Source organism: Myodes glareolus, chromosome 5 (assembly GCF_982192425.1).
Source record: "Myodes glareolus chromosome 5, mMyoGla1.1, whole genome shotgun sequence".
Classification (NCBI taxonomy): domain Eukaryota; kingdom Metazoa; phylum Chordata; class Mammalia; order Rodentia; family Cricetidae; genus Myodes; species Myodes glareolus.
Genome location: NC_142030.1, coordinates 21,204,727 through 21,276,815, shown reverse-complemented (window position 1 = coordinate 21,276,815; position 72,089 = coordinate 21,204,727). Strand labels below are relative to the sequence as shown.

At 41.3% G+C, this 72,089-nt stretch overlaps 1 protein-coding gene across 2 annotated transcripts; it reads left to right on the top strand.

The window, feature by feature from the left end:
* The first annotated feature begins 24,493 nt into the window (after positions 1–24,493).
* On the top strand, positions 24,494–68,567 carry LOC125409702 (interferon-inducible protein AIM2). Of its 2 annotated transcripts, none has more exons than XM_048448846.3 (6): positions 24,494–24,755; positions 55,834–56,163; positions 60,986–61,137; positions 63,148–63,558; positions 65,529–65,720; positions 66,519–68,567. In XM_048448846.3, exons 2-6 carry the CDS (start codon positions 55,899–55,901, stop codon positions 66,621–66,623), a joined length of 1,125 nt encoding a protein of 374 aa, XP_048304803.2. In that variant the 5' UTR covers positions 24,494–24,755; positions 55,834–55,898; the 3' UTR covers positions 66,624–68,567. The 2 variants fall into 2 exon arrangements, with proteins under 2 accessions (XP_048304803.2, XP_048304801.2); XM_048448844.3 differs by lacking the exon at positions 24,494–24,755 and adding an exon at positions 25,496–25,681.
* Positions 68,568–72,089: the final 3,522 nt, after the last annotated feature.

The window sequence follows — 72,089 nt, the reverse complement described above, 5'->3', positions numbered from 1 at the left end:
GTCCAGTTTGAGTGGAAAGTCCAAATGGTGTGGTGTGATGGAGGTATCTATATCTATATCTATATCTATATCTATATCTATATCTATATCTATATCTATATCTATATCTATATCTATATCTATGTATGGGGGTGGTGTGTGTGTGTGTGTGTGTATGTGTATCCATTAAGAGTGGGAATGTTACTAAATGATGCCACACTAACTCAAGCTAGTTAAATACAATATTTTCTCACATCTCCCCTACTCTCCTAATATAAAATTTACAGGCAATAAAGCCTTCCTATTCTTATGATTAAATTATAGTTTAGTGGTAATATAACCTTCTTACTCAGGTAGCTATAACAAACCCATGGAATGTCCTAATAATTGTAGCATATAAAATAAAAAGGAGATGAACCTGTAACATTGTTTTCATATGTGAAGGCCACAGTTGCAATATTTGTCCGTAATGGAGCAGCATCTCCCTGAACGCATCAGCTACATAGGCAAATCAGTGGTGACGTGCTGATGGCTGGCTTAGATATGGGAAGCATGATCCCCAACACTGGTGATTCCCCAGGGCAAGGAACACCTTTTCTTAGTGCATTTTACCAAATGAAGTGCTATTTTGTTTCAAAGTTAATAGCACAAGGTAATGTCAATTCTTGGAAATTTAAAATGCTTCTAGGCATACTCAGTCTTTTGTCAATGTAACAAGATGTTGTTAACCACAGATTTTTTATCTCTAGGACTATGTGGTTGAATTCCACAAGCAAAATAAAATTATGAAAAAAAATATTAATAACTTAAGTAAGTTTATGTTTTTGCATTGGACTGTATTTGTAGCTATCCTGGATGCAAGAAGTCAATAGGCTGCAGTTTGGACATGCCTGAAACCATAAAGAAAACAAGGTCTTTATGTATAAAAGCAAGTTAGGTTCTTTAGGTTCAGATATCAAGCAAAAAGCTTTTAATAGGTCATTAAAGAGAAGTACCTGACCGGGGAAAGGCTTTGTGTGAGATACTCCTGACCATGGCAAGAGGAAAGTTCTCAGGTATTCATTTTCTCTACGATTAGTTGTGGTTCCCTCTTCCTCATGATAACAGAAAGTACTCTATCAAATTTTCAAATTGCTTTTGAGGGGCCAATTCCAGAGCCTGGGACAAATACTGACAAAGAGCCATGGGCTAGTGATGTGTGGGCCACATTGGTGTGTTTCCACAGAGAAATGGGTCAGCAAGTTAAAAGGTTGATTTTGGCTGTTGATAGAGGATAGACGTGGTTTGAGATGCAGGCAGGCCCACAGGTCTGCTGGGCCCATAGTCTCGCAGAGGGAGCAGAGTAAGGCACTGGGGCATCCAATAATTGTCACTTACAAGAGAAAATATTCACGTTATTGTATTGTATTTAAAACTAATAGCAAAGGGTTGTTTATTACTAAAGCAGTCTTGTGCCTTTGCCTTTGGTAGTCCTGAAATTACAATCAGATAGGATCCCTTTAGCTTCTCTATTCTTTCCTTAGAGTCTGGTTAGGTCTTAAAATGAAACAAAAACTTTTTTCCTGTGATGAAGACACTTTTCTGTGATAAATCCTGAGATCCTAAAATGACAAGACCTGGAGCATTAAGGTGAATTGGAAACCATGAGTGTAGTAGTTGCAGCACTGAACTGGGTCTGGATCTGAAGGTTTGCTACTTCCCTGGGATCACACACTAGAGCTCTCTGAGCCTTGATTCGCTCACTTAATAAATGACCTGTGCAAAAGACAGGAATAAGGTAAAACATGTCTGTTCAGATACTTGGCTTCACTATAAAGGCCCCCATACAATCATTTATCTTTTGCTTATGGGGTGTTCTTTCAACCAATCTTCAGCTTGTGTATATTGGGGGTTTGAGGGATTTAGCCGGGATCAAGAACCTGGCTCTTGAAAATGTTTTTGCTTAGTTCAGTTCAGGTAGACATAAAGAAGTATCCAACACATTTTAAATAGTCATTCTATTCCAAGAACATTTTCTCCCCGAATTTCTCTCCAGCAGTGCAAGCGGAGGTACAGTAGAGCAGTCCTGGGGCTGGCCCTGGAAGCTGGGTCTCCTAGGCTTTGTGGTGAAGGTCATGCAAAGCCTTCTCAGGGTATCAGGCAGGGCTTCAAAGTGAGGTGGAAGGGTAGGTATGTCTGCCGACAGAAGTAAGTAGGTATCTTGAGACATGGAATTAGGCTAAAAGCAAATGCCTGGGGAGGTGGCAGGGGACTAGGAGTTGATGGTTCCATTACTGGTCAGGGACCTTTCTGGAGAATTCCCTGCCATGGATTCAGCTCAGTCAGACGTTCAGTTCCGTATCTGCTGGGAGCCGCTAACAACCCCTAATAATCTTGTCTTCCTTTGGCTGCCTCTACAGACCACTTTTCAGGAAATGTACCACCTAAAATAGCAGACAATTTAGAACCAGTTAAATTTATTTTGAGCAAACATGAAAGGGTTTTTTTTTCTTTTTCCAGCTATATACAAACTTCTAACGGAGCTTTTTAATTTTTTACTTAAATCTGTGTCTAATGGAAGAAGAGAGCGGTTGCTCACTCCCAGGTTTCAGGCAGCAGGTCCTAAAGGGACCTGTGTCGAGCACATTTTTCTGAAGTCTTAGACTTCTGTGATAATTTAGTACAGATCTGAGGTCTCCTTGATTTTATCTGTCCTTTTGAGGTCCAGCAACTAGCATTTGATCTCAAATCTTGGCGTAGGAAAGATACCTGGCATGCCTCCTAACATTTCCTGGAATGCATGACTTATAAAAGCACAGTTATATTAATATTAAAATGAGTTTGGGGGTCCCTGAGCACCTACTTAGAGACGAAAGAGAAAAGAGTCTAGATACAGGCTAGGTGGCAAAAACCCCACACGTTCATATAAACAAACAGCAATTCATTTATTCATAAATTAATATTAATTTGATATGCACTAAATATTAATTTAGTATGCACTATGTGCGAAAACACCAAGCCCAGGTACAATGATAAACCAAATGATATCTTTCCCATGTCTCCATGCAGAATTCAAGCTGTGAACTGTGAATGTAGAAGATCTCTGTGGGGCCAGAGAGGCTGTGTGTGTGTAGAGGGGATGTGAACTCTTTTAGAGGCCATGCAAAAGCTTCCGGGATGCCTTGACTCGAATCTAAGTGGTGAGCAGGCATTGGCGAAGCTAATGATGAAGAAAAAGCTTTCTCGATAGAGCGATAGCACATACTGAGGTCCTATGGTAGGAGCGAAAATGTCCGGTGTAAAGGAATGGAAAATTATTTGACTATGATGCCTAAGGAAGAAGGAGGTTTGGTATAAAGCTGGTGGAGAATCAAGAACAAAACCTTGAAGGGTCCTGTGGTTCCTCGAAGACATTTGACCCTTTAATCTCAATAAAAAAAAAGAACAACTTCAGAGAACAATGCTCAGTGCTAGAGATTAGCAAGATCAGTTTTGCATTTTGCAACTACTTCTCCGATATTGCTGAGATTGCTGAGAGAACAGGACAGACAACCACCAGAAACCATGCTGGGAACACAGTAGATGATTCCACCAGAAGCTGCAAAATCCAGGTTGAGTTGGATTAAATTAACAGCTAATAGTGGCTACAAAGAGACTCAGGTGACCTAGTTGTAGCTTCGAAGCGAGATTGCAATTGTTCATGTTTTGGAAATGGCATAGAGGGGTAGGAGCCGACAAGTAGGCTCCTGCCTTATTACCTGTGTACTGCTTTCTAATCTAACGAAGGAAAGAGATACAAGGGAGGAAAGAGTTTAATTCAGAGCCCTTGTTTCTGAGGCACTTCTGAGATAGCTAAGGGGAAATGTCACACTTCTCTATGGAGGAAGGACTTATGACTGAGGAAGCTGCAGCGTGGAATGACAGGGTAGAGAGGCATTAGAGAAAGACTGGCAAGAAAAAGAAGCCAAGAGGGAAGGGACATTACCATGGCTGGAGCAGTGGAAGGGAAGGCTGAAGATGTGATATTGCTGAGTGTCGCATGTTACTGAGAAGTTGACTCAACGATAATGAAAACATGTCCATCAAAGTGACTTGGAGGTCCTTGATGGCCGATATTCAGATGCAGTGGAGCAGGAGGTAAAAATGAGATTGGAAGGGACAGCAGAGGCAGTAGAGGGGAAGAAATCAAGCCCATGCATTCATGCGTGCATACAGTAAGCTCTTGAAGGTTTGACTGTTAGGTGTTAGAAAGGTTGAGCTAAAAAGGGAGGCGTCTGAGGACGCTTGCTTGTTTGTAACCGTGTATCCTGGGACTTTGCCCTTAATAGATAACATAGCTAGAAAAGCATTGTAAATCTCACAATACCTACCACTGGATTTCAAACTTATCTATTTGTCATCTATGAAGCTAGACAAGCGCTCTCACCCCGAGCCCCATCTCCAGCTCATCACTAATTACGTTTTAACAAGGATGAGCTCATGGCCAAAGTGTTATGTATACGGCTCCACTTCTTTCATTTGTATTTTAGTAGGAGAGAAAAGGAAATTTCTTAAGCATTATAAATAAAATCATGGAGAAGTAGAGTTCAAGAGAGAGAAATTAAACAGCACATGGCTGCCCAGGTTTCCAATTGCGTGGGAGGAGCACCCATTTTATAGGGGATCACTCCACCAGGAGAGCACCTATTTTAAAGAGGATCGCTCATTTACAGAGGAGCACCTATTTCCCGAGGATCAGCCATCAGAGGAGCACCAATAAAGGCATGACTTTGGGTAGCTGAAGGGCCAGCTCCTTGGGCTGCTGTTGGGAGGGAAAAGGGAGCGTGTGGATTTGCATGCGAGATGAGAAGATAACATCTGCCCATGCATGGAGGGTGGCAGCCCCTATGGCTGTTCCTGCCCCCTTTGTTCATAGTAAGAAGGCAGGTCATGAGTGAAGAACCCAGAGGAGAAGGTGTTTAATGTTTGAAAAAGGCACAGAAAATAGACTATTATTTAGTGTGAGAGGATGATACAGCTGAGTACTAGAATATTTACTAGGCAGTGCTCAGAGCCCAGTAGGAGAAGACAGACTGGCTTTTAGAATTACTTTCAGTCTGCACACCTTTACATATATATATATATATATATATATATATATATGTGTGTGTGTGTGTGTGTGTGTGTGTGTGTGTGTGTGTGTGTGTGTGTGTGTGTGTGTGTGTGGTGTGTGTTATACAGGGTGTGGACTTCTCATTTCCGGAGTATGTGTTCAGAATTCATATGTCACTAAAGGGAAGGATTTTATTTTTTAAAAGCTGCTGAGCCCAGAACCAGTTTCTCATTAATTGGTTCAGAGCGCCACCTGCTGGAAGCTTTGCTAGTATTGACTCTGCCAAGCAAAATCTAAAATCCATATATTCTTGGAAAAGTCAATGTTCTTGCCTACAGCATTTTCTTGTATGAATTCTGACTTTCAGTTTTATCAGATATTCGCTTACTGGTTTGTGTTTGTGGATCAAAGCAGTCACATTAAATGTTTTCTTTAGGCAAATACTGTATCTTGTTTAAATGTGTTGGTTGTCTACAAACCTCATCTGTGCTTTGTAAAAGAAAAGAATATAATGCCATCATTTTCTGAAATGGAGAGTACAAAATGGATATTAATGACTAAACATTTATAAGCCACCGATAATGCAAAATCTACCCTTGTATCTATTAAGAGATGTCATTTAGCAATTTCTTGAATTTATATATGTTTTTTACTACCTGTTTTTACTTCAAATTCATCCCCTCTACGCACACTAAATGTACATTTCCTCATCTTTTGTCCAAATTGATCCTTCAATGAACTATTCTGCTATATATGGTTATATTTTATTTTAATGAGACAGACTTTTCTACGTATGTCTTGCTTTGAACTCACGGAAATCCTCCTACCTCAGTCTTCTGATTGCTGGGATTATAGCCATGTGACATTATACCTGGCTTATAATTTTTAAAATATTTAATCTCATGTTTTTTAATTAATCCAGTTTTTAATTTTTGAAATTAAAATATAATTACATCACTTCCCCTTCCCTTTCTTCCCTCTACTTTTTCTCAAGTACTCCCTCACTTTCTCTTTCAAATTTGTGGTTTGTTTTCCTTTAATACATATTATATTAACAGATGTATTTTATCATTTAAAATATATTATAAATATAAAATACATCCTTCTCCAGCCCACATAATGTTAGTGTTACTTATTAGTATATAACTTCAGGACTGACCACTTGGTATTGAATAACCAGAGGTGTTCCCTAAGGAGGACTATTTCTCCCACTCAGAATTCCTGAGTTGTCTGACTTTGTCTAGGATGGAAGCCTCATTGTGGGAGAGGAGGCACAAAGACTGTAAGAAGCACAGGAATGGGGAGTTTGCTGTAAGACTGTGTCTCCTAGAAATGTCAGGGAAGACACACCCCTGGCTTGCCTTGTCAACATGGCTGCCTAAAAAGTCCTGAACAAGGATACCAATAGATATTCTAACACAGAAGGCGGAAATCTCATGAGGCATCCACCCTGTAAGATAGTCTCTCTTAACCTGAGAACACTATTAAAAACCTTTCTCTCATGCCTTCAGGTCATGATATTGAAGTGTTTTCAATTTGTAGGTTTTCATTAAGTGATTCATTCCTTTATTTTTTTCCAGCCTATGAGAGATCAGAGATAACTTACTCTAATTATTTTCTCTCCTGTAGTTCAGTCAATAACTCTTAATTATGATCACTTTAAATATAAAAATTCAGGCAGATACGTGCAGGATTTAGAGAAACGCCAGTATAAAATATCCTGGATCATCCCATAAGGGAAAAGTGTTTGTGAGATGCCTGAGCTGGGTCGGGCAGTCTGCGAGGCACTAGGGAGAGGTCATGACACAAACATAATCTTGGACCACACTAGCAATGTAGTATGGGAGACAGGTATCATTCATTCATCCCAGCTCATGATGATGACGAGAACTTTGCAAAAGAAGTGACAGGAAGGTTAGAACAAAGACATGGGAGACAGGTGAAGCTGAAACCTGATAGCCATATGCGGGGGCAGGGACTGCTACGTTTAGTTTGTTTTAAAACTCAGGGCAAATACCAATAATTGAAAATTGTGTGTGTGTGTGTGTGTGTGTGTGTGTGTGTGTGTGTGCGCGCGCGTGCGTGTCTGTCTGTCTGTCTATTCATCCATCCTTCTCTCTGCCTGTCCTTCTGACTGTCTTGTCTTTCCTTCTGTCTGTCTGTCTATCTCTGTGTCTCTTTGTGTGTACATTCTCATTCATGTGCAGTTGCGGGGGTGACTCAGGTTTATAGGTTAGGAAGATTGATCAGGCTGGACTGTGGAGAATGGCTGAAGGGAAGCCAGACTGAGGATCAATTTCAAGGTATATGTTATCTGGTATGGAGTTGGGCAAGATAGAGAGAGTAAAGTGTGGCTGGGAGGCGTTTCAGATGCTGAAGAGAAGACCTCGTTGAAATAGACTACAGGAGAAGGGATATGTGTGGTGTGATTCCCAGCATTCCGCCTTGAGCAGGCGAGAAGCAAGGGATACTGTGAGGAGTGGGGGCTTAGCAGGGTGTTCAGAAGGCTACTGTGGTCACACTGAATCTGAGGTGTCTAAGAAGTACAAGTAGATATACCAGGAAATCAATCGGGTAAATGATTCTGGAACTCTAAAAAGAAGCCTAGGCCAGAGATACTGGAAGGAACAGTCAATTTGCTGATAGCAGACGGATGTTTTAGGAGTGTTCAAATGAATGTGGAATGAGGAAGGAAGACTGTCTTAGAAGGAGACCTAGGAACTCCTCAGTTTAAAATCTGTTTCACGTAGACGTCAAGATATAAGATTGACTGGAGATACTGGAGGAAAAGGCAGGAGAAGAGCAGGAGCCAGAGCCGGAGAAGCCAAGCTGTTCTGGTCCAGGGAAAGGGCTGCTCCAGAGGAGAAGTAGCTGGAGGCCTGGAAGAGTAGGAGCAACGTGAGAGGGACCAGATCTTCTGTAATTTAGGAAATGGGAAATTGAGAACTGAGAAGGATGATTTTTTTTTTGGTGGGAGGGGTTTCCCTTTCTCTTTTGGGACAGAACCAGGAAGCAGAAGTTGAATCCTTGACTGTAGATTAACTGATACATAAGTGGGCTCCCTATTGAAGGTCTTCTGTTGCCCTTCTGAGCAAGGATAAAGTCACCAGGCAAGAATGAGTGTGCTAGTTACTGGATCACATTTTCTTCAACCCCGAGGCAGTCAACACCTGTATTCCCTGTGAGTTTCTCTTCCAACTCTCCTCCTGTTGAGCATGCAAAGATTTCTACTCAGCTGTGTATTTTCCTGTCTGAAAGTATTCTGTTGTAGAAGTCAAGAGTTTTTCTGCTAAGATTCAATAAGTGTCATGCCCTGCTATCTCTTTGTGTATCTATTTATCTAACTATAAGAGCGGTTGACTCTGTGAGAAAAACTAGTAGATTTGGAGTTTATAGAAAGACTTTTTTTTTTTTTTTTGAGACAGGGTTTCTCTGTGTAGCCTTAGCTGTCCTGGAACTTGCTCTGTAGACCAGACTGGCCTCAAACTCACAGAGATCTGCCTGCTTCTGCTTCCTATAGAAAGACTTTTAGAGGCGTTGGGAAGACCCACATGAGCGAGAGAGGCGGGTTTGGAAAGCAACCTAGAAAGTGGCAGAGTAGGAATCACTGCCGGAAAAGCTTACATTTCGCCGCACCCTTTGATGTATAGTGCTCATTTCTATGTTGCAAAATCATTTCATAAAATTTACGTTTCTCATTGTCTTGGTCCATTCAGGCTCTCATAATGGAATACTGTGAGCTGAGTAGCGGCTTATGGAAAGCAGAAATTTATTTCTCATGGTCCTGGAGGCTGGGAAGTTCCAAGGCAGTGATTCAATGTCTAGTGGAGTCTTGCTCTCCAGCATCTTGCTGGGTCTTCAGATAGTGAAAGGGGGGCAAGTCCCCTGTGACTTCTTAGTATTCTGAGCCCATTTGGGATCCTGGGGGTAGCAAACTCCCTGAGTCATAGGCTACACTGTTCATCTCCACAGAATTATGCCTTGTTCCTTTAAAGCTAGTCCATCCATTTTATATTTTCATTACTGAAAATGCCATAAAGTTTTCCTCCCAAAGGGTTAGGATATTAACATATGAATTTCGGGAAGACACACACATTCCGACTGGAGTTGCTGAGGCCGATGCTGCGGGTATCACTTGACTCCTATTGCAGGGAGAGCAGAGACAACCCAAGGGACCACACATGTATTTATGTTACATTTATTTTTAAATCGTGAAACAAAATAGTCATAGGCAGGCTGGCAAGATTTCTCGGTGAGTCAAAAGCCTTGCACTCAAGTGTGATGATCTGAGCTCACACCCCGAAACCTGTGCTGAGTGGAGCGACCTGACTCCTGAAAGTCATTCTTTAGCCACCACCCATGTACCCTGGCATATGTGCACCCATTCTTGTTCACATCCCACATACACGGCAATAATAGAGCTTAATTAATGTATCCATAGACTCAAGTGTGTGGAGGCATACGAGTGGCTTAAAAGTACAATTACAGTCATGAACGTTCACGATCCTGCCAGTCATCTTAAAGTAAGATTATTTCCAGGTCTTATGAAAGTCTTTTGAGCTAATCACTCTCATTTTGTCCCTGCCTTGGTCCTCAGGGTAACCGGTCATTGTCTTAGCTTTCTTTATACTTTTAACGTGTATCCGGCTATCCCCAAATTACATATTCCTTCATCTTGCTTGTCAATTCTGTGCAAAAAGGAAACTTATTCTGCTGTGAGGTTCTTTGTTCCCTTCACGATTACATTTTTGGAATTTATTTTTGTTTTTATATATCCCAGCTCCAGTTTTCCCTCACTCCTCTCCTCCCAGTCCTTTCCCCACCTCCCCTCTTCCAGACATCATTCACTCCTCCTCTGTTTTTCTTCAGAAAAGGGTGGGCCTCCCATGTATATCAACCAGTTACCACATATCAAGTTGCAGTGAGACTAGGCGCTTCCTCTCCTATTAAGGCTGAATGAGACAACCTGGTAGGAGGAAAGGGTCCCAAAAGCAGGCAACAGAGTCAGAGGCAGTGGCTGCTCCCACTGTTAGGAATCCCACAAGAAGCCCAAACTACATAACTGCGGCGTATATGCAGAGGGCCTAGGTCGGTCCCATGCAGACTCCCTGGTTATCAGTTCGGTCTCTGTGAGCCCCTGTGAGCCCAGGCTAGTTGATTCCGTGGTGTTTCCTGTGGTGTTCACTATCACATTTTTTGAGATTTATTAATGTTCTTGGGCACCCTTCAGTTTCAGTTCCTTGGTGCATAATATTCCGTTACAGATATGCCCCAGTTTATGAAAAAATTCCTTCTAAAGACTTATTTCATTCTTAAATTTTGTGTGTGCGTGTGTGTGTGTGTGTGTGTGTGTAATTCTACAGGCAGTTGTGAGTCACAAATACGGGTACATGGAACTGAATTTAGGTCTTCTGCTTTAGCAGTATGTGCTCTTCACTGTGAAACCATGTCTTCAGCTCCCACATTAATGCAGTCTCCTCTCGATCAATAAATCATTGGTTTCCAGGTGGCGGTTGTTGTTTCATTATAAGTAATTATTCCTGGAACTTAATTTTATCTTCTAAATTAAGTTATTTCAGATTATAAGCAATCCTAATCCTGAGTATAGTATGTTTGACAAATCATGGGTTATGTTCCTGCTCAGCTCCCTCGGGGGACTCCTTATTGCCTTTCAAAGTGAGTCTGCCAACTTTAGGTTCCACCCTCATTACTGACAAAATACTAGAGACTTTGCCATGTTCAGGCAGAATGCTCACCTGGTAACCTCCCAACGAGCTGGCCACAGAGCAGGAAGAGATGGAGACCTGCAGGCTGGCATGATTTGGGCATACATTTTCTACCTGTTTGCTTCCCCTGACACCCCTTTTCAGACTGGAAATCACTGCTAATATTTCTTTCTACTTGAATATGTTCGGAAAGATTCAAGAAAATGATTTTTTTAAAAAAAGAAAATCAGTTTCAAAGGCAGAAGTAGCAAAGTAATGGATGTTTCTAAGCGTTGAGGGGTTCTAGTATTCATGGACCAGTAGAGGTAAGGGAATTAGTTTGCCAAGCTTTTGCTCAGAATTTCTAGCCCCAAGGTTGAAACGCTTGATAACCTGGAATCTTCTAGTTTGGGCAGGACTGATTGAGAGAACCACCTGTCTTCTTTTCTTTCTTTTTTCCTGGAGTCTAAACAGATATGGGCATATGGCAAGGCTTTCCCCCACTCTCTGAAGCAGGAACACCCAGTCCCTCTGTCTTCTGTCTGTCTTCCTTCTGTCTAGAGGTCAGCTAGAGGTGAGACATTCTCGGTAGAAAGAGTCTCTAGTCCTCCCAAGACCCTGGGATGCCATCCCAATGGTAGTAATGAGCAAACTGAGGCTCAGAGAGTCAGTTGCTGCAAATTAGAGAGCTGCTAGGATGCTGATCTATCTGGTGCCATCTGTGTTTGTTCCCTTTATCTCTCCCAGACTGTCTATTCTTGTTTTGTCATTTGTAACCATGGGACCATGAATAAATGTCTCATCCTATCGAAGCTTTACATTAGAAAACAATAGTAAACATTTATTAAGCAATAAAAATAGCTATGCGGACTTCTTTCATTCTGATAGGAAGAATGTTTGGGACTCACAAGGATCTTTTCCCTTGACACTATAATTGTTATTGTTTTCATATTTCTCTCCTAAATCTGCTCTCTCTGGTTGAGTGTTAGTTTCGCTTAGTATATGAGCAGTGTGTGCCTGCAGTTGGGTAGGTATCGGCTATAAAGCTTACTCAGGTGTGTAGTCTTTCATTTTCCTTTCGTCCTGTTTTGCTGGCACACAGCATATTTATACCCATCATGGTCAGGGTTTTCAGCGGAATCTTTCACAGGATCTGCTGTTACCATCTCACAACATACTCAGGCTCTGCAGTCCCTCTGGGAGAAACAGGCAGGCTTGGCTGCACAACCTGCATCCCAATGCCCTGCTCCCCAGGGGTCCGCTGTCACTGCTTCCCAGGCTCCTTACTTCTCTGGTCACACTTCACACAGCTAACAGGGGATTCACAAACAGAACGGAGGCATTGTTCAAATGCAAGAGAATCAGTCGGGCGTGGTACCTTATGTCTGTGATCCCAGCAATCAGCAGACCACAAAAGAAGGATCACCATGATTTCAAGGTGAATCTTGGTTATTATATAGAAAGATCTTGTTTCAAATATATGTATGTGTGTAGGGGGAGGGTGTATGTATGGGTATGTGTGTGTATGTGTGTACCAGTTTCTAATACAATGTGAACTCATGTTACTGCATATTTGAGAGTCAAAGCTTGGGATCTGGCAAGACCAACAAACGAGGCTCAGCCATCTTTCCTAACATTCCAGTTAAAGACACAAGTAATAGTGAAAACTAGAGAAAGGAGATTTATTCATCATGACTATCATAGGGAAGTAAACAGTGGAAGCCCTGTAACTCCCAAGTCTGTCTTTGCAATCCTAACATGAGGTTCAGGTTTAAATAGAGAACAAGAGGTATAGAAAGCTAAGTGGTCCTAATCTGTCCTGCAGGGTAGTTCACATACCTGTCAAGCTGTGTGTGAAAACCTTTCTAGGAGGCAAGTTCTCCCTCTGGCTAGCATCACGGCTTCAGTCTTTCCTTTCCCTCAGCCTGAGATTCCTAGGAAATTTTAATACCTTTGGATCTAGTGTCTTCTTTTGGAATAGTGTCCCTCAGTTCCGAGGTGATGGCAGGTAGGTCTTTGTGATTCAAGGTCAGCCTGGTCTACAGAGTGAGTTCCTAGAGATCCAGGGTTACATACAGAATTCTGTCTTGAAAAACAAAACTACTAATAATAAATAACTATAATAGGATTGATGTAGGATTTCTCTCTGTATACAGCGAATACCATTGGTTAATAAAGATACTGCTTTGAGCCTATAGAAGAGGAGGGCGGGCCAGAGCAGAGCTAGGCTGGGAAGACTGAACTGAGTGTTGGGCAAAAGAAGGGTAGAGTCAGGGGAGAAGTCCTGGAGCTGCCGTAGACAGATGCTGAGAACTTTAGCTAGTAAGCCACAGCCATGTGACGATACACACATTAATAGAAATGGGTTAAATTAATATGTAAGAGCTAGCCGATAAGAAGCTAGAGCTATTGGGCCAAGCAGTAATTTAAGTAATACAGTTTCTGTGTAATTATTTCAGGGCTGAGCAGCTGGGAATCAATGAAAGGCCGTATTACTACATAGAATGGCTTCTCTCCAGGCAGGACAATTGCACCAGGAGGATTTGTTTTCTCCACCTGGGACAACCTCTGCGGCAGACATTTTTCAGATTTCTTTTCCTGCCTGCACTTGCTGCTGTCTCCCACTTACCTTACCTGGGTGTTATGTCTTCCTCTCTCCATGAGCACTGGGAAGAGAGAGGGGCAGGATTTCCAGGAGAAAAATGAAGTGGGAATGTAAAGGTTGTGGTGTCAGGAGTTGCTCTGTGTGACCCCGGATACTCCACATGTACGACATGTACGTGTGTACATGCTTGCACACATGTGCACACACACAGACACAAACAGAGACAGATACATACACAGACACAAGGGGTGTGGAGCAAAGGAGAACATGAGGAAGTTCCCAGATGCTTTGGTCACATCATGTCACATGGGTCAGAAAGCTTAGGGTTCGGTTTCTGTTTGTGACTTGTAACCCTGGAATCCTAGACTGTCTACTTTAGCAGACTTGGGAGAAAGTTTGAAATAATGAAGATTGTGGAAGCCAGCAACAGAGAGACTAAAGGGAGGGTTATGTATACTCTCGGAGACGGTTCTGGCAAATTCTTCCCTTAAAGGCATTCTGCTCTTTTCTGCCTCTGTCTCCTGACATTCTTTGATTTGATTTCTCAGTTCTTTTAAAGATGTAAAAAACATTTTCAGCTTGGGTCCTTAAAGAGCTAGGCCATGGGCTGGATCCTCTAAGAACTAGGCCACAGGCTGGATTTAGCTTATGGTTTTCCAACTCTATTTCCATAATCTCATTCTCACTTTTAGAATAACAAAATTTCATAGAGAAAAACATTAAAGTATTTAATTTGAGAGGAAGTATTATGAAGGCTTCAATAATTTGGGAATTTCTAGAAGGCAACATGAGCTAAGGTAAGGAGAAAAGGTCAGAGATGATTTTAAAAAAGGTTGAAAGGAATGTTTGTACTGAGAGGTAACAATAGAAATGGTTCTGAACAAAGTATAGAACATGGTAAAAAAGAATAATGAAGTCAAGTTGTCCTCTAAGCAGATTTAGTGGCTTTTATACACTGGCCCAGCCTTGCAAGTTTAAGGGAGTTGTTCTCAACCTGTAGCTTACAATGAATCAGCTCATAAGCACGGGACATACATGTTGCAGACTTTGATCTGCATCCACACTGCCTTCAAGTGCAGCAACAGACGCTTGCTCCGTTTTCACAGTTAAAGAAAGGGAGGAAGGGTGAGGGACCAGCATTTCAAATTGGCATAGGTGGGAGGCAAGAGCAAGAGCTGTGGCAAGCATCCTTGATGACTAGAACCACACAATCATACAAGCCATGTAGCTTTAGTCAAAACCGGGAGTTTTTTTCTAAGATGAATGACCGTCAGAAAATACATGACATCCAAAAAGGATAAAACCTGAACATGGACATCGCAAGAAGAAAAATAAGAGAAGAATCTCAAGTCTAAGATCAGGTTGGAGAACAGATGACAGATTATTTTTTCTTGAAGATATTTGAAAACCAGCAGCTTTAAAAAATATCTTTGAAAACGGCAGCTATCAGAAAGAATGGCTAAATTTTTCCATAAGTGTGAGGACACTGAGTTAGCAAGCAGTGTCTTGGCTTCAGCCTTCAGCCTTCTGGCACCAGGAAAATGTCTAGTTTGTTCAAGTCACGGTTTTCTCGTCAGGAAAATAAGGACAACGTGCAATGTGCTTTTTTTTTTCTTGTTTCACGATTGCAGTTTTACTTGTAAGGAGATTTTTAAAGAGCTATAAACGATTAAGTGATGGCAGACTTTGTTTCCTGGGTGGGGTGACTTTGCTGGTGCTCACACGGCCACCTGTGTGCTGGGATTTGATGGGGCTTTCAAAGTGTAAGTTGCCTACCAAAATTGGACTTTAACAATGTGACTAAATCACTTTCACGAGGCTTAAGGTTCTTATAGTCTTCAGGTGAATTAAAGACTTAGCAGGTGCAAACGTTATTGAAAACAAGGCTCGGATTCAGCTGTTGCCTAGATGGCCACCAAAAAACTCCTGAGAGAATGTAGCAAAGCTGCCATTAAATTCAGGGGCCCATGGACCCGGAAGTGACCAGGAAAGCACTAAAATCCTGTCCACAGCTTTTTAATTCTGACTCAGGCTACGATATACTGTATAGATCTAAGGGTTTTGAGAGAAGACAGCCTGTGGGATTTTAATCTTCTACAATTCCTTCCCAGTATCTCCCCTTCCCCCTAAACAAGTGACTTTCAGGATTATGTCCTGACCAAATCTCTTAGAGCGTTTCTTGGATAGACAGCTAATAATGCACTAATAAGTCACACCCCTCTTCCAGGGATTACTTAGTCTAGTCCCCTTGGCAGTAGTTGGCAGTAGCATCCCCCGGATGCTACCAGCACAGGAGAATGATATGTGTGGCTTCTATAAGGTAAGCACATTAAAAAGCAAACATGAGATGTGACTTCTCCCTTGCCTGTTTTCTAGTTAGCTCCCTGGTTATCAGTGACAAAGGCAATTTCCCCAAAGGAGTGTTGAAGACAAAACAGGCACATGAGTGCAGGAAACTGAGTCACAGTTTAGATCTGAGCCAACAGATCCAAAGCACTAACCTCCAATGAGAATGTGCTCCAAAGCGCAATGTGTGGTGTGGGAGGGTGGGGTTGGGTTCTCTGTGCTTTCTGGAATAGTATTACGTGTCTGCAGTTAGCAGAGTTCCTCCTGAGTGACTGTTCCACGTGTCTATCATCTTCTTGTGCTTTCTTTGCGTTCTAGCCCTGATCTTTACCTCCGCTCCCTGCTTTCCTTCTATTCTCCTTCAAGTCACATCTTTAAGTGGATCGTAAAATGAATAGAGAGCAAAGAGAACAGAGGAAAGGGGGTACTTTATTAATTCATCCTTCCTGCCTAATTTGGCTGCAGGCGAGTGGCTCATTTCTGGTAGGAGTCCAACACAGGTGTTTGCAGACACTTGGCTGCAGCTCCTGGGCTGGATGTGGAAAAGGTATAATCGTCGAGGCCCTAAGTTTTAATGACATGGTTTTAAATTGAGAGCCAAGAAGAAGCGAGCTTTCACACTACCTTCCTTCCATGAAATTGGTTTCCTTTCCATTCCTTGCTTTGCCATTGGCAGAGTGCCCTCGGCATGTGGGAGCTGTTAGCGGAACACCCTGCAGTCATTACCTGGTTTGTAAACTTGGCACAGGAGGCTCAGGGAGTCGTTTCAGCCTAAGTCCAAGCTGTGCGCCTGGATTCCAGGTTCAAGTATTCAGCTCGGAGGAAAAACCGAGAGCCTTAGTGTTGTGGGGGTGGGGAATGGGGTGTCTGTAAAGTCATATATAAAAAGTAAGCAAACAAACTAATGAAAATAATTACAAGAAAATTAAGCGATTGCAAAATTGCACCAAACTGTTATGAGGTCTCTCACTTTCCCACTTCTCTAGAATTTTCCTAGATCATTCATCATGGGATCATGTAGAGTTTGCACTTAGATCAGGTGCCACTGCGTGTTATCTGAACATAGTATTGGAAAAGACTATAGTTTCTAAGTAAGAGTGTACTCCACAGTTGTTTAGGGGATACGTGGCTCCTCTGCAATTGGAAGAACCAGGGATTCCCTCTACTGTCAGTCACTGCTCAGAATCTCACACACCTAGAAGAATCCCGTAACTCTCTATGGACAAATCACCTGCCTTTGGAAGGACACCACTTCTACGATGAGCCCAATTCAGGCTGAAAATCTTTGGGCTTGAATCTCTGTGACTTGCTGTCTCTAAGACTTTGAGTACAGGACCCGTCTGCCTCATCGTTGGTGATCATGGGACCCATCGTTATGGTTGCCACATAAGCGAACAGAGAGAAATAAATGCATAGTCCAACATTCAGGAGCAGGGCAGCTGTTTTTAACAGCACTTCAACTTTTAGTTTTGCAAACCTCTGCTGCACTAATTTGCATAACGGCGCACCAGCTTACCTGTCTGCAAGCAATGAGAAAGGTTCCTTTTTCTCTGCCTCTTGGCTGGCATTTGTTGTTTTCTTGATGCCAATCATCCTCACTGGGGTGAGATGGAATCTCAGAATAGTTTGTTTGGGTTTGCATTTTCTTAGTGGCTAAGTTTCACATCCTTATTATTGCTGTGCTCTTTACAACAGCTAAGAAAGGAACCAGCCTAGATGTCCGTTACTGGATGAAATGCTAAAAAAAAAAAAAAAAAAAAAGGAGTACATACACTCACGAGACTATATGTCACTCTAAAGTAAAACTGCAATCAGAGCATTTTTGGAAACGTGGATTGAACTGGAAAGCATTGTGTTAAGGTAAATAAGGCAGACTCAGAAATACTACACAGGTTTTCTCTCCCATTTGCATACAAGTATGTGGGAGTGGGAGTGCTGGGGAGATCATGGAAGTAGAAGGGGGACTATGGGAGGGAAAGAAGTGACGTCATTAAGGGATGGGAGTGAAAAGGGTGATAAAAAGCATGTAATATGAAAGCTGAAGAGAAGATACTGGGAGAAGGAAGGGGGTGGCAGGAAAGAGGGGTGAAGAGAGACACTCAGTAAGAAGAAAGTATGCATAAAACGGCCATGACAATAGCCAGTACTTCGTAGACTAACTTAAAAAACTAACCAAAATAAAGGAGCAAAACATGAGCCAGTGACAGCCCAGTTGGAATCCATTGTCACCAGTGTTGTTTCCTGATGTCGGGGTAGGTAAGAAACACAGATGATCATGCTATCAGGCACTGACTTATGGTCCTGATGTGAATCAGGACCTACCTTCTCTGAGCATCCTCATAACATTTTGATGCCCATGGCCACCATTTCCCTAACCATAATCAGAGCTAGAGTCCAGTCAGGAAGTATTGCTCTTTCCATTTATCTTCTTTCTCTCGATTTTTCTACAGTTCTTGAAGCCATGCCCCTCCCCCACTACAGCAATGCTTCACATATTGATCTAGTCTTTCAATTTGGTTCAGGAATTAGAATGGAGAGAACATTGTCTGGTTGACATGGAGACACTAACATAACTGGCCTTTCTCCCATCACCTCTTTTCTGTGGTGAGTTGGGAGTAAAGAAAATGGTGGGAGGGCAGGTTGGGCACAGGGGTGATGATGGGCATGCCCACACTGAAAATTAGTAATTAAATGAAAACAATAACATCTTTCTTGTTTGTTGCTGGATGGGCTCTGTTGTAGTAACAGCCTCAAAACTGGAGAGGCTGAAAACTTGCATGTTTATTTCTTGCTTGCACTCTGTGTCTCTGACAGGTTGGTACATCTTCATTTAGGGATGCAAAGTGACAGAGATGAATTTAGAACGCGGCTGCTCCCTCTGGCAGTGGCAAGGGAAGAACTAGGGAACATTCATATAGTGCTTTGTGCTTCATTAGCCCACACGAGTTATATGGCCATGCCCGAATTTAAGGCACAATTTTCTCCCCTACCCTTCTTCAAGGGCACAGTCCGCTTCCTCCCTCTACTGGATCTGTGATTTCCTTTGTCTGATGCAGTATAGCTGGACATAAAGACTGCTGGCCCCAAGTTCTGGCATCTCAAGCTTTCAGTTTTCCTTTTACTTGCCTATTCCCAGTAAAAGGAAAGGAAGAGAAACCTTAAAACCTGCTCCCTTCTGTATCTAGTGCTCTGACTGGGGAAATATAAGATGCCTGACCCAGAGTCCAGCAAATCCAGCAAAATCATAGACCTGTACACAAGGAATATTTGCTGTTCAAAGAAAATAGTCTTGGCTGGGGTCGTTACAAAAACAAGCAAGTGCTGATTAATTCGTGATGTGGGATTCCCCTCTGTATGCTAAGAATACCATTGGTGAATAAAGAACTGTTCTGAGCCTCTAGCAGATCAGGGAAGAAGAGAGCTAGGTGGGGGAAAACTGAACTGAATGCTGGGAGAAAGGAGGAGGAAGAGAAAAGCCATGTAGCTACAATGGACACAGACATCAGACTTTTACCCAGTAAACCACAGCCACGTGGCAATACACAGATTGCTAGAAATGGGTTAAATTAAGGTGTATGAGTTAGCCAATAAGAAGCTAGAGCTAATGGGCCAAACAGTGATTTAAATAATATGGTTTCTGTGTGATTATTTCGGGGCTGAGCAGCCAGGAACCAACAAGCAGCATCCACCAACAAACACAGCCATCAGATAGTCAGAAGAAAACAAAATAAAACAAAACAGTATAATGACAAAAAGCTTAAATGACTAATTCCTTGCTTGCTTTTATTCCTTTTTAAAGCGATGCACTAGTTGTACATTTTTATGGAGTACAGTCCAATACTTCAATACATGCCTTGAGAGTACTTTATTTGAAATGTTTCATCTGTGTTTAATCCAGACCATTTCATGAATATGTAAGTATGAGGGGAATGTGCTAATTTTATAAGGCTGTTGTTCAAGACTTTACAATGCCCCTGTTTTGGACTTGAAAGAGCGGTGTATGGTTTGTACTGTTCTAGTTTAAAATTAACAGAGGATGGAAAACTGCACTGCATGTCAGGGTTGGGGAGAGAGCTCAGTACTAGCTGTTCTAGAATAAGGCGCTGTACTCAGATCTCCAACACACAGACGAAATGCTCTTCACAGCAGCACATATCTCTAGCCCCAGCACTTGGAGCATGGTTCTGCAATAAAATTAGTCTGGCTGAACCAGTGAACTCCAGGATCAATGAGAGATGAATTCCTGCATCCAAGAATAAGATGGAGAATAACTAACAAAAATGCCCATCACTGATCTTTGACTTCTACACACACACACACACACATACACACGCACAAACACACACAAACACATGTGGATTTACTCAGAGTTAAAAAAAAATCAGCTTTGATCAAGGAAGATCACCTGAGAAAGTTCCGACAGGAACAGATGGCCCAGATATCTGAGTTCTACATCGAGAACAGATTCAAGAATGCTGCCTGTGATGATCAAGACTCACAGGATACTCCAGTCAGGACTTGAGTATATCTCTAAATTTTCTTTAGGTCCCCATAAGATTATGAGTGCCCACAACCAGCCGGAAGTAGCCTGGAATACTACGCCCACATTCCCAAAAAATGGACTATGTATATTTTCCTTTATTTAAAAAAAAAAGAGGGGGAAGTAGTGCAGGATGAATTGTCTGTATTCTGTCAATCATGTTTTAAATAAATGTTGATTGGCCAGGCAGGAAGTATAGGTGGGAAAACCAGACAGGAAGTAGAGGTGAAAATTCTGGAAAGGAGGAAGTTGAATCCTCCCACTCCTGTCCAGACCACCAAAGCAGCAGGATATAACTTGCCAGTTGAAAAAGGTACAGAGCCACATGGTTAAAATAGATCAAAACAATGGGTTAATATAAGTTACAAGAACTAATAAGAAGCCTGACCTAATGGGCCAATCAGCTTTATAACTTATGGAGATCTATGTGTGATTTTCTTTGGGGCTAAACAGCTGTGGAAACTGGGCAGGACAAAAAATACAAACAAACAGGCTCCTTCATGTTACAATTGTGCATATATGTATATGTACACAAACACATGTACACATATACACACCTAAATAAATAAAAATAGTTGCAACCTATGAGCTGTCATTGGATTGCAATTGTACAAAGCAAACTGGAAAAGCACTTGTTGCTCAACCTGGAAAATTTGAGTATGTCCTCAGTTTTAGGTGATCTCAGGTGGTTTTTTTTATTGTTTTAATATTTCTGGGTGTGATAAGGTACTAAATCAGCATCAGAAATTGTTCTTAGTTGAAGAAATATACTGGCAGATTATTGCTAAATCTTATCAGATCTAACCCAGTTTATCATGTAGCAATAAATTTAGGCAGAGACCTAAGCATCTCCATAATACTTGCAAATAAAGAAAGCATTGACATGTCTTTTCTCTGTGTGATAGGCATATGAATGTCCAATATTTTGTGACTTCACGTGCAAGTTTGAGTTTTTCATAGAAAACTAAAATATTGGAAAGAAAATGAAGTAAGACACTGTGTGGAGTGTGGACAGTGCATCGTTAAAACTCAAACCTGTGTTCAATTCCCACACTAATCCAGAAGTCTAGCGAGGTGAACATGGTTTTAGTCTGCTGACTTTCCCCTCTTCTGAGTCTGAATGGTGCTTCTGACCTTCTGCCACCTTCACTGCACCAAGAACCACCCATTGATTTAGAGAGAGATCAATACTCACTCTCTACTTGACTTGTTGCCCACCTAGAGAAAATGTTCGCTATCGGATAAAGTCACTTCTCAATTGTAGAGACAAGCACCTATAATAAATATATTGGTTGAACTTGGTGTGTTGTTATTTTTTCTATACTCCCACCTCTTCTGTCTTAAGAGGTAAATGAATTTCTCTTTTTCCCTAAGGTGATTTTCATCTTTGCCCTATCCTTTCTTTTATCTCTTCTTAATGCCTCTAAGACCTCGCTCTGATCGCTGGGCTTTAGTTCTGTTTTAGTCTTTTGTTGACTTTCAGCCTTCAGATTAGTACACATACTGTCTGTCGAAGATGAGCACACACACAGACACACACACACACACACACACACACACACACACACACAGATGCACACACACACCTGCTACCACCAAATAAAAACTGATTTCTTTTTTTACCACCCACTCAGTGGCCAATATGTGCTGAACTAGCTCTCTCCTGAGCTAGATTTCTGCTAGCTACAGGCTCCATAAACCAGGACCATTTCTCTGGCACTCGTTCATTATTCCCATTCCTTTTGTGAACCCACTCTTACTAAGGTCAGAAAAAGTCAACGTGATAGTCAAATCCAGTGTTCCCTTTGTTTTGTTCACCTATCTCTTTCTCTTCTGCTTCTTTTAAAAGACACATCCAGGACACCCGGTGGTGGAGAGAATAAGAATGTCCGCCATAGGTTCATATTTTCCAATGCTTAGCCATTAGGGATTAGTGCTGTTTGAGAAGGATTAGAAGGCCTTGTTGGAGGAAGTATGTCACTGGGGGTGGGGTTTGAGGTTTCAAAAGTCTAGCCCAGACCTAGGACTCTATCTTCCTGTTGCTTACAGATCTGTATATAGAACTCTCTGTTAGCTCTCCAGAACCATGTCTGCCTGCATGCCACCATGCTCCCAGCCATGGTGATAATGGACTGGATCTCTGAAACTGTAAGCCAGCTCCAATTAGGTGCTTTGTTTTATATGAGTTGTCATGGTCGTGGTGTCTCTTCACACCAATAGAACATTGATGAAGGCATTTCTGACCCCCTCTCCCATATTTTAACATTTTCACCTGGTAGCTTCCAGAGACAATCTCAGTCTTACTACTGTTTGCGACTGCTGACAATGTAGAAATGCAGGTCTCTTAAAACAGAATTGGACTTTATTGGCTTTCCTGGATATTTTACTGCCAGTCTTAGAGCTGTAGTAGTTCTATTAATATAGCCTCTGTCTTTGTCTGGCAGCCTCAGTTTCCCTCCTTCATTTTCAACCCTTTGTGTGATATGGTTTTCTGTTTTTTCAATATTATTGTCTGATGATATTATCAACTTAGTTCCTACCCTGGCCACCTACTTGGGCTGTTTCCTTAGCTTTTGCTTAAATTCCTTCCATTCTCTTATTTAATTTAATTTTCTTGCATTCCAAGATCCTCAGTAGATGTTTGGAATCGCACACAACACAGAATTGTATTTTTTTTCCTATTCCTATAACCAATGATGTAAAGTTTAATGCATGAACCTGGTGGAATAAGAGATTACCAACAACCACTAATCATAAAGTAGAATAATGAAAATGATATAATTAACAATAACATAAGACAACTGTATGGTTCAGAGAATGAGCTGCAGTAAACATATTTTCAGTTTTGAATGAGTGAGCTTATTAAGTATATAGCAAGTCAAAATAAAATGAAATAAAAAATACCCACTTGAAGTTTTCAATAGAGAGAGTCCCTGGGCAGAGCAGAACTTGGATGAGGTTTCCAAATAAAAGAACAAATAAAAACTGTTAGAGAAAATATCATCAAAGCTTACAACACCCAGCAAAAATCAAGCCAGGAAATTAAGGCAGTTAACTTTCCAGGGCTAAACTTCGGGCTTCTCTTTCATACTGTAGGCCCTTATATGTCATGGATAAAAATCTGTTGGAAATACTTGACCTAATTGTTTTTAAAAACACAATCTTTTATTCTTGGACTGTTTGTCCTCCTGTCACTGAGTTGCGGGTGGGGAGACTAGACACCCCCAGACAAGAAACCTAAAAGGTTACTTTGAGACAAGCACGCTGGGGTCTGAGATGGCAGAGCAACCCCACTTCCAGAGCCAGCTTCTCAGTGAGCTCAAACAATGCATACCACTTTACAGATGGAGTGTACACGACAGTCACTAAAACAGCGTTGGCATAAAATCTGATGCTAGTGCAGTCTCTCAATGAAGACATCTGATTATGCAGAACCCACCCTTCTTCTTGTGTTGCTGTTGAAATCACAGAAAACCGAGTACCAGCGAGAGGGCAGGCAGTGTGCGCTGGCTTGGTTTTGTCTCTTAGACTATAGCATGGATTCTAATTGGTCTTATCAATAAAAACCCAGAGTCAGATAGTAGGGGGTGAAAGCTGAAAGATCAGAGAAGTAAAGAAGCCAGTCACTAGAGACCTTTTACCTCTACCAAATCCTCAGACCAAAGTGGGCAAGATCCTGTCTCCACAAATCCTCAGACTGAATGCCATGAGCTTCTATCTCCTCCCATCTTACATTCCTCTCTCAGTTCAGCCACATCTCCTCCTGCCTCTACCTCACTAGTGCTGGGATTAAAGGTGTGAGCCACTCCTGCCCGGGTGTTTCTCTTTTAGACTGGATCAACCTCGTGTAGTCCAGGGTGTCCTTGAATTAACAGAGATTCTGTTCCTCCTGAGTACTGGGATTAAGGGTGTGTGCCAGCCCTACTTGGTTTCTGACTAACTAGTGGCTAGCTCCACACTCAGACCTTCAGGCAAGCTTTATTTGTTAAAGTACCAACAAAATATCACATTACACTGTGAACTGCCTAGCAAGAAAGGAATTAAGAAGAAGAGGTTTTGACTTTTTTTGAAGTTCCCTGTATCTAAAATATCTCTGGCAGAGATCTCAAGGCAGTAGGAGCAATGCTGCTGAGGCTTGTTGGAGAAAGGAAACTGAAAACAAGTGGTTTGGGTGGAGCCTCAAAAATGGCATAATTATTATGCTGCCTGTCAGCGGGGCTCGGGACCCAACTACACAGCCAAGGCTAGGCAAGTTTCTTAGTGAGAGGAGCCAGTCAGACTTTCCACTCTCTGTCTCTCAGCACCTGCTTTTCATGTCCTGCCACTAAGAGTGAAAAGTTTGGTGAGGAGGATGTTTTAAACTATCAGCACACACACTAATCCCTGAATTGAGAGTTTAGGCTGCTGCGGAGAGGGGATCCAGTGAGGGAAGCCTGGTCCGAAGTTTTCTAGAAAAAAATCTTAGAACTTCATTTTTGCTGATCAGCAAATGAAGAGGAAATGAGAGTGGTAAGTTTCTGAGGTTGGGAAGAAGGATTAGTATTGACTATTCCAGAAAAGAATAAGGCTGCAGGGAGCCTGGCTCTAAACCTTCGCTTGACTGAGGGACAGACGTCATCTTTTATTTCACCACAACTGAGACCTTAACAAAAGAAAACCCATTTGGCTGTAGCAGGAAGTAGAATTCATTGTTCAGAGAGTGGACCCAGACTGAGTCTAAAAGGAGCTCTGGTTTTCTGGGTGTGTTGGTCTGGAGGTCTCTTAGTGACATGAATTTATATTTAGAAGAGGGCTTTTGTTTTCTAACTGAAGGAGAAAGAAACATAGGAGTAGCTCTCCAGTTATTCCTAGATAAAAAATAAGAACAATGGCGTGACAGAGGACCTACAACGTAACATTGACTTGAAAGCGACAGAGCCCCAAACTCCAAGTAACAGATAATATATTATATTATTCCACAATCTCAGATGTTCAAGTGGCATGCCATTTATTATCTTTTAAATTATGTATGCTTTTAAGTCTCCATTTCTTTTAGTTTACTAGGTATTAGAAAAATTATTTTAGTCCACTTGAAAATTAGATCCCACATTTCCCTTTCCATAGTTAAATTCCTAGAATCTAGGAGAGAGATGACTCATGATAACTGAATATATGCCCGCTGGTGGCTCAGGAAGATTCTGGGACTTTCAGGAGGTGGAACTTACTGAAGAAATCTTATTGGAGGAAGTGTGCCACTGAGGCCGGCTGTGAGAGGTCATAGGCTCCTCACTTCTTCCTCTGTGTGAGCAAACTCTGTTTGAGCAAGGATTGAAATACTCTGTGTGAGCAAGGATTGAAATAGGCCAGCTTCCCGCCTGCCTTGTGAAGGTTAGTCATGCCTTCTTTGCGGGCTGCTATGTCTTCCCTGTGGTGATGAAATCCATCCTCCTGGAACTGTAAGTAAAAATTAACCAGCTCCTCCCCTAAGTTGCTTTTGGTTACTACATTTTATTGCAATAGAAAAGAAACACTTCACTGATAACCTTTGCAGACTTATTGAAATGTAATAACTATTTCTAAGTATTTATCAGAACATAGTTAATTATGGTGTTCAACTTTTTACTTTTTTGCTTTTCTTCGGCTATTTAAAACTTTAGTTATTGAAGGAAGGTGTTTTGTAATTTCCTAATGGTAGGTTTGTCTTTTGTTCATGGAGAACTGTCAAGTTTTGCTTAGAGCTGTTGACTTTATTCAATGAGGTGTATACATGCTTAGAATTTTTATATTGCCTTGGTGACTTTAACATTTAATCATTGTACAGCACCTCTGTCCTTAATGACACTATTTGTCTTATACTCTTCTCTGACAAATATTAATATAACTGTTCCAACTGTGGTTTTTGTGCCTAGTGTCTGATTGATACATTCTGTTCACATTCTTTTCAGTTATTCAGTATTGTAATATTCTCAGTGTGTCTTTTGTAAACACTATAGGACTACAGTGGGCTTTAAGCCAGTTTAATGTTCTTTTTAAGGCTTGAAGTCTAATTTATGTGTATTGTGTCAGTAGAAATATTTGAATTTTTTTGTAAGCATCTTATATCTCTCCATGTGATATTCCCTTCCCGTGTTTGCTTTCTTTTTTTTGTAAAAATATGCTGAAGATTTGCTGGCTGGTGGTGGTGCATGCCTTTAATCCCAGTACTCTGGAGGCAGAGGCATGCGGATCTCTGTGAGTTTGCGGCTAGCCGGGTCAACAAGAGCTAGTTCCAGCACAGACAATACAGAAAAACCCTGTTTAAGATGTTTATTTATGTAGGAGGGTGTTTATTATGTTAGCCATGTTTCTGTAAGTCTCATGTCATCAATTTTATGGGGACAAGTCTTTTTTCATCAGCCAAGAGTAATGCTTTTGGATGTAGTTTTTGGAGAAATCGTGTAAGGTCAAGTTTATTGCTTCAGTGAAGTGGTCTTGCATACAGTTAGTTAAGATGAGGAACCCAGTGCTATTTAGTACACAGACAATATTGTGTAACTTCCCCTGACTCTAGAAATCCTCATTCTATTTATTGCCATAATTTATATGCTGCTTAAATATTACCTTCTCAAAGAGACATCATCTGACGACCTAATTTGAGTCACACCACAATTCCCAGCCTAATCCTGACTGCATATTATATACCATATATATTTATACTTGTGGGCATAATAATGAAGAAATCTTACCAGATTGGTGACTCATTTCCTCAAAGACTCTCAGGATGCCTGACTGGACAGAATGAGCTTACGTGTGAACACCTGCTATTGATCTACTAGTTTATCCCTTCAGTGCCTATCTTTTGCGCTTTTTATTCAAAAGGAATTTTAGAAGTTTTTACACCACAGAGCTTGACTGCTTAATCACAGACAGCAGAGCAGAGTCAAGTGTGGATGCTGCTGTGAAGCAACTGTATGTTCTCTGTATGTTCTCTCTGTGGGAGGGGGTGGGAATGGGGGATTGGGGTAGGGAAGGCAGGCCCATCTTACTGTAGTGATTCTCAGGAGAGGGCATATTGGCACTGGCCTGGTGCTGTGTAGTTTGTAAAGCCCTCTCTACTATGTCAGTTATTAAAGTCTCACAATAGCATCTGCTATTATCTGTATTTAACTTATGGGGAACAAACACCATCAAATAGATACAAATGGGGAAGTGACAGAGCACATCACACTCCTGGCTTGGTAGTATTTTTTTCTTATTACTAGAGTGCTCTTCTAAATTAAAAATCTGGAAACCCACCTGTTAGATGTGACTTTTGGAGATTTGTAAGACGGTGTTCAGGAAACAGCAAGCAGTGATGTCATAGGGAGAAGCTCACCATGAGAACAAGGCCTTGAGCATCTGTGGTCCAGAGTCTAACGGAACTGACAGACGTTTGCTGTAAGACTTTCCTAGGGAGGAGGAAAATTCTCTCTGACATTTCAAAGCCTCGCGCAGCTTCTTGCTATCCCCAGAGCATGACGAATATAAACTTCGAACTATAATAATAGCGTATGTGGAGCACACCAGGTGTCAGAGATGTCTCATGGATTCCGTGCTTATGTAACTCAGTCACATCTCCCATGAAGTCTATGCAGTAGGGACTACCAGGCAGTTCTTCTTCAAAGAACTAGAAAACACCTTTGATCTCATTTTGGAGCTAGAAAGGGAAAGACATAGAATTCTAACCCACGTAGTCTCTGTATCAGGAAAGCAGAGACCAATAGAAACACAAACAAGTACATACTTTAAAATTTTTCTGGTAGCTACATTAAAAGCAAAACCAAATAACATCAACCCAATATGCTTGATTAAAGTCAGAAGTATCCAAGATGTATACTAAGTCTTCAAAAACTCTGACGTGTATTTTGTTCTCAGAGGTCATCAATTCTGATATAAAATTTTCATCTATATTTAAGTTTATATTTATATATACCTAAAATTCATAAAATTTACAGTTGAAAAAGTAGGCTTATATATTCAAGTAATTTTAATCATACTGATTTTCTAGAAACTGAATTTAGTTTGTGTTTTTAATTAAAATTAAATGCAATATAAAATGTAGTTCCTTCAGTTGCACACTTAAAATGTTTGAGAACCATAAGTAGCTGCTATAGGCAGGGTGCTCTGAAATTGAAGCTTGTTTTCTATTTTTTATTTATTTATTGATTGATTGATTTCTGGTGTGCATATGTATGATATATGTCTAAGTTTGTGGTGTGTGTGTGTGTGTGTGTGTGTGTGTGTGTGTGTGTATGCATGCGCGCGCCAGAGATCAAGGTGGGTATCTTTTTTCAATGTTCCCCATATTATTCTTTGAGGCAAGGTCTCATCTGAACCTGGAACTCATTGATTTTGTTAGGATGCCTGGCCAGAAAACTTCAGGGATATATCTGCTGATCTCTGCCTTCCCAGTTCTGGAATTGCAATATTACCTATGACCAGCTTTTGACTTGGGTGCTTGGGAGTCAAACTCATGTTCTTGACTTAAATGCTAGGCAGTTTACTGACAAAACCACATCCCCAGCCCCTATAATTCAGACTCGGCTTCAGTCGGAGAAGAGAAACACTCGTCTCTGTGACTCTGCCTGCCCCAACTGCCCAATTCAAGAATAGTCTCTTTTCACCTCATAATATCAACACTGTCTCTTCATATTCTGTTTCACATGTAGCTACATGACCCTGCACAGATCCTAATGTCTGCTTGGAGAAAGTTGAAAAGCGTTGGAAAGGAAACAAAAACAAACTACTGTGTCTCTGCCTTTCCTCTTCCCAGAGTTCTCTTAGTTTGGTCACCCTGCCTATACTTCTTGCCTGGTTACCGACAAATTGGCATTTTATTAAACCAATATTAGTGACAAATCTTTACAGTTTACAAAAGCATCATCTCACAGTAGAATATAGGCAAAACCTTTTGGACAACATAAAGTAAAGAAGTCAGCCTTTCCTGTCTTGCATTCTGGTCAGAACTGAGAGCTAATTTAAAAATAGAGACAAAGATTATTTCTGTCATTTTATTCCTGTAGGCATGCTGTGCCTGGAGCTAAAAGTAATGGGCAGTTTCTCTCTTCCTGTGCTCTATGTCCCACCTTAGTGAGTGGTGGGAGGAGTTGGTTCTCAGCAGACTGACTTGGATCCCAGGATCTGGCCTTTCTGAATGTAATATACTCTGTGAGATGAAGACTCAGTTGGTGGTTACTATGAACACATACTCATTGACATAGCAAACCGGGGGGGGGGGGGAAGCTGAGGAGAATGTGGAGATCATAGGTCTGTGTAAACTCATCCAACTTCTTTGCACAGGCAGGGGAAAGCAGAGAGGAGATATATCCAAGGACAGTAATCTGATTCAGGTGCTGTGCCCTTTGATTAACAAAGGTTTTCACTTTATCTCACTTGAGCTCCTGAAGCAGATGATACTAGCTTGATTTTCTCTATGAGGTCATAGAGATTAAGAAGGACCAGGTAGTACACTCAGAGTACAGGGCCAGCCAAGCACAGAGCTTTGAACACATCTTGGCCATTGATCTCACCATCGTCTACACAAGTCATGCTTCCTTTTCAAAATATTAGAATTTACTGTATGTATATTTATTGTGGAATCAGTTCTTTCCATTTTACATGACAAGCATGTTACCTGTGGAGCCACCTCCCCAGACTCAAATGTTCTTCTCTGGGTTAATTTGTATGAAAAAAAAAAAAACATGCATCTTGATTCACAATTGGAGAGGAAATCTTTTAAGGCTCTAGGCTTTCTAGGCTTAAAGACAAATACAAGCTTGGATTCAGATGGGTTTCACAGTCATTTTTTTTTAATCCCAGCTTCTGCCTTTTATCATATTGACACTCTGAGTCCATCTCGCTCTACTCGGCTGGCTGTTGTCACCACCCTCTCTGATTCTTATATTTCTTTTCTCCTTTTTCTATGCCCCCTACTTACTATGTTTTCCCCTTGGATGCTCACTAAACGTGTTGTATATGTTAAGATTATGATCAATACCAGGAAAAGAAAAATCATTAAATTCTTTTGGACTGGAGAGATATCTCAGCAGTTATTGCTCTATCAGAGTTATCAGTTATCAGAGTTACTGCTCTACCAGAGGACCTGGGTTCAATTCCTGCCACCCACATGACAGTTCACAACTGTCTGTTATTCAAGTTCCAGAGGATCCAACATTCTCACCCAGACATACACGTAGGCAAAACATCAATGTATACAAAAATAAAAAAAATAAAAATGTTATTCTTTGGGTCAAAAATGAGAACCAAAAACAATTCCTCCCCACCAAAAAAAAATCTCTTTAGGGTGCCACATTGATTTTAAAAATGGGAAGTTTCAAGAGAGAGCAACTGTGGTGATGGGAAGTTTCAAGAGGGAGCAACAGTGGTGTCGCAGAGGAGAGAGTGTTATATGAGAAGGCAGCAAAAGGCATTCAGAATGGTCCTGCTAAACTGGAGCTTCATGTGGGTGAGTCCTGCAGTGCTGTGTGTGTATCTCCAGCATTCATTGTGAAGAAAACGGGGTAGCTTCTCCTTGGGAGTTTCCTTACTGCGACACACACTGACCAGGGTTGAGTTGCCAGGTGACTTGAAGAATAATTCCAGGACCATGCACAGAATTATATGATTGTCTGGTAATGCTTAAAAGAAGAAAAGCAGTGCAGACTTATGGAAAACCATGAGAAAAGTACTGAGCTGTGCATCACAAGGTGTGTCCTGAGCTGTGCATCTCACAGTGTGTCCTGAGCTATGCATCTCACGGTGTGTCCTGAGCTGTGCACCTCATGGTGTGTCCTGAGCTGTGCACCTCATGGTGTGTAGTGAGCTGTGCACCTCATGGTGTGTCCTGAGCTGTGCACTGCACGGTGTGTCCTGAGCTGTGCACTGCACGGTGTGTCCTGAGCTGTGCACTGCGCGGTGTGTCCTGGCCTCCCATCATAGATGTCATTACACCTTATATTTCACAGGCACAATATTTTAGCCACCTGGCCCTATGACCATTCCCAGAAACCTGTTTTCTTGGAACAATAAAATTTGAACATATTCTTTGACTGACATTCTTCCTGCCTTTGAGTCTCCTTTTAATTCTGTTATCTAGTTGTCTTAGTTGTCTTTACCCCTTTCTGTCTCTTTCAACCTCATCTGAGTCTGCAGTTGTTATTTTTTCTATTTCTTAAATTAAATTTTGGTTAGCATGCATTCTAGGATTCTCACCCTCTTCATTGCTTTCTGGTCCTCTTTCCTCCCCCAAAGAGTCCTCCTTCCACTTCCGTAACATATTGGTCATTTCTTCTTTCACTTTCTTCCCTCCACTCCCCCTCACTGCCCTGCAGTTTTTGAATCATATATACTCAGAGTATCTTAGCCTAATCTGCATTCATTGCTTATTCTGCTACTGTTGGGTTTACAGTTGCAGAGGTGAACAGCCCTTCCTCCATATCTGTTACTCTTGGGTTTAACCAATTTTCTGTTGCAAGACCCCAGTGATCTTCCTGTCTGAAGCCTTCCCCGGAGAGACTGAATATGCACAGGAAAAGCTGCTGAGCTGTGCAGCTCATGTCATTGTACAGCTGTAGCTCCCAGACTCCACTGGGTCTTGACTTTGAGAGAACTAAGGCAACCTATCCTTGTTACCTATCTCTTCCCTCCATACCACTCATTATAACTGGAGTTAGCTTAAGAACACACTTGCTTATCCTGTGCCTCTACCGAGGCTTTATAAAGGAAAACCCATGTTTATGTTATAGTCGGTTTATCTAGCACATAGCACGAGGTGGTGCCTGCTAAATACTCCGACGTTGACTTAGCAATTAAATCTCAGCCTAGACTACTGATAGTGAGCAAGCGCTCACTGCCTGAAGCACATAGCATTCGTTATGACACTGTTTTTTAAAACCTTATTGTCATTCTACTAACAAGGAGATAGGAGATTTGCTAACTCCCTACTTCATTGACAATGAAGGAATTTGTGTGGCCAGAAGAAGGAGAAATAGAGAGATGGTTGTCTGTAACCAAAATTCATTGTTGAATAGTCTCCACCAACTATGTAGGTAAATGAAGAATTTAACCCTAATTCTGTGTGATCTGTAGTTGTCAATACCACTCCTTTTAAAAGTCTAGGCCCTTACTACTTAACTTCTTTATGGTCATGGATTATAGGCTCATTATCCTTTATTTATAGCTAATATCCACTTATGAGTGAGTACATACCCTGTTCATCTCTCTGGGTCTGGGTTACCTCACTCAGAATGTTTTTTTTTTTCCCTAGATCCATCCATTTGCATGCAAATTTCAAGATGTCACTGTTTTTGTACTGCTGAGTAGTACTCCATTGTGTAAATGCATCACATTTTCTTTATCCTTTCTTTTGTTGAAGGGTATCTAGGTTGTTTCCAGGTTCTGGCTATTACAAATAATGCCACTATGAACATAGTTGAATAAATATTCTTGTAGTATGATTGAGCAACCTTTGGGTATATGCCTCAGAGTGGTATTGCTGGGGAACCCTAAGAGAAACATATATAGATACCCCTGGGAAGGGAAAATAGATAAGACCTTTTGACAAAATTGGGAGCATGGGGATGGGAAGAGAAGGAAGCGTGGAAGGGGAGGAGGAGGGAGAAAGAAGAGAGGGAAGGAGAACTTGAGGAAATAGGGTAGTCGAGACAAGGGAAGGACATAGATGAGAGAAAGGAAAGAGATATTTTTATTGAGGGAGCCATTATGTGGCACTAGAGAAATTCCCAGGAATTCACCAGGATGACTCCAGATAAGACTCTAAGCAATAGTGGAGAAGGTGCCAGAACTGGCTGGTGGAGTGGCTTGTCTTAGGATATTTTTCCTAATAGTCAGAGTGATGACTATCTTAAATATCATAGAAGTATCATTCAGCAACTGATGGAGACAGGGACAGAGACTGGCAATTGAGCACTGGACTGAGCTCCTAGAGTCCAGCTGAAGAGTGGGAGGAGTGAGAATATGAGCAAAGAGGTCAAGATCATGATGGGGACATCCACTGAAACAGGTTACCTGGGCTAATGAGAGCTCACCAACTCTGGTTAGACAGGGAAGTTACCAGCAAAGGACTAGATCCTCTGAATGTGAGTGACAGTTGTATGGCAGACTGTGGGGCAACTAGCAATGGCACCAAAATTTTCCCTGCTGCTTGAACTGGCTTTTTGGAGCCCATTCTCTTTGGATGGATACCTTGTTCAGCCTGGATATAGTAGGAAGGGCTTTGGACCTTCTCCAAAGCAATGTACCTTGCCCTCTCTGAAGAGTGGATAGGGGGATGGCATGGGGGGGGGAGGTGAAGGGAATGGGAGGAGGAGAGGGAGTGGGAACTGGGATTGGTATGTAAAATGAAAAAAGTTTATTTCCTTTATTAAAAAAATAAAATTTAAAAAAATGAAGAAAAAAAAGTGTCTAGGCCCTAAAAAGCCCTGCTCTATTTCTTTGCTCCCTCTTGTGGAAGACTTGGTGTTAGCATGTTTCCAATGTCATTCAAAATCAGGTTCTAGAATTCTTCAAGCGTATCTTGAAAGCAGCTTGCTCAGTGTCTGATGGTAGGAAAATACCTGTTTGTTCACTCACTTTCATATGGCTAGGTCTATTGAGAGTTCTGAGGTTTTCCCTGTAGCATTCTGTGTTTTTCTGTCACAGCATGTCCATTCTGCTGTCGTTTGGCTAAGTGCTCTCCAAAGGCTCCCGTGCCAGAGCCTTGTAGCTCTCTTGCAGGTGGTAGAGCCTTTATGAGATGGGGCCAAGTGGGAGTAAGTTCAATGAGGTCATTTCCTGAAAGTGGACAGAGGACCCATGATCTCTCCTACCACCCTCTCTTTCACTTCCTATCAGCATGAGGTAAATGACTGCCTTTTTTCCATATGTCCCCACTATGAGAGACTGCCACCACCGTCTCAAAGTGATGAGATCAGTTTGTTGTGAACTGAAACATCCAAAACTATAAGGACAAATAAAATTTCTTCTTTGTAGCTTGGTGTAGTAGGAGGCCTCTTGATTGTTCCCAGCTACCCAGACTCCGGAAATAACACAGAATACACAGAAACTGTATTAATTAAATCACTGCTTGGCCCATTAGCTCTAGCTTCTTATTGGCTAACTCTTACACCTTACTTTAACCCATTTCCATTAGTCTGTGCATCACCACGAGGTCGTGGCCTACCAGCGAAGTTTCAGCGTGTCTGTCTCTGGTGGAGGCTCTGTGGTTTCTTGAACCCTGATTCTGCCCTTCCTTCTCCTAGCATTCGGTTTAGTTTTCCCTACCTAGCTCTCTTTTACCCTGTCAGAATGAGCCCGTTTCTTTATTAACCAATGGTATTCACAGCATACAGAGGGGAATCCTACACCAGCTTGGTACATCAGGAATTTTGTTATAACAGCAGGATACTATCTAACAAAACACCATCTTCTCTTTGTTCAACTAATTAAGTTGATCTTTCTTCCTTAGGTGAACTATATAGATGGCCAGCAAGCTCACATGAAATGTGACTGGTGTGACTAAGGAAAATTTTATTTTTTTCTAGTAAATTTTATATTTAAGACATGTAAGATGGCAAGAACTGAATGGGGAAGGGGTAAAGTATACACATACTTTCAGATTTTAAGCTCTCTGCTATTTTTCAGGGTCAGCACTGTGCCTGGCATGTGATTTAAAAGGTCTGCATGTCTCTGCAAGTTGTGTGTCTGTTAGCATTTTTATTTGGTGAGATAAAGATTCCATGTGGGGAAATTCTGTTTTGGAAGGATTTGGATATCTGTGCTGATGAGTTTAAGAGATTTAAATTATTGTTACTGGGTATGAAAGGCCTTACGTGTGAGCCAGCAATAGCTGATCCACTTAAGCTGAATTCATTATGAAAGTTCTACTTCAGCTCTGAATGATACCACACAGATTAAAAAGCAACAATTGTGTGCTCATAAACAGAATATATATATAACACGAGAAAGATGAAGGAGGCTCACTCCTAGGATAAAAACATACTTCATTATGAAGTGGGCATCTTTTTATTTTTCCCTGTACCTGAGTAGTTACAGTCTCTACAATTCTTGATTTAGACAACTGAGGAGTGAAGTTTGTGGTGTGAGCTCACAACTATAATTTGTACCAGGTACAAAACACATTAAAGTATTCTACACATGTTAGTGTGGGTGACTTTCCTAAAATCTCTATGAGGTCAGTACTGATTAAGTCTCCACCCAACAGTTATGGACCTAAATGTAGGACAAGTGAGCTGGGGTGACTTTCCTGCTACTGCTGCTAAGTCTAGAAATGACACTGGAATCTTGAGCGCTCTGGCTCCAAAGTGCATTCTCACTTGCACTGCTTTGTGTTCTTTGCCTCACATCAGCTCTCTATGCCCCTTCTAACTCTGCAGTGGTGGACTGTGGTTCTGAACTGGTGTGTCTGTGTGTGGGATGCTGTCCTGTGAAATGGTGTGTCTGTGTGGGAGGCTGTCCTGTGAACTGGTGTGTCTGTGTGTGGGAGGCTGTCCTGTGAACTGGTGTGTCTGTGTGTGGGAGGCTGTCCTGAAGATGATGCCTTGAGGCCAAGCCTAGAAGAGGAAGAGACTGGATGAAGCAGTCTATGGAGCAGGATGAAGCAGCTATGATATCAGAGCCCTCTACCTCCCTTATTTGTTTTAACACACATACACACACACACACACACACACACACACACACACACACACACACGCACACACACACATACACACAATGCCTATGGTTAAGAAACTTGCAAAACATAAATGATTTCCTCCCAAGCAGGGCTGGGTGATCCCTGGAAGGACAGACTAGGCAAGTAGCCATTGAGCAATAGCCGGTCTCAGATACTATGCAACTACACAGTACAGTGGTTTCCCTGAGGTTGGGAGAAAAAAAAAATCTAACCTCCTGTTTCCTGTAGTTCAAGATTTGTTTTCTGGTAAACTGAAAGAGAAACCTGGGGATTCCCTGCTTCCCTTCCTTTCATCTTGTTTAGATGTTCACATTTTCTGAGCATTGGAGTTGTTTTACCCAGAGACAACCAATGTCTAGGAACTCACTGAGACACCAGCACGCAGGAGATTTAAGGATGAAGGTTATATTGGTTTGGGTGTGGTTTGTATTTCCTGTGGGTTTTTTTGTGTGTGTGTGTGTGTGTGTGTGTGTGTGTGTGTGTGTGTGCATGTGTGGTTGTTTTATTTCATTGCTAAAGGTCTTTTGAATCTTTGAGTAGCTTCTTTGCACCTAACCCATAGAAAAACTCTTTCCTCCGTGGCTGGAAACACCCCGGTCCTACCTTTGCAATGCCAGGAGCAGCTGCAGAGCCCTGACAAGCTTCATTCCTGCCAGTCCTGGCTCTCACTGGGAGCTGGGTGCCTGTGCTGTGCTGGCCCGAAACTGCTGCTGACAGCTCTGTGTGTGATCATCGACTGAAAGTTTCAGTGGCCCAGAGGAGTCAGGAAATGTTCAGAGAAGCAATCTAGTGAAGAAACCATTTTAAAATGTGGGTTATGGCTAGAAAACAAGACTGCAAAATATCACGGCAAAAGCCACAAAAACCTGAGGAATTAGTCACATTACCTTTAAATCCTAGGTTTTTATCCCCCTGACATACACGGCCATCAGATGTATCCCAAGCTTAATACATTAGCTGGTCATTGTGGGAGCTGACATGTTGACAATTTCCTGCTTGTCTTTAAAATATTCCAGCTAAATAGTCTTTATGTATTTATTTCATGTTCAGGAGTCAGACACACAAGCAGCATGCCCGAGGCCAGTGAATGTAAGGCCTAGGACTTGAAGACACACACACACACACACACACACACACACACACACACACACACACACACTCCTGCTCTTCCTGCTAGAGCATTGCTTCCTTTGAATCACAGATGGGGAGGTTTGGATTGCTGAATGAGGAAGGATCTTTTTAGCATTTGGTAGCACTATGCTTGGGTAACAACAGTCAAGCATGCAGATCTAAACAAAGTTCATGCTGCTTTGGGGAACAAAGCCCTTTTTCTTGGTAGCAGTCTTCCCAGAGTCCAGGCCCATGCTTGACTGGGACACGTGACGATATTCATAAAAATGAACATGTACAAAGAGATGTTTCAAAGTTTATTGTGACTTAATATAATCCAGACCTAATTCTATACTAAACAGTTTCTTCTCAGTTTGGTCCCTTCTCTCATTAGTGTAATCACCGGGATACAACAGCTAACATTTATAACCACCTGCCTGAAATATTAAACTGAGGTTTGCATGGCTTTCTTTTCCTACCTCTTTAGGGAATTCTGAATAATATACAAAATAGACTATTTATAATTAGGTGACGAAAATTTCAAAGGTTCCTTGCCACTAAAGATTGCCTAGTATTCATCATGCTATTTTAAGAGTCGGGCTTTCTACTGCAAAGCAAACCTGGGGTCTTAAAGATATCAGGTCACCCAGACTCTGTGTTGAGCATGATGGTCTTGGTACAGGGTGATCTAGGCACTTTTTGGTGTAGGCTGCAAAGAAGAAAGACCAAAACAAAGTGCAGGTTAGATTAGTGTCTTATAGGATGTACAGCTGTGGAAATGGAGAAATCACAGAGCTCATTCATGAAAGAGGCCCTGAGGCGCCAATAGCAGGTGTAAGACACCATTCCCTCTACACCAGAACTCTGTGGGGTTGGTTGACTCATGGAATCAACCTGGTTGATTGAGGTTGACCCCTGAAAAGCACTGTCCATCAGGGTCCACAAGCATTCTACCTTGGGAGCAGTATACAAATTCCTGAGGATAAAAACATAGATGGGGCAGATCCCGAATTTTCTTTTTTGGGGCTAGATTAACTAAATGAATTATGGCAAACTATAGGAAATTCTTACCAAAATAACCGATCTTTCCACGATTGTAGTAATTCATAGACAGCAATGAAAATCACTTGACGAGAGTTTCATATTCTTAACAGTGGGACTACATGTGCTTTTTATCCTACTTTTGTTTGTCTAAATTCTCTCATTTTTAAAGTAATGATTTGAATTGCTTTTGTAACAAGAACAAAGGTAAGAACAAGTGAGCTTAATAAAAATAAATGCTAAAACACAAGAAAATTGCTTGTTTTGTGAGAATTTATATTTTCTCTCTCTCTTTTCTAGCATAAGCAACACAGAATAATCTCCTAAAAATAAATCATAGGTACAAAACAGGCAGTTAAAAACAATCCTTAACTTTGGAAAATTGATTTGAAAATGTGAACTTTCAAAAATAGCTAAAAAAAAAAAAAGGAGACAGGGACTATTTAGGCGGCAAGTCACCAACAAGTTTAAAGAATTCCTTCACTGAGCTCATCGTTTCTAAAAGTAGTTGATTCCTGCAGAGAAACACACGTAACAGTGATAAACACTTGTTTAAGATATAAAAACACAAGTAGGTCTGGACCCACCACCTAGTTTAGGAATAGAATCATATCAGGGCTCCTAAGACCTCTGTGTTGACTCCCTGTCCATTCACTCTGCCTCCCTGAAATGGCTACTGAGTGCTCGGAATTGATGTCACTAAACAACATGCTACTTCATACATTTTTAAAAATGAGATATTATATATAATATTATATATAATTCTTACATGTGATATGTATTCTTATATTATATATGCATATATTCTTCAGTTTACAGATATTGGTAGTCTCATTCATGTTGTTTGTAGTTCATTCTCACCTGTATCATCTAGCCCTTTCTGAAGATATTATAATCTCCCCTTTTCCTCTTATTCTACCTCCCGTTGCCCTCACTGTCCTTCCTCTTCTCCCTCCCCCTTGTCTTTCTCTCCCTTCCCTGGGTTCTAGCAGTCAGCGTGGGTGGAAGCTTCCATCAGGAATGGGAAAGTTGTGTTGGAATATGAGTATTTTCAAAATCAGTAGATAATTTCACATATGTTTCAAACAAGCTACAGCTCCTTGTACAATCAGCAGTTTGATTTAGGAGCTACATAAGGGTTAGAGAAACGCCTCGGGGGTAAACTGCTTACTGTGCAATATGAGGACCATTGATTAGAACTCCAGAACCCACAAAAAAGCTCAAGATAATCCCTGCAGACACAGTTAGATCCCTGGGGCTAGTTGGCCACTCATTGCTGCTGGAACAGCAAGTTCCAGGATAAATAACAGTTCTGTCTCAAAATACAAGATCTTGGGGAGATTAAGGAAGACACCAAACATCATGGTTGTCTGGCATGAAGGAATTCACCTGCACACATATGCAATATATATGGTGTGTGTTACACACATACAAACACATTCAAACAGAGAGGGAGCAAGTGAGAGAAAGATCACTCCACTGAACTTCAGGAAATTCATGTTTTTAATACTATATAACGGAGGCGGAAGTAGAGTGCTTGATTTTGTAGACTTAAGTATGCCATCGCTAATATTGCTCCGTTAGTAAATGTCATGAAATTGTGAGTGTGTTAATGTCCTTTTGGAATTTTACTGCTTCAAAAACAAATTGGAGGTATGGTCAATATTTCAGACTCTGACTTCAGTTTATCTGTTTCCTTTCTGTCTCAGGCAGGGACCTTGATCCCTCTACATCTGCACTCTCTGAGTGTGGGCCCAACAGCTGTCCCTCTTCCTGGCATTTGGTTTGGAGATCCATTCCCGTCTCAGCTTGCTTATATGGTGCCATCTGTATTTCTTCACTTTCCCCTTATTTTTCAATCCGTGCCCTTTTCAAAGATGGTGACCTCATCCTGACATGGGTTGGCCAGATAACTTATAAAAATCTCTCTTCTATGTAGATGTGTGCTATGTTTTAAGAAGTTTAGATTATGCCTATTTAGGACTTCATTTATATCTGTCCCCACAAGCTCTTGATGCTCTAGTCATGAGGCAAGTTGTCTAGTACACAGTATCTAGTTATTTTCAGTCTCTACAATGTCGTGAACTGTTTTGTGTGTCACTTTTATGATTAGCCTCCTAGTTTTACATGTTCAGGTTGTTCGACGTACTTCACACTTACCACTGTGTCAAGATATATAGCCATTTATTTGATTCTGTGCCTCTATTTCTATTTCCAGGTAAAATGTAAAATTGTGAGCTGACACATGAACATGCACATATATACATGCACAGATATGCAAGTATGGACACCTACATGCACTTATATTCATAGGCACATACACGTATGGATACTCTTGACATGTATAGACCCACTTACACATACACTTACACACAAACATGCATATACATATATCTAGAAGTATAGAACATATATACACTTAAACATAAATGCACATGCATGCAAATATATATATGTGTATCCTACATCCACTTGCATGCATATGTACATGCACACATAACACATGTCTACATATATACATACACACCCCACTCTAATGCAACTATACACATACATGTGCACACAGACACGATCCCCTTTATCCACTCACATGCATACCCACACATAAAAATAGATACAAGCAACATACATGCACAGACACATTCATGTGTATACACACATTCACAGATATGCACATACACACTATTATATATAGACACAATCTACACATATGCATGTACTGACACACAGAAGAACATACACAAAGAGTAAGAGTTCTCATGTTGCCAATGTGAAGGGACCCTTAGAAAGCATCTAAATCTCTATATAAACACTCAAAACAAGGAAGAAGAAAAGGGTAGGATATCTAAGTGTCAATATGCATGAAAATATTACAATGGAAAAGCTATGAAATTTGAAGCAAACACTTCAAGTAGTATACAAGGAGGAATGACTCATAGATTTTAATTTCTACAGCATTTACCTCCTCATGTGCTTCTGGGCATTATATCCATGTGCCTTCCGGTATGACTCTATACTGTAGTCTTACCCGTCAGTTAAAGTGACATTATTTGTGGATACGACTGAAGTTCGGATGTAGATACCATATCAGATTGAGTTTCCAAGACCCAGATGCTGAGATTTGCCTGTGGGAGTCACACAAGCATTTGTAAACAAGAGAGGGAAACTGCATTGGGCAGAGGGAGCTGTGCTCACATGAATTCATAATGGCAGCTGTAGAAGCACTCTCCAGTCATCTAGACCTGGATGACTTCCAGTTGTCCCTAGCTAGGGTAGCCTTTCCATAAGCTTACCTTCCAGCTGACTATGAGCAGTGATGTGACCTTGGGCGAGTTAGCTCCCTTTACAGAAGTTACATAACTCAGCCACCAGCAGCGTGTAGGCTTAGCTGGCAGGATGAGCACTGGGTTATGGGATTGGAGGGTCTGGCTGGTGACAATATCCAGTGCAGTTACTGTAAAGTAGGCAGCTACTGAACCACAGAAGGTTAGAATAAGTAAGGCAGGGGAAACGGAGACTAGTTTGTGGAGTCCCTAGAAGAGTAATTTCATGGCAGCAAATTGTTCCCTGCTTCTGTGATCATGTGCTTCATGGATCCAGGGGGCATGTCCTGGAGAGGCCATTTTTGTGTGGTTTGATATGTAACTTAAAGAGCTGAGCAGAGAGCCCCAGTCTTTGTTTTCTGTTATCTAGAGAAGAAAATAATGAAACCAGGGAAAGAATGAAGACGTTAGGAAATGCCACAGAGAGACTGAGCAGGGAAGCCTGGGAGGTTGTGGGAGAGAGCTAGCTGAGGAAAGTCCTTAGTAGATGCTACTTTCCACCTCTGCCCTTCTGTTTTCATCCTTGGTTAGAGCTGAACCCGTTCGCTTTGCTAGCAGGAAGCAGCGTGGGGCGCTGTGGTAAGGGATGAGAGTTTGTGCTGTGGTTTCTCCTCGCTCAAGTTCAGGATTTTTTTCTACAATTAATTACTCATTTGACCTTAGGCCACACCCATGACAAACTCCAGCCTCTATTTACTCATCTCCAAAATGGGTATGACATTCCTTTATCAGGGTTTTTAGGAGTATCAGTAATAACTTGAAACGAAGATTGTAACCATCACCAAAGTTAGAAGCTCAGGGACCCTGGTCTCCCAAGCCAGAAAAAAAAAATGCTAAGACTATGGAAATCATGTCATGTGTCTGACAGCTCCTAATCAGGCTTTTAAAGGGAGAATTTTGTATTATCTTTGAATAAAAGACAAGTCAGGGAAGATAATTAGGTGATAGACTGACAAAAACGTGAGAAATGGATATTATGCATGTATGTGTTTTAGCCATCAACACAGAGAAAAGAGGCAGTCGGCATTCGGACATCACAGCTTCATTGACACTGGGTGAGGCTAAATACCAATCTGAAGAAGGACTTTTTTTTTTAGAATTTTATTAGAGAGTTAGGCTGAAGTCCTTGACATCACAAATCAGTAGATGATAGGCCTGTTTGGCTCATGGGAATCCTAGTATGTCACACACCTTCATATTTGTGATGGCCAAGTATGTCACTTGATTTATAAAACATCTTGGTCAGTTCTCAGGAAGATGTAGAAATCAGATGCCAGAGACAGAGATTTGGTGTTACACACACACACACACACACACACACACACACACACACACACACACCTACCTCACATTGCTGTGTTTGTCAAGGCCAATTCTGTCATCTGGACCTTCGGTTAGCCTAAGTACATCAAAATGACTCTGTGTCTGTCTTCGCCTCTCCCTTTCCTGCCAATCTGCCCATCCAAAGCCTTGCTGAAAGTCACTTCTCTGCCTGACCACCAGCTGTATTCACTCTTCCCGTAGTTTTGTCATGTCTGTCTCACCTGACATGGTGAGAGACAAGGAAAAGGCAAGTGTAAGAAGAAAGTTTCTAATTACGAAGGAAAATAAAACAGAAAAACTTGTCTTTTATATACCGAAATGGCATGATAGAGTATTATCATTAAAATCTCATTAGCAAATGATTATTATAAATGTTTTGTTGTAAATCAGTAAAGAAAACCTGTTCTTATCCCCAGGTACCCGGTTCTTTCATACGTCACTTGCAGACTCAACTGACTACTGCCTGCTGTGTCCCTACGCTCACCTCTGACTCATCCTGTCACTAGTGTCGTTAGTACGAGTCACACTGAGTGGATAGAGAGGGTCAGAAAAGAAAGATGTAGCAAAGACTCTTAAGTTTGGGTTGAGGACATCAGCAGAGTTGTTACACATCTTGAATTTTAGTGTGTAGGTTCAGGATGACTCTTGGTAAGCTTGATTTGGAATGGTTTTATGAATATTCATAAAAACTATGCACTTAACAGTTATGACCTGAGATCTCCATATATTTCACTCTCTTTGATTATTGTTTTTTGAAATGCATACTTATGTTGCCCAGGTTGGTCTTGAACTTACTATGTAGCCAAAGAGGGCTTCAAAATGATCTTCCTACTTCCTCCTCTTTCTTTTTCTTTTTCTTTTTCTTTTTTTGAAAGTAATTTTATTAAATTATAAAAGTTTCCATTTCCGCCCCTCTTCCCAACACCCCCCCCACTCCCCCCAGGGTTTCCTGCCCTGTGGGAAGTTCAAGTTCCTCCCCCCTCCCTCCAGGTCCAGGAAGGTGAGTATCCAAACAGACTGGATCCCAAAAATCCAGTATATGCAGAGGAAACAAGTCCCAGTGTCATAGTCAATGGCTTTTCAGAAAGACTTCGGGCCAGCCACATTCAGAGAATCCAGCCAAATTCCGAGAATCTGGTTAGATCACGTCCTCGTTCAGTCCCAGTCCAACTGGCCTTGGTAAACTCTCATTAGATCCGTCCCCTTGTATCAGTGGGTGAGAGCATTCCTCGCAGTCCTGATTTCCTTTTTCATGTTCTTCCTCCTTCTGCTCCTCATTTGGACCTTGGGGGGCTCAGTCCGGTGCTCCAATGTGGGTCTCCGTCTGTATCGCCATCCATCGTCGGATGAAGGTTCCCTCTGATCTTGCCTTCCGTGCTCACGTTCTCTTTCCTTCTGCTCCTCTTAAATGAACTGCCATGACTGGCCTGATGCTTACTTTGATTTATAAACAATATTTAGATATGGTGTCTGCTCCAATCGTTTGCATTTAGATGGAAAGAGCAGGAATAATACAAAAGAATGTCATAATACTAATAATAAAGCACAGTGCTAACTGAATGCTTTGTATTTTCCAGTTAACATTTCTTAGTATTTTAAGTGTCTGAACTCTTCCAATTTTTATAAAGCCCCTATAGGTGCACTCAGGATCTCTCATGGACTAGGTACTTCAGAAAGTCAAGGGACTTAACTCAAGGTCACACAGCTATGCTATTCTCATTTGTTTGGCATTGTAGCACAGTATCATGAACCTCTCTGTTCTTTGTGACTGTAAAAGATCTTGAATCCTGGATTTGAACTTGGGGGATCTGAGAGTCATTTTGGAAGAAGTGAACTGCAAAGGCAGACCTGGCTGGAATAAGAAACTGATCAAACGAAAGGGGATGGAGAGAATGGCAAGATCTTTCCCAGGCAGCAGGAACTCAACGTAGGGTAGTGAAGGATGTGGGGAAAGGCATGACCACAGACTGCTAGACCAGAAGGCAGAAAAGGGGGGCTGAGCACTGTGGGAAATAGGCATCTGCTTGTTTCCTAGGTCTGAATAGAATTTAGGAGATCTGAAAGTGTCCTCTCTCTGGCTCTACTGAACTATAGTTGACACAGAAAACTGGTATGTGTTTACAGGAAACAATGCGGTGTCTTCACGTGTATATACCTTGTGAAATGATTATCATAGAACCAGGCTAATCTATATACATGTGTGTGTGTCCCCATCCTCACATAGGTATCCTTTTACTGTGAGTATGGTGAGAACATTTGAGATCTATTCTCTTAGCAAGTTTCAAACGTATACTACACTATTGATCTCCAAACCCCTTGCACCCTGCCTTCTGGGACCCAGTGTCTGCTTCTTTCTCTGGTGCCCTGACCTTTCTTTGTCAGCCTCCCTTTCTCACTCTCCTTCTGCCCAGTGTCATGCTGCCTGAGCTCCGTGAGTCTCTACGGGATGCTTCCATCCCTCTCCACTCCTCACAGCCACATTATCTTTTAGTATCGGTTGCCATCGGTATTCTGATGCTGTCTGCATTACCCAGAGTTCTGACCTTTCATCTAAGCTCCAGGCTCATATATTCAATTAAACCTCTCTATTTGCATATCTCATGAGTACCTCAAATTCAACACTTCTTGCACACATTCCACATTCTTATTTCCTGGTACGAGCTACAACCTTTTCGTCCTCTTCCTGTGTTTGTAATGATGCCATTGTTCTTAGGCTTTCCTGACCCAGCATCTTGGGTTTTAGCTTTTAAATCTCTATCTTTTTTGAACAGTTTTTAAAAACTGGTCACATGTCACATTTGGGGCTTTCCAGCATCTTACAAATGCTTCACATGCATTAGCCCAACCCCGCAACCTAGAAGTAATCCCAATTTTCAGCTTGCTTCGCAGTGCAGATGGCTGCAGCAGACCAGGGCTTGCCCTAATGGGTGCTTTCCAGGTGAAGTTTGAGTCTGAAATCTTTGGCATAAGAACCAGTACCATGCAGGGAATCCACCTTGCCAATATGGCTGCTTTAGGGGTGTCTAGATCTTAGGTACCAACTGAAATTGCAGTAGGATTGCTGGCACAGAGGTAGCATCAACACTGAAGTTGTAGTGGTTGCCGTGGGAGCCAGATCTTGACATTCTGCAGGTGTCAGCAGCAGAGTGCGTCCTCCTTCGAAACAGGTTTACTGTGTGGTTTGAGGTGTGGGTAGGAAAGAGGCAGGGGCCCCTTTCCTGTGAGTTGACACCAGACTTTGTTCCTTCAGCCTTTAGAGATCTCTGAGGGGTTATTATCTTCAAGAAAACAGATTTTATTAAACTACCTGGAGTCAATTTTGTTGTTTACAGTAAGATTCTTGAACACTTTGAGGTTATTGATTCTTGTGTGGAAGAAAATTTAGCTGTATTTTGAGCTGTGTGACAGGTTCAGGGAAGGATGAGATGAGCAAGAAATAGGCACAGGCAGAGTTGGGGGTTTTAGGACCTACGCTTTCCGGGTTTGCCTCAGCTGTCTGCATTCCTAAAAGTCATTTTTTTAATATTGAGTATGGAGTTATTCCCACATATTTCAAAAAGGCAAGGCATAAGAAGGGAAGGGAAAAGAAAAATTTAGCAGAAGACAATAGACCAAAACACAAGCTAGTCGAGGATTCCTGGTCAAGTAACTCCATGTCTTCATTTTATTCCAGTTCCAGCAGCTTAGCTGAGCTCTCAGTGGGCGAGTGATAGTTCACCTTTGTGTCTGAAGCAATTATGCACCCACCCGTGTGCATGTAATATATGTTATATGTAAGTTGCACAAAACATGCACATATAAAATATTATGAGGTAACGTCCATTCCACTCGAGTAGCCTTCCACTTTACAGAATTCCTACTTACTGAGAATCTGACCCTGAGCCAGGCACTGTGGTACATTGTAGTATATGCCTTTAATTCAAGCACCTGAAGGTGTGAGCCAGGTGAACCACCAGTCCACCAGTTCAAGGGAAATGTGGGACACAGAGTGAAAATTGTTTCTCAAAAACTTTTTAAAAATTGACTCTGAACAAGGTGAGTCCAAGTGCCTTTTCCCCCTAATTAATCTTTTATAAAGTCATTTATATGGATGTAATTAATTCTATTTCTAAAGTATTATTTATTTTATTGTGGATCATAATTGGTATTAATGTAATTGTTTATGAATTTTGAGGTAATGGAATAGTAAAGTACGTTAATGAAAATTAACAGAGCCCTTTATGTTTTAGATTTAATCATTATTTTTATCAAATAGTACTGTAAGCATGGCAAGAGTAGCTCCTTTGGGGATGGGGATGTTGCTCAGTGGTAGAGTGCTGTCCTAGCATGCACAATGTCCTCAGTTTAGTTTTCTCACACTGGGGAAAAGAAAACTCTGCCTAATATATTCCTACTTCAAATTCCACTCACTAGCAGCAGCTGTTTTCGGCTTTTGGTTTTGGTTTTTCTGTTTCGAGATAGGATCTCTCTTTGAAGCCCTGACTGGAATACAACTTGATATGCAGACCAAGTTGAGGCAATTGTCTCACCTCTGCTTCTTAAGTGCTGGAGTGTTAGGTGTGCGTGTGCCAGTGTGCCTGGCCATGTCCAGCCTTTCCTATTGACAATACAGGCTTTCTCTCCCAGCTTGACTATGCTGTTATCTATCTTCAGGTTCTGAAAATGACGCTTTCTCATGCCCCCCCCCTCTTTCTATTTTGAGAGTTTTCCACATTTCACAAGCACAGATGATTCCAATATACGAGTGCAGCCGTTTAACAATTTCTGGTTAAATCCATGGACACTTAGTATTTTATATTTACTTAGTGAACAAACAAGCAAGACTCCCAGTGAACAGAAAAAAGACAAATAACTAATGTGAAGAATGACAGGCAAGGATCGCCACAGATCCCATGGGTATTCAAAGCCTAATGAGTAAATTTGTGTCCAATAATTTGAAAGCCTTGATGAGATTTTTAAATAATTTATTTAATTTTATTTTACACACATTGGCGTGAGGGTGTCAGATCCCCTGAAACTGGAGTTACAGATAGTTGTGAGCTGTCATGTGGATGCTCACACATCCACTGGAACTGAACCCAGGTCGTCTGGAAGAGCAACCAGTACTCTTGACTTTTGAGCCATCTCTCTAGCCCAAGAGAGATTTTTTTTTTTTAAAAAAGCAAACCAAACAACAAAAGTCATTTTCTTTTTTATGTATAGTGATAAGCAAGTCTAAGTTGAAAGTGAAAACTGAATTTTATCTCCTGAGAAATGGTGTACCTAGGGATAAATATAACTAAATATGTACAATGTACATATAAAGATGGAGAAAATAAGTTGAAGAATGGAGACATATCTCATATTCATGGAGAGGAATATTTAGTATTTTTCACAAGTCACTTCCCAACTTGATCTATAAATCAGATGCAGTAAAAATTCCAATGAATGACTTCAGGGATACTCAAAAATTGATTTTAAATTCTTTTGGAAAAGTTGAAAACCTAAAAAAGTTCATGCCGTGAAGGATAAGACGTTTGGAAGACAGATGCTGCCTAGCTTTGAGACTGACAGCTGGACTGTGGACTGCAAGACAGTGTGGCAGCAGGGACATAATATACAAATGGGAGTCTGGAGAGAGCTAAGAGTGCTCACTGCTCTCACAGAGTCCCAGGTCAGGTTCCCAGCACCCACACAGAACAGCTCATATCCACTTGTAACTCCAGTTCCAGGATATTCTATTCCCTCTTTTAGACTCCACAGTTTCCTGCACACATGAGGTACACATAAACACATAGAGTCCCCCCACATCTAAAGAATATATATATATATATATATATATATATATATATATATATATATAAAATCAATGGGTCAGAGTACAAAGTCTAAAAGTAGACCCAAATAAACATGGTTAATTGAATAATCTTTAACAAAGAAGAAAAAGTAAAACAATGATTGATTAAAAGGTGCTTATTTTCCCCCCTTTTAGTAAAACTAGATTTTTTTTTTCACTTAATCTATCTTGACTACCATTTCCCCTCCTTCTGCTCCTTCCAGTTCCTTCCCACCTCCTCTCCCATGTAGATCTACTCCCTTTCTTTAGAAAACAAACAGGCTTCTAAGGGATAATATAATATAATATAATATAATATAACAAACAGAAGCCAGAATCGGACAAAACAAACAGAAGGAAAATGAACAGTGTTTCAGATGATTACTTTACCTGCGGGGTAAAGAAATGTAGGGAAGGGCTCAGAATGGCTGCACAATGATAGCTTGTTGATAAGGTCCTGTTTGAGGGTCCCTTGTGGATGTATGGGAGTGATTCCTGCAAGGATAAATTAAAGGGGTCCTACATCGCCTGGCTGATTATGTAATCGCAGGGCATGGGTAGGTGTTCTGCTCTCATGGCCTCTGGAGCATGCTTCTGTTAGAACTGTCCTCACAACTTGTCACTGTATACTTTAAATTGCACCTTCACTACCATGACTTCTAGTAGCTACTCAACACCTAGAACCTTCCAATTTACTTCTATGCTCTCACATCTGATCCATCACTGTGAGCATTTACCTCATCATTGTTGATGCACTGAACTAGAAATGAGATACATCACCAGCTTCAAACTTGGGGATACATCACCAGCTTCAAACTTGGGGCAGGAGTCTGAGTAATGATGGGGGATTTTATGTGCATTTTTGCTTGCCCTCTGAGATCAGCATTTTTTTTAATTTTTATTTTTGGTTTCATTTTAGTTGGGTTTTGATTTTGGGCTATGTGTTCTCATATCGCATAGACGTGCTGTCAAACTTTTTGTGTACACCAGAGTGACCTGATGTTCTCATCCTTGCCTTTACCCTCTGTGCACTGTGGGAATGTCTGTTTCTGATCAGACATCAAGCGGTACATTAAGTTTGTTTGCAGCACAAAATCAGCTAGTCTTCTGCTATCATTTTTTTAATCTCTTGGTCATTTCTGTCTTTGAGCCACTGTGACTTTAGGGTGAAACAATAGGAAGTGTCTAATAGAATTATTTTCTGGGCTATGAAAGGAAGATTATCTCTGCTGATTTAGCTGGATCCGGCCAGTCATGAACCTGGGGACGGGAAAGTCTTTGTGGTGCCTTGGAACAAAGGGTGGTGCTTACCAGAATATTGAAATATTGCTTTACATGCCAGATGGAAGCCAGTGCATGCTTGTTGGGCTCCCAGAGATCAGAAGTGAAGCAGAGAGTTGGATCAGGGTGATTTTCTGGTTTCTCCACAGGAAAGGAAGACAGAGAGGATCAGCCATGCTGCATTTCCCCTGAGGATTTGAACCTGAGCAGATGACATCAGCTTCCAAAGCAGACATTTCCTTTACTGTGACTTCAGCTTCATCCCCTGGAGTCATTTAGTTGGACTCATGTCTCTTGAGCGTCAATCTGTCTTAACGATTTCCTGCCAGCCTTTTTAGGAGACTGACGTTTTCTGCAGTTCCTCTCGCAGGATCTCCGAGGTAGCTTCGGAGGCAGTAGCCCAGTAGCTTAGTGACTTAAACCCTCACAGGGCACTGGGAGTCTCTAAGTATTAAATGCCTTTCTTCCCACAGTGCAAGCCTTGCCATGCCTGCCCGAACCCTGAGTTAGCCCAGACAATCAGCCAGTGATTTCATTTTAGCTGGCAAGCTCTGAAATTTTCTTCCTCTGTCTTTGCAAAACACGGTTTTAGAAGAACACCCGTCCATCTTCTTTTTCCAGTGTCTAACACAAGCCATTGCCTCTCATCCCAGGTTAAAGTGCTATTCCTTACATCACTCCTCTGAATCTTCTCTTTCACTTTTTATATTCATAGCTGACTTTGAGAGATCACTGATATGTAGTAACTTTTAGAAGTTCTTGATTTAGCTGCATGGGATTGTAACAGTCGTCCCGTAAAAGTTATGATTGCCTTTCCCCATTTTACACTGGAGGATATAGACACTTTAGTAGGCTGTAATTTACCAGATGTCACACAGCTAGTAAATGGCCGAGCCAGGATTTGAGTCTGTGTCTGTCTAGCTATATGGCTGTCAGCTGTAGGCGGCAAATGAACACAGTTGGAAATCCTTGAACAGTTCAGAACTCTTGGCACGAGAAAGGTGGGCGTCTGTCCTGCACAGCTGATGTCAGGCTCAAGAAATGGAGAGTGGGTTTCCTTTGTTTCAGAAGGTCTGCTGCACCTTAGGAATCAGCCTAAGGCTCACTCACATGAGCAGTTTCCCCTTTGTTCTTCTAATACCACAGTTTGCCAGCCCCTTCTAGATCCTTCTCATTAGCATAAAACCAGTCTAATTTCTCTCATAACAGAAAAGCAAGTGAGCAAGTAAGCTTGTAAAAATTACTTTCTCCATTTCCGGCCCTGCTCTAGTCTTCTATCACACTTTCTTGGCCCTTTTACAGCAAGAGTTGGGTTTGCCTTCCATCCTCCCATCCCTGCCCTTCTACCTATCACCACTAACCTCGAATGACTATTTCCAAGGCAGATCTGTAGTCCTCACCTTGCCTAGCATTACAACAAAATGAGCAATCAAAAGAGGCACGGTTGGCTCGTTGTTTCCTTTAAGAAAGATGTTTTCTTAGCTTCCGAAACACAAGTGTGTTGTCGTTTGCTGCCTCCCTCACAAGCCACTTCCTGAAAGGGCAGCTAGAGCTCTGACTGGCAGTGTCCGAAGAGTTAGCTTTGCTTGTTTCTCTCTCTCTCTGCCCTTTTCCTGGTGGATTCACCCATTCTGAGCGCACCCAGGTCTATGCCACACAGGTAGAAGCACAAGCCAAAATAAGACTCTCTCCCAGTGGGACACAAGTCTCTGTTTGGTGATAGCCACGTCTTGATGATCTGTCTGGTAAGACTGACTTGAAGACAGGTGATGCCCAAGCCTAGGGTCCACCTGGGGTACCTCTAAACTGGGTCACACCTGAGTCTTACAGACAGAGAAAGCTTTGTCGTCATCTGAGTAGGGTTGTGTCCTTTACCCGCTTCAAGGCTGGCAGCAATCTAGCCGAACGTGAGTCTGCCCCGCTGGCATGGCGGCAGCTGTTTAATGCTAGTACCAGTTGGGAGGCTTCGTCTGTGAGCTGTAGCTTGCCTCTAAAGGCCTTTACTTTCTGATTGCCACTAGTTTCCACTACAGGAAGCAGAATTCGGGGCATGCTTTTGTGCCCTGTTGCCTTTGGGTAGATTCCTCTCCACTCATCCTTCTGCCCCACCCAGATCCAAGGAGGAGAGGCAAAGGAAATCAATGGTCTAGCGAACACAGTTCTGGTTGCTCAGTCTAGCCTGGGCAGAGGTTAAAGAATTATTGCAGGCATTGTGCTTCTTAGTGATGGCCTGGAACTGAGTTTACAGTCTAAGGCCTGGACTTAGTTCCTTGTCCTTCTGGGCTCCACACTTCATGGACTTGAATGAGTCTCAGCGTGGACAAATCTTTCCTTCCTGTCTTTTCAACATGTCTTTTCTTATTATCAGATGGAATCCAGACACATTGGTCTCTCGGTTGGCTTCTTTAGGTATTACAATGGTAATTTGGACTGTGACCAGCTGATCGAAGCTTGTGAGCCTGTGGAAGATAGTTGCTAGGGTCCTTATTTAGCTGCCACCTTGTACTGCTATCTTTTAATTTGCTTCTTAGTCAAACCCTGTGAACCCCGAAGTACAGCCCAGGGCATGGAGATACCTAGATTTGTGGTTTTATTTGGAGAAGCCTCATCTGCTCACTCAACACATGTTCAGTGAAAACTTGCCGGATCCCCGATGCTGTTTTAGGAGCCAAGACTGCAGAAATGAACAACAGAGTCCTTGCCCACCGACCACTTTTATTCCAGCACAGAATGTAAACTAAAACACAAACAAACAAAGAATACCGAATTGTTAAGTAGACAAACAGAGAGGAGAAGGAAACAGTGTGTGGCAGTAGAGAGGAACAGGGTCAGGTCCTGTTTTATAAAGTGCACCCAGGGATGGTTGAACATCTATAGAGGATGGATTTCAACTTTGTAGACATCCTATGAAGAGAGATAAATGGTTTCAACAAGGGAAAGCATGGAAATTATTACATTATTATTAAAAGTACCAGAGAGTTAGATACAGGTATTTAAAGAATAGTTGTCTTCAAAAATAGGTGTCTTCAAATCATATAACGTATATATATATATATATACTTTCTTTAATTTAAAGGTGTTATTGCACATTCAGAATAATATGAAGGCAGTTAGCAAAAGAAGGGGCAGAGGGCTTGGGTTTGGAAGACTGGAGGCCAGCCTGTCTATGCATCCTTTATAAGCTGTGTGGCCTCAGGCAAGTCATTCTACCTTGAATACCAAATTTAACCTCCAGTTGCTGAGCAGCTGATAGTTTCCAGGTAGGCCACCGGCCACTTCTGTGAGGTGGCAAGAATCCTCCCAATCTAGAGATAAGTCAGTCCTGCCCATGCATTTGCATTTCTTCCCGTCTTCTAGGCTCCCTGTGAAAGTGCCTTGAGTACACGTTGTGCACGGCACGGCACTGTCAGATTGCAGCTGGGACTGCTGCTGGCCACGAGGTTGCTAGTCAGAGTTGAACGCATTTCCTTTGCGTATTACCCGCTCTCTAATACCACTCTCGCTGGTTGTTTGCTTGTGGGTGCTTGCGGTTGAACCCAGAGTCTCCTGCCTCGTAGTCATGTGCTCTACTACTGAGTTTCATCTTGGTCCCAAACAAATACTTTAAAACCTTTCGAGTGGACGTATCATGCAACAAAATGCAAATTGTATGCAAATAAGAGAACCAACCTTCAGAGAAATTGGTGTCTTAATTTTTCATATAAAATGTGATTAAATGCGATTATGGTTTTATGGAAGAGGGGACTAGGAAGATGAAGGTTTCACGCAGGAAGCATGCCGACATGATTAGCATGCTCCATATACTAAGGCCATGGAGATTTCCTTCCCAGATATTATCAAAAGAACTGGGCACACTGGTACAGAGTTATCACTGTGCCTGTTTCGGGTGCATCTGTGCCTCTGTTGCACAGAGGACTGATGGTAGTTTTGGGCATTATGTATGAACTCAACCTATGTGAGCAGAGCTATTCCATCCCTTCTGTACCTGCCCTGTCTTTACCAGGACAATGACAGCAAGGCCACATAAGCTGCACTCCTTAGAGCTCAGGGCCATTGCTGCACTGGTGGGGATCCTCACGTCTTTGGTCAGTTGTTTTCTTCTCTTGACACCCTTTCTTGGGCATATTTCTTCTACCTGGTTTTCTCCCAAGTAACTAATTAGTAATGTCAAGCATATTCCTATACATCTTCATCAGCTATTAGAGCACATTGCTTATTCATATGTTTTGACCGCTTTTCACCTAGGCCGTAGATAATTTTCTTGCAGATATGTGTTTTTTTACATTTTCTGACAACAGAACATTTATTAATTATAGACACTTAAGGCAGTATCTCCCGGTTTGGGGCTTTTTTTTTTTTTTTTTTTAAAAAAAATGCTTTCTTTGTTTGTATTTCTTATGAGGAAATTCAGCTGGGAGAGACTTGGGGGAGAGGTGGGAGGGGAAACTGCAGTCAGGATATAATATATGAGAGAAGAATTTAAAAAAGCAATTTAGAATATGAATTCTATGAAATTTAATACAGCCTTGTCTCTCTTATTTGTCCTTTGTGTACATTGTTTAGTAAACTTTCTTTTTCCTCAACATAAAGTCAACAAAAACAGTTTTTCTCAACTGTATTACTATTCCTATTTAGGTATTTAATCCAAATAAGTTTGTCTTTTGTCTGTGATATGAGATGAGGGGCAAATGGTATCACTCCCTGAAGGGCGTGGTCGATCGGTAGTTAAAAATTAACCAGACTAGCTTAATATAAAAGATTTAGTTTTAATAAACAGAAGAAAGGAAAACTTACAAAACCAGGGTTCCAGCGATCCGGGAACGCAGGGGGCCTAAGAGAGAGTGGCAAGTGCACCTCGATCCTCGATTTTCTATTTGTTTTGTGTGACCCCAGGGGGACACACCCTAAGCAGAATGTGATTGGCTGAAGTTCCCCATCAACTCCCCACATATTTTTTTCTGAAACCTTCTCATTGCTGGCTATTTTTTAAGATTTATATACATTGGTCCCACTCCATGTCTCTTTGTAAATATGGTACACTGTATCAAGCTTTCTTGTCAGACTATCTTTGCATCTCCAGCCCCGAACTAACAACACAGAGACTTCTTAAGTATGAAAGCTTGACCTTTAGTTTAGGCTTGTCCCCAACTAGGTCTTAATTATTACTTTTTTATGGAAGAATTTATAGGTAGTAAGCATAGTGTTTCTTGGTGACTATTTTAATTATTTTGAGTGTAATTGTCCTGACCTTTTCATGTAGATTTTAGATTCATCCTTAGAAGTTCTCTTTGAGGTTTTACTTGTAGTTTGAATATGAATTGACAAGGTTGACAGCTTCATTTTATTGAATGTTCCCATTCAAAGTATCACATGCATCCTAAATTAACAGAGAGACAAACTGTACAGGGGAGAGAGTCCTTAATTAGACCAACTCATATTAGGGAAGGTGATTCTTGATAACAGTAAATGAAGAAGACATGGTCTTTCTGATGCAATCATGGGAAAATTTGTGCCATGGGAACAAGAGCGTCCTCGCAACATTTCATACCACATACAAAAAAATTCAAAGTAGGACATAGCTACAGAAGTTAATAAATGACATTTAGAATCTCTAGAGAAGAACACGGGAGAAAAAAAAATTTGATCTTGAATTTTGAAAAGACAGAACATCAAGATGTGGTCTACTAGTGAACTAACTGGTGAATTGTATTTCATGTTAATGTATGTCAAAATTTCAAATTGCATGCCCGAAGTATGTACACTGTGTCACATGTCACACGCCTCAACAAATGTGCCTGAGAGGGGACAGGAACACTGAACCGGATTCCAAGAAGTCCTGCGGCAGCAGTGCCCTGTGAAGGTGTCATTTCCTTTCCCAACACGAGTGACCTTCTTGCATAGGGATTTGCTTTTCATATCTCACCCAGTTCTCCCTTGCGGCACGGGGACCATCTTGGATACTTTCTCTTGACCACTCATTCACCTTGTTTATCTTGAATGTAGATTTACTTGGCGCGCCGCGATCCTGTGGCTGAGGTTTTGTTTCAGGCTGATCTTGTGCCTGTGAGATGGAGTATGAATACCGAGAGATACTCCTGTTGACCGGCCTGGAGGAAATCACCAAGAAGGAACTGCAGCGGTTCAAGTACTTTGTCATGGATGAGTTTAAGATCTCTAGGAGCCAACTGGAAGAGACTACAAACAGGACCGAGTTAGCGGACCTGCTGATTCAGAGCGCAGGCCCAGCGTTGGCGGTGACAAAGACCATTCATCTTTTCCAGAAGTTAAATTACATGCACGCTGCAAAATGTCTTCAGGAGCAAAAGAAAAAAGGTATGTGGAATGCCTCTCCCTTAATGACACAAGAGCGATAAAGCCCCCAGAGTGTTGTATTAATTTGCTCAATCACCTACTATCAGTCCCTACGCCTCCTTGCCTGAGAGGCACTAAAAATGGTGTTGCAAATTCCTCAGCCATTTTTGTTGCCAGCACTTAGAGCTGCCATCCATTGTCTCCAATCTACTTGCAGAAACTGTGCACATGGGATGGCAGTGTTAGTGTTCAAGGTCCCATTACATGGTACATAAGGCTTTTATACTTCACTGAGGGCCTGACAAGAACATCAGCACAGCACAGCCTCGAACAGACAAGCCAGAGAATCGCCTCACATGGCCATAGACTATTCACTTCCATACTGAGCCAGCCTGCAAAGTCCCAGTCAGTCTTTCTTTAGGAAGCCCATGTGCTTTGAGTTCATGGAGTTTCTACCCTTTACACATTTCCAGAATAGATGCCACTATGAATTTCCAGGATACAAAGGACGTGTTTGTATTCGATAAACCGCCACCCAGTCTCCTTCAATTATACGCATTTTGTCCCCATTGCTCCCTAAGAATAACTGGTGAATCCTTTGTATTTAAATAGCTAATAGAGCTGACAAAGGAATGCCTCATCAAGAGACTCCCTAAAGTAAGAGATTCCAGAAGCAGTCGTTTGGGGACACTAAGTAATACAGAAGTTGTAAATTTTAACAGCTTGCGGAGAAGACGGCTGTCTTGTCACATGAGTGACCTGACTTCTCAAGTGATATTTATATCCAGTTTAACTTACGAAGGAAGGTTAAAGTTCCATACTGATATAAGTTGTTAAGTAATTTTGAGGAACTTAGACCTAGGTTTGTTGATGCCAAACACTATTTTCAAAGGGTGCCTGAAATTAGAAGGAATATGTAGTTCTTCCATATGACCACAGGGTGGCAGTAAGAACACATATATACTCCAAGTGGATACTTCCTTATATATTGCAAGTCAACTGAATATGTTTGATAATATCCTTTACCACCTCCTCCATCAATTCACATCCCTGACTTTTGTTTTTTGGCTAGGATGACATAAAACCCCCTTCATTTTTTTCCCCTCCATTTTACTGTGTCTAGTGTTGGTGGGATTCTATCAGTTTGATTAGCTCTAAATGACTTGCTGGGAGAACTAGTTGAAAACGAGGAGTGACTGACTGACAGCTCTGCTTGATGACCTAGCAGTCACTTTAGTTCCTATACACCTTCAAAGCTCTATGTGACGCCATCTGCAAGCCCACTTGAAGTGCAGCACAGGTTTGTCAGTGATGCCTGTGGCTGTTAGGGCAATGTCGATATCTGGGTTCTTTCCTAGAAGTTCCCACCTAGTGTTTACTCTTGTAAGTGTCCATCATGAAAAATGGAGATATTTTGAATAAGTTAAAGAATATCATTAAAGAATGACAGGATTCTGACTATGAGAAAAGGCTTGAACAGGAAAGCTGATGAAAAAATTATGAGGACACATAAGTATGATAAAGCCAAGTAAACCTAGCCAAATTCTTTAAATATAACCATGAGTTAGACAGATGAAAAGTGTGCATCAAATTATGAGTATATAGTGGGAAGGTGACGCTCTGCCAAGTGTCTGTGCAGAAACACTATGAATGACATTTAAAAGAGATCAGTGTGGTTGATGTGGTGGGATAAAATGATGGGTTTATTTCCTTGAGATCCTATGACTCTCCTTTCTCCTCTTCTATATTGTCAGTATAGACTGAATGTTTTTATGTGCTTGTTTTTCAGGAAAAGAACAAAAAATGATTTCATAGAGTTAGTCACTGTAAGATCAGTCTAAGTTCTTGTAAGCATTTCTAGCCATTTGACGTAGCCACCTGCCAACACTATTTACAGAGTTCATGCTCTCTAGCAGAAAAATGGAGTTAAAATATTTCAAGAAAATCAAGTAATGTTTTAAGTTTATGGTTTTGTTTTGGGCTGCATTCAGAGTTGTCCTGGGCTAGTGTGACCCACAGATCATAGGTCAGACATGCCCTGGACTCATGTGATTCACAGAGCCTGGGATAGATATACCCTGGCTCATGTAATCCACGGATCATGGGTTAGAAAAGTTCTGGGCTCATGTGACCCAAAGAACCTGGGTTATACATACCCTGAATTCGTGTGATCCACAGACCCTGGGTTAGAGATGCCTGAAAGAGTCTCTGTAACATCCCTGACCAAAACTCAACTACCTTCTTTTGTCTGAAATATAGTGACAGAGTACCTTATTATGTGATTAGACAGCTCATTCTACTGCTAAAATCATTTGATTTCTAGCAAAAGCAAATCCATCAACATCCCGAATGATTCAGATTCTGTGAGAAACCACATCTAAAAATTTCTTAAGACATGCTTTTCTCATGAGTCCCTGAAGTAGTTGAACACTGACCACCTCAATAGATGGTCACATCAAAATCAGGACAAGAAGTTGCCGTCTCAGAATAAAATAAAACCTAACCCTTGACCTGGGTACCCAGGATCTATTGTACAGCTGCCTTATGGGGGCGTTGCTGAAAAGTGACTACATCATTCACTTAACAATCTGCTTTTCCATTTACTAATATTCCTTGAATTCTTAATGGTTATCAGCAGCTCCTTTAGGCTCAGGAAACTGGTGTGCAGGACTCAGGTCTCTCCTTCCGGCAAGGGAGACCTGGGGCTGAGCTCAGGTCACCAGGTTTGGTGGCAAGTGCCCTTACCCCCGAGGCATCTTGTTCACCCACTTCTCCCTCTGTTGAGGGGAGAGTTTTCTAGGTAAAATATTCTTACTTACCAAATATTTAGTTTCTTCTCCATCGCTTTAACTACAATACCACACTGTTGCCTGGCTTACATGGTTTTTGCGCTGGTTCAAATGAACCGGTGCTCTGGATGGTCCATACTTTGGGTCTCTTCTTTTCGTGGTTGGTGTCTGCACATTTGAGGAAGAGAAGGCGTTAACATTTTTTTTGTCTTTGCTTTTCTACTTCTTCATTTCCTCCCCCTCCTCTTCACCCTCCTTTTTCTTTCACCCAGCTGTGCTTTTGCATATGTCAGCTGGTATCGGCTGCGGGGAGACACCTTCTTTTCAGGTTCTCTGACTGGACCAGTCTACTGCTTGTGTCCTGTGGTCAAATAAGGATACATTGCATGGTCCAGTAAGGTCACTAACTGGATGTTGCTGTCAGGTAGAGTTGCTGGCTAGCACCTGTAATCATCTTTAATTAAGTTTATGTGATGCAGGCCCTAATCGGGCCTCTATTTGTGCATGGGATCTCTATTTGTGCATGGCCATGGATTGGGTTCCGAGACTGGGAAAGGCTGTGGGTGCTGCTCTTGGGCCACTTGGAATGGCAGGGCCAGAGACTATGCTAGACAGCTATGTATAATCTCAGGCTTTTCTTCCAGTTTGGGCTCACACTGAACCCCAGGCTGCACTCAAAAGTCTTCCCAGTGCCATCTCTCCTTGGTCACTAGGGTTGGAGAGACCAGATGCTGAAGAAATATTGGGGCACAAACTTGCATTTAAGAAAAGGCCTTTTTCTGTTGGAACCCCAGGCTGAATGAGCGATTTTCGTAATAGGCTGTGGCCAGCAGGATCAAATGTTTCCTTTTAAGGTTATCTGTGTGCATGAGATTGCCTATAATCTTCCGGAAGCCTGGTGCCTTGCTCTGAGGCTGGGTAGGGTCATCACACTCCATACATGTGCAAATGTATACACCCTCACTCAGCAAGTCTGGAGAAACCTTACACAGAATGCTAAGGCTAAGTGAACAGTTGGCAGTAGCCGTGATTCAAAGCCAACAAATCCGTGTGTATGCATTTTTTTTGTTTTGTTTTGTTTTTATTTGTTTTTCAAGGCAGGCCTTCTCTGTGTAGCTTTGGAGCCTGCTGTCCTGTAACTAGCACTTGTAGACCAGACTGGCCTTGAACTCACAGAGATCTGTCTGCCTCTGCCTCCTGAGTGTGGGATTAAAGCTTCATCTGGCATGTACATGCCCCTTAAAGTACTGTAGGATGTTCTCTTTAGTTGGGCAACTCCATAAGGCAGTGCATGTATTGGTCACAGTGAGACCCACTTCGTTTTGTTTATTTCTTTCCGTTTTTTAAAAATTAATTTTATTTATGTATACAGTATATGCCTGCATGCCAGAAGAGGGCACCAGATCTCAGAGATGGTTGTGAGTCATGATGTGGTTGTTGGAAATTGAACTCAAGACCTCTGGAAGAGAGCGGCCAGTGCTCTTTACCTCTGAGCCTTCTCTGCAGCCCCATTTTGTTTATTTCTAATTGACCCCTGTTATTCCAGTCTTGCTAGTGTCCCCAGTGTTTCTCATGAAAATGAGCCTTCTATAAAGAATCCCTTAATGCTGAGAAGGTCACATTCTCATCCTCTGCCCTCCATCTTCATCAGAGGTGGCGTGGGGTTGTGCACTCTCTGCACAGTACTGGGCCATCTTGGGAGGGACATAACATTGTGAAAGATGAAAACAGTTCTCTTACCCTCAAGGCATTATTGGTTCCATGGTTCTAGAAGATATCTTCTTTGCATTCAGAGATGTTCCCTAATGTGCCTTGTCTGGGGATAGTCATGAATTGTATTCTTTTGGGGGACTGAAGATGGGAAACTCCTAGTCCATCATCCTGCTGCTCTCTCCCTCCTGATTTCCTTCTTGAGAGGTCATGATATTCTAATGTCTCAGCCATGCTTGCTCATGCATTTTAGGTTAATGTACTTCTTTTTGATTCCTCTCCCTCCTCCTTCATTTTCCCTCCTCCCCTCCTTCTCCTTCCACTCTTCTTTCTATTTTTTTCAGTTGAGAGTCAATCCATGACAAATAGAAAGAAGAAAGAAACGCAGCAGGTAGAAAAAAGAAGTCAAGCTGAAAGCTGTTCTGGTGCCTCTGCCACCAGCAGAGGAGAATCCTCCAAGAAAAACTCTGCTCCAGAGGTCCATCCTCAGGCTAAGGTAGGCCAGGGCAGCTCCTTGGTCCTTGTGAGGACCCCTTCCATGACTCTCCTTCTCATATAGCTCAAGAAGTCTTCTGCTCTTTGGCTCAGAGCATACAAAGCAGGGGAGCAAAGCCAGGATAAGAAGGAGCTGTCTGCATTACAAAAAGAAAAGTCAGTCAAATTCATCAGTTTATGTAGCCTGGAAGCTTCTAGTTTCTGCCACGCTCTGGACATACTAACACGTTGCTATCTTAGCCTCTACTGGAAGAAAACTCTGCCAGGGACCATTTTCAGTGAGTATGTTTTAGGGAGCTCTCAGCATTCGTTCCTGTGAGGAGGCTTAGGAAGTGAGGGAATGGGGAGAATTTCAAGTTCAGTGGAATTGCAATCAAGAGTTCAGTCTGTGCAGTGAGGGAATTAGGGGCTAAAATGCCCTTCAGGGTTGTCACAATGTGGATGGAAATGACAATCCCTATACTCACTATGTGCCTGCTCTTTTAGTGGGGAAGTGGCTCTTTGTAGCAGAGGGAATAAAACTGAAGAATGTCCTCGTCCCTTAGTCCTGACAGAGAAGCATGCTGGGAACCACCAGAAAACCCATCAAGCACATGCAGTTTCATTTCCCATGAAGGCATTGCCATGTCATTTTCCAGAGGGATGAGTTTAGGGTGTGTCCACCATTCTGTCTAGAGCACCCACCCACTTCCTCTGTGCTTGGCTCAGAAATTTCTAGAATTTCCAAGAAAACAACACTCAGGTTTAAATGTTGCATTTTAATCAAAGACATGCAAATACATATTGTATAGTCTGGTAGACACAAATAAAATTCCTGGGCCTGGAAACAAAAAGCTCTGTGATAGTCCTCAGTGAACTTGGGGTTTTCCTGCCTTGGACCAGATTGAGTGTGGGATGCTGATCATCAGATATAGTCTTGGGCTCACATTTCAAGGTCTCCTAGAAATCCAGTTCAAAATCCACTCTTCTGGGCCTCTTTTCCCAAGTGTCTCTCTTTGTTTGCAGGTCGTTAATAACTTGTAAGACAATAGTATTGTTTCCAAAGCATACACGAGCGTGAGCAGACGCACACCTGCACCTGCAGTTGCACACACACGCTGTCTCTTATTCCTCTTATTTTCTTAATTTGGAAGAACGGAAACCAAGATGAGTATACAATCACCGTAGTCTGGGTGTGGAGAGGAAAGCCCATTTATCATTGGCAACATCCCTGTAGTGAGTTTATTGTGGGTCCTCAATAAGGAATGTCCTTTGTATTCTGTGAAATCAACTAAAATGGTTTGTTATATTATCCCCATGAGACATACTTAACATTTTATATGTTGTGTTACAATATTTTAATTGACAAAAATCCTTTTTTGGTATTTAAATGATTTCAGTGATTTATAACTGCAAACGTTAAGATGTAACTTTTTTTTGCAAGCCTTAATATATAATTCATTGCTTCTAAGAGTAAATTCACAAAGGCAGAGCTGATTCTGATTTTCACTCTCCCTTTAATCCATCTGTAGGCTCTCATGCCAGATCTCTTCGTTTACTTGCACTTAATGATCTGCCTTTTATTGTGCACAGGATATTCCTGGGGATGTGGAGTGCTCTGTGCAAATCAGTGAACCTCCTCACCCTTACACGAGAGTCCCATAAATGCTCAGAACAGTGTTGGAGGGAGAAATACACTGTAATAGAATCACAAGAAGACAGGATCAGATTAAGCCCCAGCAATGATTCAGATTTCTGACACACTCTTTTCCTAAATTACATAGGAAAAAAGGAATCTGACTGAGAAATTCTGTCTCCAGGGTCAGCTCCACGGCCCCACCTAAATACAGAACATGAAGTACCCATTTTGTATCATTTCAATCTAGATAATTCCAAGTCTCTAATCTTTTCCTCACTTCTCCATCTTCCCTTCAACTCAGCCTTTTCTGGCTTCCTGGGGTTTATCTGAATGAAGGCCACCTTTGTGTTACAGTGTTAACCCATAACTAACATCTCTTCTCTGTGGTAACAGCCTCAGAAGCAGCAGACTGTGGCAGAGCAGGAAGCTATCAGAGAAGGTTTACAGAAAGATCCACTGGCGGTCTTGGTGTTGAAAACTACGAATCCTTTCAAGTGTGAGACTGAGGAGGACATATTCCATGCGACAGTGGCCACAGCAACCGCATTTTTCTTCGTAAAAGTTTTATATGCACCGTTTAAAGATAAATTTACCCCAAGGAGAACAATTAAAATATCAAACTATCTTTGGCACTTTAACTTCTTGGAGGTGACCAGCTCCTCAATTGTGGTTGATGCTGACACTGACCTCAAAGTCTGTGTCCCAAATAACCTTAGGCAAAAAGCTGGAAGAACTCCCACGATTAAGATGCTGAAGACCCAACCTTGTGGAACAATTGTGAATGGGATATTTAAAGTCCAGAAGGTGAGTTCCTGTATGCAATTTTATACTGATTGGTATGAAAAATATAGCATCTATCCTAAGCTTTAACAGAACTCTAGAAATTATGATTTAATGTTTTCCTTGCTATATAGAACAGGACAATTGAAATCAATTAAATAATTGATTTTAAGCAATTTTAACAATCAAAAAACAATTTAATAAAGTTAGAGGTTTGTAGAATAATAATTTGCCAAAACTTGTTTTATACTATGTGTATTTTGTTTGCTTAATCTTTTGAGACAGGGTCTTTTACTGTGTAGCTTTAGCAGGTCTGGCATGCTTTAAGATTCCCCTCCCTCTACCTGCTAATCCACATGCATGCCACTACACGCAGCAAAAGTTTTGTTTCGAAGCCACTTTTATTTATGTTGTTACCCTTGTAACTTGTGAAACATAGACAAGGCTATTTCCCCGTGTTGATTTTACACACTTATTATCATCCACATTCAATGTCACTTTTGCTTTGAGCATTCTTCAGATGTGTGCTCATTGACGAGGGGGAGGACTGATGACCAGGGCCTGGAAGGCCTTGTATTGAATGAAGAGAATGGAAGAGTTATCAGAGAATCCTAGCTAGATGCCGGATATCTTTGATAGAGTTTCTGTTGCCGAGAAGAGACTCCATGACCCCAGCAACTTTATGAAGGAAATCATTTATTTGGGACAGGTTTACAGGGTTCAGAGTTTAGTCCATTATTCTTAGGGCAGGAAGCATGGCTGAATGAAGGCGGACATGGTGTGGGAGAAGTAGCTGAGCATTCTACATCTGGACCCATAGGCAGTAAAAAGAGAGAGTGAGCCACTGGACCTGGCTTGAGCCCCTGAAACCTCAAAGTCCACGCTTGGGGACACATTTCCTCCTGTAATCACACCTACTCCAACAATGCCACATGTCCTAACCTTTCCAAAAATGCCCTTCCCTATAAACTTGTGGCTGCCTTTTTCATTCAAACAACCACATGGGAATCATGGAAAACTATCTTTGTGAACAATTTTCTGGCCTAAGATAGATCCTGAAGGACCACAGGGAACTTGATTTCTTCCCCTAGTAGCCAGGTGACTTCTAGCTCTGTCAGAAAAGGTAAATTGTCTTCCTTGGAAAATTAAAGTATAAAAATACCCATTTTTAACTTCTCAGTTTTGAACTTTCTATTCGTTCAACTACTCACTAATGTCTATTCACACAGTCAATAAAACTAACTCTCAAATGCTGTACGTATTTTACGTATCTAACTAGTATCTGGTCCCCTTCTAATCCAGACTTGATTGTGAATGTTATGTTGTCCTTGATTTTTTAACTTTTAGATTTCTTCACTAGGTCTTTTATTGTTAGTTTGTGTGTCTCTCTGGACTTATGTCATTAAGTGACCTTCCTCCTAACCACAAGGTCTTCTTTCCTTTTCTTTTCCTTTTCCTTTTCTTCCCTTTCCTTCCTTTTCCTATCTTCCCCTTTCCTCCCCTCTTCTCCCCTCCCCTCCCCTCCCCTCCCCTCCCCTCCCCTCCCCCTCCCCTCCCCTCCCCTCCCCTCCCCTTCCCTTCCCTTCCCTTCCCCTCCCTTCCCTTCCCTTCCCCTCCCTTCCCTCCCCTTCCCTTCTCTTCCTTTCCCCTTTCTTTTCCTTCTCTTCCTTTCCTATGCCTCTTGTATACTGGCCCTGGAGCACCTCTGTCTTCCCCATCTATTAGTTATTTCTTTGAGCCATCCTGGCTTCCCAGAGGAAAAAAGGTTTGGAACTAGAAAGATGGACAGAAGGGACATGCTTTTAGTAAGACTCTCCCACCTCCTCCATTGACATTTGCTAGTCTGTTAGGAAGTTGGAACTCCTCCGTATAATATAATAATCTTATAATATCCTCTCCTTTTTTAAAGCTGCTCCTGTCTTGTCTGATAATTGACTTACATGCTGCTCTTCCTTAGTCACCTCATGGAGTTTGGTTGTTGTTTCCTTTCACAGATAACAGAGAAACAAAAGGACAGAGTACTGTACGGTGTAGAAGACAAAACAGGGGAGATGGACGTTCTGGTGCTTGGAAACCAGGACAAAATAAAATGTGAGACAGGAGATAAGCTTAGACTTGTATTTTTTGAGGTGTCAGAAGATGGAGAGAAAACACAGTTGAAATCAGGACCCTACAGCTTCTTTAAGGTATGGAAGAATGTCAGTTCTCAAAAGACTACATTATTTTGTGTTTTATGTCAGAAAGCAGAAAAAGAGGCTGGTGAACAGGATATGACAGAGAAGAGCCCATATGCAGTGCCTTTTCATCTCACAGAACTGAGGAGCCTTACTCTAGAAAATTCGTATCCTAGATGCCCAGTTATAAACCCATGAGCGTCACAAAGGCATATATACAATCTCTCTCTCTCTCTCTCTCTCTCTCTCTCTCTCTCTCTCTTTCTCTCTCTCTCTCTCTCTCTCTCTCTCTCAACTCCACAATGAACTTTTGGACTACAGTCTAAGTCTAATGAAAGCAACCTGCCTGAAGTTGCACAAATCATTCTGACAAATGCAGTTGTAAGTCTATGTAAGTCTAGATAGACTTTTAAAACCTTGAAAGCAAATCTCTGAGCAAGTCCAACCCTTCATGTATTTATCATAGTCCAGGGCGTTTAAGTAAGTCATCACTGCACCCTTGGCCTTATCTGATTGTCACAGCTTTACTCTCTTCCCCACTACTCATCAGCATTTATATAAACACTGTCTGTCTGTGTAAGTCTGAGATAGAGAAATCTTTGTATATGTCCTTATTATGTAGGCATGTATTTGGAGCAGATAGACTTCAGGAAAGTTACCCAAGAGTGAAGGGATTAAGGGAGGGACATGAGAGAGGGGGAGGAGATGTGATATCAAGGGAGGCACATTTCAGCAGAATGCAGTAGCTGGAAGTAGAAGAGAGTTAAGTGATCAATAACATCTCAGTCTACGTCTTTCTTCTCCACCCAGGTTATTAAGTCTCCAAAACCAAAAACTGAGCAAAAAGAAAAGTTTACATTGAAGTCAACTCATCTAAACAACACTTCTTTGAAGGATTCTAATACTGCTTCTTGAACCAGACTGAGCTGCCTGAGGCCAGAAGTTTACAAGCTCTTCATCCTATCCTTTAAATTCAAAAAGGATAAATACTTCACAATTTCTCTGTTAGCTGAATGGCAAAACAAAACAAAAATCTAGTAAAAAAAAATCCATGAGAAACCCCCTTTTGAGTAGTTGATTGTCTAGGAGACTCCTAAAACATTATGGGCTATTGCTCTTGCCATTGGTTGATCCCCAGAGGTCAAGATAAGTTCATATTGCTGAAGACACCATGCACTTCAGACACAGGGTTCAGAGGTTCCTGAGCTGTAACTGGCCTGAGAGTCTTCTCTCCAAGGATTATCTTTCATAATACCAGAAGGTAACACACAAACCTCCCAAAGAGGGAGGCAACCATCAGTAGCACCCAGCTGTGATGCCTAAGAATCATAAAGATGAGCAACATGGCACAATAATCCTAAGGGTGAATTAGTGTCATGAATGCCTTAGTAGTAACCAACAGTTCTGTAATTGGACTTAAGACCCACTTAACAAGAAAGAAATCATTCCTGGTACTAGAAACGTAGGCAACTACCCTGGGTTAGTGAAGTCACAAATTATAGAGGAGAACATACTACCACCACTTCTCTAAAACAGCATCACCCCTAACTACACTATAAGAATTTGTCCTTATACACTTAGATAAGTGTAGTCCTTATCCTTCATGAAGAAAATTTCTCCTTGCAATATATGGAGACAATTACAAAAAAAATCACAGCCATCAAAATGTAGTGCTGTGACTACCAGTTCCAGTGAATAGAACTATAATAGAACTCTAACACTTAAGGTACAGGGAACATCATAGAACGTGCATAGGAACATCATAGACCATCATAGGGATGAAAAGCTTGCTGGTGGTGGTCGTGTCAGAGGAGCAGCAGTTGGCAATTGAGCTTCAGGAGTTCAGTTCACCACAATGAAAGGCACAGATGGGTGAATTTTGGATAGGCAAGGCTCCAAAGGTTTCGGATCCATAATATCTCTTGATAGTGCTGTGCTGCCATTGTTCTTTGGTATCTGCCATGGTGTGAATGGGCATGGGGGGGGAATCCCCACTGCCTTTAATGTAGTGTGATTATTTCATGTGATTATTTTTGCCTGTGGATTATTATCAAGAAGGTTTTTCTTAAGCTTTGTTTAAGTAATGAAGTAACTAACTGAAGTCATTATTCTATACAATAATAGTATTAGTTTAAATAGAATTTTGATGATTAAGGGTTTCTAACAAATATAGTAATGGATTATATAGCTATATAGATTATATAGATAGAGGTTAGTTTAGTGGGAAAATTAATAAAGGTAAAATTTGGATATAGTGTTGGCCCCAGGGGCAGCAGAGGATAGAAAATAGGAGCGGGGGAAGTGTCACACAGCTGGGATGTAGCTGTTTCTCTTGAGGACTCAGAGAGACTGTGGTTTAGGTTAAAGATTTAGGAAAACAATTGAGTCCCGGGAATTAAGCTAGCTCAAGGGTTTTTTTTTTATTCTTGATGCTGAGAAATATGTTCATGGGTTCAGTGTGTATCACAGCTAAACCAAGTTTTAAATAATAACTTCATGTAACTAAAAAGCAAAGAGTTGCATGGTCAGTTAAGATCATTATACAAGACTCTAAAGTAGAAATAAAGAAACAAATAGCCTGTTTTTCTGGAAATTATAAAAATTACTGCCTATGTAAAAGTCTAAAAGACAAATGTGTAACTAAGTGTGAGTTTTTCAGCAAATTCATAAAGACATGGTTAAGAAATATAATTGAGTTGAGCTATTCCAGAAAAATATTTTTATGGTGATTATTTAGTAACGGTGTAACTTTTGGTTATGGGAAACATCCTTCTTTTTGTAATTTACTTGGTGTGGGTATTGTAAACAGGGTTTCTGAAAATAAAAAAGTAGAAGAAACTTTTATCCCTCAGAAAAGAAGCCTGTGTGTTTTCTCGCCAACTGTGCATCTCGTTCTCCGTCTCTCTGACCTGCAGAAGTCTGGATCCTCCAGAGGTTTTAAGAGCCAGAGCTTGGCTTTCTAGGTATATACATATTAAACTCTTTGGCCCATGTGACCCCTGCTACAGTTAGTTAGCTCCTTACTGACAATCGTCATAAAAATAGAAATAAATGAATCTATCTGTATTCTAATTCAATCTTATTTATAGACACAGAAACTTGAAATTAATATAATTTTCCTAAGCCACACATTATCCTTTGTATTTTGTTCCTAAATATCTAAAAAATGTAAAAGATACATTTCGTTTATTGGCTACTAAAAAATAACTATGCTATATAAAAACAGGTAAGAGACCATACTTTGCCAATTCCTGATCTTAAACAAAAATATTACAAGTGTTTATAAAATATTTAAAAATAAAATACATGGGAACAATGCAAAGTATGAGAGGTAAAATTTAAGAGTATAACACTGGTTGCAAAATCCTAATAAAATATGTAAAGCAGTATAATATGTTTTAAAGTATATTCTGTGTGATCAAAGATAGATATTGTGAGCCCTATTGAAATAATTTTAAAAATATTTTTAAAGATAGTTAAATAATACAATGACATTGTGATGTTAGTGCAAAGATAAGCCTATATAGTATAAGGAAGTCAACATCCCTCATGTGTCAAAAATATACTGTTCTTTTCCATAAAAGTATAAACTACAAAGAAAAATATAAAAAGGACACTTTTTCTACAAATACTTGTGGAACAATTTGATATCATATTAAAAATAATGGGTCCAAATTCATAACTCACAAAATTAACTAAAAATATAAAATCATTGGCTTAGCTGTAAAAATCTCAAGCTTCAAAATATCCTACTGGGTTCTCTATAACTTGTATGTAGGCAACTTTTATTCTCTGTGACTCTAAAGTAGAGTCTACACAAGCTATTTGCTGTTGAGTTTAAGCTTTATTGCATTGTGATCAGATAGGATACAGGAGTTATTTCAGTTTTTCTAAATGTGTTAGGATTTGCTGTGTATCCCATTATGTAGTTAATTTTAGATTAGCGTTCATCAGTTGCTGAGTCTTTGTGTGTTCCTCAGTTCATGTAGATATGTAGTAAGAGGGAGTGGGCTGCATCTGGCCACCCCATTCCTAGCCGCCCAGCTAGCTTTACCCCTGAAATAATTACACAGAAACTGTATTAATTTAAACACTGCCTGGCCCATTATCTCTAGTCTCTTATTGACTAACTCTCACATCTTGTTTAACCCATTTCTACTAAATCTGTGTATCACCATGTGATTGTGGCTTACTGGCAAGAGTCTAACCTACGTCTGTCTGGGGCAGGAGAATCTTGGCATCTGCCTCACTGCCTTCTTCCTCTCAGTATTCTGTTCTGTCTACTCCACCCACCTAAGGGCTGCCCTATCAAAAGGCCAAGGCAGCTTCTTTATTCAACCAATGAAAGCAACAGAAATACAGAAGGACCTCCTATACCATAGATATCTGTTAGATCTGTTTGATGCATCTTATCATTTAATTCTGAAGTTTCTCAACTTGTTTGTCCTAGTGGCCTGTCTGCTGCAGAAAGTGGTGTGGCAAGGCCACCTGCTGTTACTGAGGTTCAATTAGTCTGTCTGTGTCCTGAAGTTCAGTAGCATGCTGTTAATGAAACTAGATAATTCAGTGTTTGGTGCATAGCTGTTTAGTGTTGCACTATCTTGTTGGTTAGTTGTTTCCTAAATTAGAATGTGCTGCCCTTCTTTATGACTCCTAAAGTTTGTTCCTAGATAGAATAATAATCCTATAATTTTGACCACTTCATTGGATCTACTATGGTATTAAAGAAAATGAAATTCTATGATTAAGTGATATGATGACTAACCTAATTTTTGTAAATAAGTAAATATATGAACATACATATACTTAGGCATTCATATAACTATATTTATATATATGTACATATGTAAATAACCATATGTATCTGTGTAAATACAAGTATATTCACACATACATATGGTATTAGCATAATATTAGGCAAGGATATAAAATATTTAAGTGGCATCTAAATGTACTATAAGACACACAACCAGAGAGTGAAAGTTTAATGTGAAGCAATACATTGTGAGTCTTGGATCTTTGGAACATAGTACATAATGATAGAATATTAATGATTCTTTTTCACATTTCAGTTGGAAATAAATACTGTGAAACTTAGAGTATAAACTGTTGCTGAGGGTTTCTGGTGTAGTATGCAGGTTGACAAAGGTTTCTGTCCCACCAGTCCCGCAGCCGTTCAGTCCCAAAGAAACACACAGAGGTCTACATTAACTATAAACTGGTTGGCCTATTAGCTCAAGCTTCTTATTAACTCTTATAAATTATATTAACCCATAATTTTTGTCTGTGTTAGCCCTGAGGTTTGGTACCTTTTTCAGTGAGGCAGTCTTACCTTGCTTCCTCTATGTCTGGAAGATGACTGCAGACTGCGTTTTTTTTCCTTTTCCCAGAATTCTCCTGTTCTCATAGCCTTGCCTCTGCTTCCTGCTTGATCATCTCGCCTATACTTCCTGTCTGGTTACAGGCCAACCAGTGTTTTATTAAAATACAAGTGACAGGGTACAGACCATTGTCCCACAGCAGTAAACTTTCTCCTTCTGCCCCCAGACTCTTCACACTCTTATTCCTAACACACACACCCTAATTTTCTGCCTTTCTACTCTAAAGTAAGTTAGTGGCTTTCAATATATTCCTGGTATAAGTCTTTGCTTGGAATACCTTCCAGTAGCTCTGTACACATGGAAGTGAAAATTAGGAACTGTCTTGGGAGAGCTACTGAGGAACCCTGGAATATTAGTAAATGAATGGACTCAGACAGTCTGCATCACAGGGCTGAGCAATCTAGTACATTAATGCCTTCATGAAACCACCAGATAACCCTTATTAGGTAAAATAAAATTTATATTCTGTCTAGGGACTTTTGGAAGGCAAACCTGTTGCTGGGCCCTAATATCTTCCTTGGGAGAGGGGTTGAAAAGGAATGACATCAATGAATATAGATACTGTGAGTCAGGTAAAGGATTTTCAGCAGACTCACTGATTTAGTCATGGAAAAAACTTATAAACCTTCCCAGCACCCAGGTGTTCTGATCCATTGACAGTTGACATGCACGCTCACCCCACATCAACTCATCACAATCAGAACTTCTGATAGTGCTTATTGCTAGTCATTCAGGAAACACTACTTGGTCACTCCTCATTGACTAGGCATAGTCAGAACCTCTGACAGCACCAGGCAGACTCCAAGTTGGCTCCTTTTGTCCTGATAGGCCTTAGCTTCCTGCATATCTACACTTTTTATTTATTACATAGGGAGCTCAGTGGGACCAAGAGTTCTTTGCTCAGAGCTTGTTGAACCTGCCTTAGGAAGGCTCAACAACTGGTCTGTTCCTGTCTTAGGTTGGCCTGTCAGACAAGCTCTTGCCTGTCATTGACTATCAG

Coding starts and splice junctions, on each gene's coding strand:
- LOC125409702 (XM_048448846.3), top strand. CDS start 55,899: ATGGAGTATGAATACCGAGAGATACTCCTGTTGACCGGCCTGGAGGAA. Junction 56,164..60,985: donor TCAGGAGCAAAAGAAAAAAG/GTATGTGGAATG, acceptor TATTTTTTTCAG/TTGAGAGTCAATCCATGACA. Junction 65,721..66,518: donor GACCCTACAGCTTCTTTAAG/GTATGGAAGAAT, acceptor TTCTCCACCCAG/GTTATTAAGTCTCCAAAACC.